Source organism: Brassica napus, chromosome A3, assembly GCF_020379485.1.
Source record: "Brassica napus cultivar Da-Ae chromosome A3, Da-Ae, whole genome shotgun sequence".
NCBI classification, from domain to species: Eukaryota; Viridiplantae; Streptophyta; class Magnoliopsida; order Brassicales; family Brassicaceae; genus Brassica; species Brassica napus.
Genome location: NC_063436.1, coordinates 8,796,429 through 8,860,498, shown reverse-complemented (window position 1 = coordinate 8,860,498; position 64,070 = coordinate 8,796,429). Strand labels below are relative to the sequence as shown.

Here is a 64,070-nt window from a genome sequence, read left to right as displayed (position 1 = left end):
TTATGATAATATATTGCTGTCATTTTAAAAATAACTAAATAGATGATATGTAGTTCTAAATATTAAAATTTATCATATATTAACAATTTTATTTTTTGTAAAATTATTACATAATTTATGAATATTAATCATTTTAAAAGGTGAATGATATTTTAGTCACTTTATACAGTGAATGATATATTATTTATTTATCTTAATGAAAGTATTTTTTCAAAATATATTGGTTTACCAATTCAACATAATTTTAATATGCTTGCAAAAAAACATAATTTTAATATGTAGTTCATTAATTAGTTCTATTTTAATATAATGTATAATATACTTATAAAATTTATAAAATTAGCAAAAAATTTCATTATTTTGTTTATAATAAAAATTTAATTAAAATTAATTTATAATAATATTATAATATTATACTACTAATTGCAAAATTAATCAGTGCATTAATTTAAAGAATATTTAAATTTTTAAAAAGATTTTGTTAGATATTTTCTCAACAGATTTTGTTATTCCTAAAACTAAAATTTAAATTTATATTTAAAATAGATTTGTTATTAATATCTTTATAATTATTTAGAAATATTATACATTAAATAAACTAATGTAAACAATAAAAAATTATTTGAATATATAGACCTAAACTTCTAGTATGACTATTTTATAGTAGATAAAAATGGTATTTATCTTTTAATAGAAAAGATGATACAAGTCATTAGAATTTATTCATCCTCCCATACTTATTGATAAAGACCCCACTGAAGAGAGTTTTGTGCTAATAAACAACACACAATTAAAACAGGTGAAAAGAGTATAACGTTTACACCTTATAAGATTGGTGTCCGAAATGTTTCTCTTTTTTTTACCCTCAATTTTATAAAAATTCTTTAAACCTGATCTAAATCTAATACAAACAAATTTAAAGCTTATTTTGCTACAGCCACTACATTGACAATTCGAGGGATGAAATGCAAAGACAAAAGTTTAAATAAACAAGAGAAATAAAAGATATCTGAATAACTAGATTGTTTTGCAATTGTTGTCACCAATTGTAATGAGTCTCTATCTTGAAATCTAAGGTTACAGAATGCTTTATAGTTCTAATCGCTAGTCCATCAGCCATAATAAGTGATCTTTCGAAAAGTATCAGCTGGATTTGGTATATGAAAGATCCATTCCGATCAAATAATGTCCATTGCTTTCAAGTGGCCTCTCCAGGCCTTATCAGACTTTCAGATCACAACATCTTCCTCACTCGAAGACTAATGTTTTCAATCAGAGTTTTGGAGTTTATACTGGTTGAACTGCCGGTCATCTTTGGCTTCTAATATAACTTTCGATATTGTTTTTTTTTCTCCAAAAAAACTTGCATTAAATGTTTGGTTATTTATTTTTGTCCACAAATTATAACAAATGAACAATGCAAGAGGCCCCATTATGATCCCTCCAGAGGCAGGCTGATATCCAAAATCACCACTTGAATTAATAATATGATTATTTCTACCAAACTTTAGGGGTTAACAATCTAAATGGATGTATGAGTGCAAATGCAATTAGTCAATTAGATTTCTAATCCATTGGTTAGCTGCTGAATTGCACTATCTGATTGGTAAATTTTTTTTCTTAAGAAAAGATCTTTTTAATTGGTACTACAAATAATAACTTTTAGGTATCTGATTAGCGAGTAGTTTTTTCTTAAACATTGGTTTAATATACATATAATCATATTAACAAGTTCCAAAGAAAATCAATATGTCAATCAAGAAGTAACTAAATGGAGACAATGAAGACGAATAGGGTGAGCTAGAGAAACAAAGGTTGGTCCTTTGCAAATGGACAACATGTGCACTTCATGTGTGCTCTAATCCTCCATTGTCATATACTATAATCTTGTTTCCACCTTCTCTTCTATTATCTTTCTGTACTTTTTATCTATCATTATTGTACTTTTTTTTCCTGCTAAAAATCATTATTGTAGTTTCTTACTCTAAATTATTATTTAACCTCAATATGAAAAATGCAATACGGTAGTAGCTACAGTTTCAAAGCTCCATCTCATATTCTCATTCACGTCTCTATGACATCTAGCGAATGACTATAAAGTATATGAAACGACCTTATTGTTTTTGGTGAATACATAAGTATATATATATGTCCCTATCTAAATGTGTTTTCTTTACTGATTGATTGGACGAACTAATCCAAGGGCTTATCATCATCCACCGCGAAGACGATTTTTAATCTTTACATTCAATTAAGGATAAATATTTCACTTACGTGTCTTTTAAAAAGATTTCAGATCTGTCTACAAATAATATACATACGCAATATGATTTCACTTGTAGATTCTAGAAATTGGATTTTATCATATAATATAAGCAAACAAATGTAACTAGTTTAAGGCTCAACTAATTTTCTACGAACCTGAACTTATGAGAAAAGAATGCCTGATGCACTACAAAATACTGTACAGAACATTAATATAATCGACCGTATGTGAGATATCTATCAGCACATGCAAGTGAGCATGACTTTTGTGATTGTGAAATGTGGTAGGACAGGGCATTTTTGTGTTATAAGTCATAAGAAAGTAACAATGAACAAAAATAAAAGGCTGTTTAGGTTTTCAATTAAGTACACAGCCTATAAAAGAAAATATATCAATTTCATCAAATAATCTGTTGATTGATGCCCTCTTGATCATTAGAGTCGCTTTTTTTTTTAAGGTTTCTCTTGTGGGATTTAGTTTTTGGTTTTTTTTTCTGCAATTAGCTTTCTATGTAATTTTTATCAAAAATAAAAATTTGGTATAAAATATTTACAAAGAAAAGAGAATTTCAAAAAAAAAAATGTTCAAAAAAAAGATTTGTCGTCTGGTCGTATGTTAGTTTCTGGTGCGACTCGTAGTGATTGACAACAACAATTGTAAACTCTTCTGTTTGAATTTTCTGATTTTTCTGACTACGTATGAAACACAATTAATGTTTTTTTTTTAACTAAGGGAACGCAATTAAGGTTTTAATGGGTTGTAGAGACCTTCCATGGTATCTTTAAAGGTGTTACAAATATAAGGAAGATAAGTTATGATATGGTACACATGTACATGTTCAAGAGATATTTCTGATAGAATTCTATATGAATGGTAAATTATATATAAAAATACCGGCATGATGCACGAAAGTTCGTCTATCCAAAAAAATATTCTTGAGCAGTTGAGTGAGGATAGAATAGGGAATATTAGGGCTGGGCAAATAAACCGAACCCGAAAACCCGAACCGAATCCGATCCGATAAAAATGAATCCGAACCGATCCGAACCCGACGTAAATACCGAATGGGTCTTGTTTTGTGGTATTTCGGGTTATGGGTATTATCCGAACCGAACCCGAATCTAAATGGATATCCGATAAAACCCGAAACATTCAAAACCTCGAAAAGATCTTGTACCAAACATGATCTCAATTCATAATATGTATCCAAAATACACTAAGAAATATTGAAAATCTAAAATACTTATCTATTACATGAAGGTTGGTGGTTCTATTATATTAATGTTGATGGTTAAAGATGGACGTTGAATCTTGAAGTATTTAGATTTTAATTTTGTTTTCGTTAACCAATGTTTCTCATTTCATGAGAACTTGATTTTCGTTTTATGCTTTTATTTATTTGGTTTTCTTTTTATCAGTAAATATGTTTATTTTTCGTTTGATTTTGAATAATCACGGTTGATGTTCCTTATTTTTGAATCGATTTTACTTAAGTTTTGGTTACAAAATAGGTACAAATCAGATATTTTAAAACTGAAGAACCGATTTTACTCATGTTTTGGTTATAAAATAGGTAAAAATCAGGTATTTTTAAACCGAAAAACCGATTGGGACCCGAATCCGAAAGTATATTGGGTTGTACCGGTTCTTTGAAGATTCACTAACCCCGATCCGAACCCGATAGAACCCGAACCGGTCCCGAACCGAACTTTCATATAATCCGAATGGGCCTGATTTTGATGAACCCGAAAAACCGAAACCCGATTGGATAAAACCGAAACCCGATTGGGACCCCGAATGCCCAGGCCTAGGGAATATTTAGTTATCTTCTACTTTGTAATTTGTCCCCTTGTTAGTAAACATTTTAATAGGATTCTTCAGCTTCCCACTAAGTAAATATGTGAAAAAATGAAAACATGTTTTTAGACTTTAAAACGGAAAATTAATTGATAGTGTGGATTCCACCACTTCCACATTAGTTACATCATCATAACTTTCCCCGACTGTATTTTATTGCAGAATTGAGTCAAGACACTAATTGTAAGGCCTTCGTGACCCGAGAGACTAATTTAGGCCCGTCTTAGCCCAAGCTAAAAAAATTTCTTTCAGATTTTGAAAACTAATATGCTTGATTAAAAATTAAAATTAGGTGTTCAAAAAAATGCTTGATTAAAGAAGTATAAGTGTTAAATTTTTTTTTAAAGAAGCAGCTTTTAAACTAATGTGCTTGACTAAAGTAGTTTTAAAATTTTCAGATTCTGATAACTAACGTACTGCTGTTAAAAATATTTGTGTAAGTATATTCTAAAAGATTTATTGTAATTTTAAGGTCCATTGATGAAAGAGAGAAAAGGCGGTTTACAAGAGAAGCTAACAATGGCAGTGGCGTTTCCATATCTATGGGGCGTTCCTCCGGCTGCAGAAAGTCTTCACCTGGCGGTTCGAACAGGTGGAGGCATCGTTGACAAAGTTTATTGGCAATGACATTTCTTGTGATACAGAAACATTCTTCATTAATGGTCTGCTCTAACTCACAAACAAGTGTCTATATATATCATTCAGTGTACAGAAACCATTACATTTGTAGAAATTCCCCTAGTTATATTCAACTACATATTCGGTTGGGACAATCGGGTTTAGCTGATGGTTTCGTTCCGGTTTTACTGTGAATCTTTATTTCATCAATTGAGTTAACTATAAACTTCGATTTTCGACTCAACCCACTTACTATATGACCCGACCCGGGCAAGGAATATAATCTTAATTTTTCTTTATCAGACACTTTCATATTAAGTTGTTAACCCCAAGTATAGTTGGTATAAAAGTATCCGGATGAATAATTTACATGACTTTGGAGTGACTTACATTTTTATGTTCCTGAATTTTAAGTAATCAAATCTGCATAGACATTAAAAATATGAGAAATTAAAATTTATAATGCAAGATTTTGAAAGAACATCTAGAGTTAAAGTTATTATTTATTCTCAACAACAAAATCAGTCAAATGATCTTAAATCCGAGCAATTAATACGTCTCCAACCAAATGGATATAAGTAACCCCCTACATGAGTTTACTCCAGTGGTGCAATGTCCCCAATAATTCCACATGAGTCCATTTACCAATAAACATGAAATATCCATTTAGAATGTAAGGATATGGTTGGGCTTTGGGATACACAAGGAACAATCAAAAACTGGAAATCAACAATTACATCTTCACTCCCATTTCGGTGCTATGAGCAAATTCTCTATAAATTTATTTACCATTGAAAATTTGTCATCTTTAACTTATATATAGTTTAAGAATAAGTATCTTTCGAGGGTTTGAGATATTTTCTCTAAAATAGAAAACTTATATTTCGGTAATCTAATTTCTTAACTTTTAATTGAATAACTGAACGTTATAGTTCATATAATAATATATCCCTCATTCAAATGCATATCAGATAATTTGCCCCATACCTTTTGACATATTTAACAAGATTCAGCTGTAGAAAATTTGTTTACTTCATTTCTATCAAAAATATTAAATGATCATTCTTCCTAAAGTGACTCAGTTCCAGCTTTCTTGTCGCTTATTGATGTCTCTTAGTTTGTTTAGATATACATTCCACGCTCCAAAGATTTATCTTAGTAGTTTAATTGTAGATCCAATATTCTTTCATTGATATTTATCATTCGATCGTGTTTCAATAATTCATTATTATTAGCACAATAATGATAGGTCTCTTTTACAGAGAGGCAGTGTCACATTTTTTGTCAGTTTCCTCTCCACTCAAAGACATTCTTTCCTCATTCCCTTAATCCGGACTATATAAAATAACACATCTATAATGATGCATGCACAAATATAGAGATAATTAAAAAATCACTAATATAGAGATAATTTTAAATAAAACACAATAGTGAATATACTTTTCTCTCTAAATCGTCGGTCGAATAAGTATACAAATTTGACGGCAAAGTTATTTTATAGTAATATTGTGTACGGAAAATATGCTAGTAATTTTGACGCGCAATCTTGGTCCGACTCTCTCAACCGGTATTAAAAAAAACAACGGCTCGAAAGATTGAATTTAGTAACTCAAAACATCATGAAAGTAACCATTATATGGATCTAAGCTAGATCATCTAGCTTTGAATTAGGGTTATCAATGTGTTTCTATCTATATTAAAACTCTATATAATGCATGTTGTTGAAAAAAATCATGGTTGCATTATACTATACTCGTAGTTACTTGATTCTAATATTTCATATATAGAAGAATATGATGGTGTTACGTTACTTTATAAAGTCTGGATTTCTTATTTAAATTGGTGTGATTGAGACTTATTTTGTCATCCATCTAGATTTGAAATCCTTTATTCCCATATAATATATAGATGATGGAGGTGGATACGATTATAACGTATATAGCCCGTCGTTGATTAACGATTGGTTGATATATGATTCAGCTATAAGCAAAGAGCATGAGATTTTAAAATATTTCATTAAAGAAATGCAAGTGGGAGTAGTTTTCGCATCTAAAAGAATAAAGATAAGAAATTATCTATAAAGTGCACTATTAAGACTGAAGATCAGTCTATCGTATATTCATAATATGGTATTACTAATCATAAATAATCTCATGTTGTCTGCATAACTGCTCACAAATTAACTCTCGTAAATCTCTTGTTATTATATGATAAAGATTTGGCAGACTAGTTATTTTTGATGTGGATAGTTAGTTGGTAAGCAAGCAAATTTGACTTATGTACCCGTACTGTTGATCATCAAACTCGAACCAACCTTGAGATTGGCATCCCTTGAATTAACGACCATGACAATAGTGTTATAGACTTATAGTTGTGACGCCAGTATGAACAACAAACGATCATTTTAAAACGAACCTATTTTTTTCTTACTTCGGTTTTTTGAAAGTACAATTTTGTAAGAAAATTCAACGCACCACTACAGTTTGCTACAGTTCTCCAAATGGTTAACATGCTAGACAGTAATAGACGTTCGGTCCATCCTCTTACCACTAGTCGGAAGATATTACAAATTCGAATCAGACAATGTGATACGTTTTTTAGATAATTCACTCTATAGTAATAAATGCGTGCTTTCCAATGCTGGCTGCATTTGCCGATAGGGCAAATGATGTCATTATAGACATGATCAGATTTTTGGATCACTCTATCTCACTGGTAGATATTAAACATTTCTAACATATTTTTAGCTAAAACATGTAATGGTCTTAGCTTTCAGACCCGAAGCTCGAAGATCAGGTTGCCGACAGCTTGGCAAAATTTTCCCTATCGCTTTCTACTTTTGATGCTACTATTTCATCTGATGTACCCATTTGGTTACAATTGCGTGTAGAGGCTGATAACCGCAAAACCCTACTTAATGCCTCTAGTTATTATGAGGCAAAGAAAAGTTAACAACATGTTGGTTGTAGACATTCAATCGATTTGTTAGGCCTATTTTTCTTGATTACTATAAATTTATAAGAGCTAGCTATAGGTTAAACAAAACCTAGGGTTCTCATACACAATTAAAAAATATCTATGCTCGTGAATAACATGTTCAAACTAGAAAAACAAATTTTTAATAGTTTATTTTTAGTTTTGAGAAAAAGGGAGAGAATATGGAGATTGGATCAAAGTTGGTGAGAGAGATCAATAATACAACATGAACTTATCCTCTCTTTTGCTTTCATCAAACCACAAGCTATTGCTACTACTCGTACAACTACTACTTATTAAATGATTTATCTCATCCATTTCATAACCTTCCATTGATCTCTCAGTTTCTTCATGATGATAATCATGATGCTCCATCTTCACTCTTGTTACTGTACTTGTTGTACTTGACCCACTTCTTACATCACTCAACAACATTATTCCCTTATTTGTACTTTGCTTCTGGTTATCGTCTTGATGGCTCATTGCGAACTTGTTGCTGTTTAGAGAATTTACCAAACTGCCCATGTCTTCTTGGTATAATAGTTGTTGTTGTCGGCCCATCATCGTCATCATCCCCCGATGAGGCGTGATCAGCTGGTTTGTAGATATTGAGGGGTCATAAGGAAGAAGACTATTGATCATGTTGTAGTGTGATGATGGTGATGGTGATGATGATGATGATGAAGCAATGGCTGAGAGATGATGATGTCGTGGAGGAGCCATAGTGGCAATGAGTTTCTTCTTAAGCTTAGTGTTCCAATAGTTCTTGATGTCATTATCAGTTCTACCATGCAGGTGAGCTGCTATTACTGACCACCTGCATTTTCAACATGATTTACTCCTTTATATAACCACAATAATTAAATGAAATATATACTTTTGAGCTTCATTATTCTTCAATAGTTGTCAAAGTGAATTTTCTCCGATTTCTTTTCCTAAATTATGAACAAAAGAATATACCCTCAAAAGGAGGCAATTATACTGCACAAAATGGGGCATGTAAATGCTAAATCAATTATTTTAATTAAGAAAAAAAAAAAGATGAAATCCTCCTTGAAACATGCAAACTCTCTTGCCTTTGATACCCACTTTCTCCATTTTTTCACATGATTTAAACAAGTTATCTTTTCACATCTTTAAGATCAGATAATCAAGACCAAGAATAATAATATTGGAATCATATCAGTTATACTATAGGAAGTTGAAGCTAGATTTTCTTAACCTGCTTCCGATGGAGGCAAAGAGGCTGCAGATAATATTGTCTTCTTCCTCAGTGAAATCTCCATGTCTTATGTTTGGTCTCAAATAATTCAACCATCTCAGTCTGCAACTCTTCCCACATCTCCTTAAACCTTTATATATATCATATTATACAAGATAAATAAAATCAACCAAGACCCACCAAAGGTTTAAAATTCAAAGAAAACCCAAAAAAAATACAAGACATTATTAATCCATTCAAATCATGAGATATTATACCAGCTTTGCGAGGGAGAGTTATCCAATTCCCACCAGTTCCTTGTTTCTCTATGTAATCTTTAAGCTTTGCGTCTTCTTCAGGAGACCATGGACCTCTCTTCACATTTTCCTTGTCACAACATGGAGCTCTCCCCATCTCTCTCCGATCTCTCTCAGTTCTTAGCTAATCTATGTGTTTTGCTTGAGGAAGTTTGGTTTGTTTTTTGAAAGAGAGAAGAAGAGAAAGAAAAAGAGTTCTCTGGTTCTGTAATTATCAAATACAAAGACATATTTATTGCATATGTATAGGAAACGCCCAAGTCAATGAAAAAAATTATTTTTATTTTTCTTTCCATAAGCCTTTTACTCTTCTCCACATGTGGATTAACTTCATTAGTATATTGGAGAGAGAGGGAGAGAGCGCGGTGTATAAAAATAAAAATGAGTGTGTGTTTTTTTGGTCACCAAAGCAAAACAATTACAGCTGGTTTAAGTGGTCAAAGTGGAGATTTTTTGTTAACAATTCTTGAAGACGAAATTAATAACTTTAATTAATCTAGTGATTCAATGCTCTTTTATTTTTATATATTTTTCAAAAAGTTGGACAAAGGGTTTTGCGAAGGAAAAAATTGGACTAATGGGTTAAAGTTTCCTTTGACGTCCCCTTATCGACCGAATTCCACAGGTTTTTGGTCTGCAGTAAATTAAATCAAACCAACATGGTTTACAGTTTTACTTCTGCAGATTTAGGATTATTGTCTATCAATCATAATTTTCTTTTATAATTACCCAAATATCTATTAAAGAAATTACATCTCATATACACATATAACTGCATAATTTACAAATATCTATTAAAAAAATATTTGACGTCGTTTATTGTTGGCGTTAAGTGAAACGACGTCGTTTTACATGATTTGAAATTAAAAATATGTAGACCCCTGGATTCGAACCCAGGTTGGTTTGTCAAATGGCAAGGTATTTTACCACTGGGCTACTAGCACTTTCAATATACTTACTAACATGTTTAGTTTTATTTGGTACATATTAAATAGAAACAATTCTTTAAAAACTTAATAAGATCTTTAAAATTCCAAAAATTTAAAATATAAAGAAGATTTTTATAAAATTAAATTAGAAATTAAAATTAAAAATAAATTTTATTTTTCTTTTTAAAAAATAAAAACTCTTCCAAAATTTTCTAAAAACTTAAAAAGATCTTTAAAATTCCAAAAAATTGAAAAAATAAAGAATTTTTTTATAAAACTAATTTTGAAATTAAAATAGAAAATAAAATTTTATTTTTCTTTTCAAAAAATAAAAAATCTTCCAAAATTTTCAATTTTTTTAATACATTTGCTAAAAGTTGAAATTAATTATACACGCATAAAAAGTTGATAATTGTAACTTTAATTTTTTGCATTTTATTATAATTTTTAAAAAATTTGGATTTTTTTTTTAAAAATGAAAATTTTGGAATTTTTTTGATTTTTTAAAGAAAAAAAAAATATTTTAATTTTAATTCAAAATTAATTTTATGAAAATTTTGGAAGATTTTTTTTATTTTTTTAAGAAAAATAAAAATTTTTTTTTTGAAAAGAAAAAATAAAATTTTATTTTCTATTTTAATTTCAAAATTAATTTTATAAAAAATTTCTTTATTTTTTCAATTTTTGGAATTTTAAAGATCTTTTTAAGTTTTTAGAAAATTTTGGAAGAGTTTTTATTTTTTAAAAATAAAAAAAAAATTATTTTTAATTTTAATTTCTAAATTAATTTTATAAAAATCTTCTTTATTTTTTTAATTTTTTTGGAATTTTAAAGATCTTATTAAGTTTTCAGAGAATTTTTTATATTTAATATGTACCAAATAAAAGTAAACATGTTAGTAAGTACATTGAAAGTGCCAGTAGCCCAGTGGTAAAATACCTTGTCATTTGACCAACCAACCTGAGTTTGAATCCTGGGATCTACATATTTCAAATCATGTAAAACGACGTCGTTTCACTTAATCTGTTAAATTTGTTGACGGTGTGCTAAATTGGCAAGTCAGCGAAAACATTGTTAATTAATTCTAAAGTCAATGAAAGTTTGGTGTTTTTCTGGTCAGCCCAAAAATTCATGTTTTTTTTGGCAATTCGTGCAAAGTTGTGGTTTTTTTTGGCCTAATTCTCTATTTATTAATGACTTTATATCCATATTCTTACTAGAACACAACCTTTATCCTATTGCTTTATGAAACCCCTACACAACCTATACCACGTTTGATCAGACATAGACGTGAAAGAATTACTGCCTTATTCAAATTAATTGATACACTCTTCGTTTCTTCTTCCCAATATTTTCTTCATCGAAAAAATCCGCCTTGTATTTTCTGTAGAAACTCTTGATAGAAGATTCTGAAGTTGAACTTGATTCCCTATACTCCGCTCTGTTTGTAAATCCATAATTCCTTCTTATCCTTTTTTTTCGACATCAACTAGAAAAAAAACAGACTCATAATTCCTTCTTATCCATAAACCTTCTTTTCTATCAACATCGGAAATCCTATGATTTTTACATTGCATTTTCTGTCTTTGAAATTCGAATTTGGGGGGTTTTCCGTGAATTTGTTTACAGCATTAGTCTTATACAATGTGCATTTATCGTATCTATTTCAGGTTTTGATCGGAGATTTTTCTATCGTCACTGTTTTTCAAGTATTAATGGATTCCGTCGAGTTACCCCCTTGTTTTTTTTTTGCTGTTGGTGATGAATCCGTTAGGCTAAGATTCACTCCTTACCAAATACTATTTTAGTCTAGCCATGAATTTTTTGTGACATAGCGAACTGTTTTTAATGATGAAATTTGTGACACAACCGGTTACTAGATTTTACATGACCTTTTTTTTACAATTAGCCGGTTTCAAAAACGAACACATACAATACAATTCAAGTTACAATATTTGTAAAACATAAGTAACTTGTTATGAATTGTTCCAAGCCAACTAACAATAGACATAACCATCATTCGATCCAACAGCCGGTAATTTTAAATCTAAATATCATCTAACATGTAAAGTATCCGGATAATTCAAAATATAACCATGTTAATTTACGGAAGATCTGAAAATTTATAATATAACCATGCTAACTTACATATCAACTATATGAGTTCTACTATATGAGTTAAGCTAACATTACCCAAAATAGAATCAGGGAGGATGAATACAAAAATATATATTTATTAACCGAATAATTATAATCGAGAATACATGCGTAGTCGGATAACCATAGTGTTAACCGGCCATTTATTAAAATACTATCTAAGAATAATGATATCTAGATAATTTTTATATATTACCGACTAATTATAACAAAAAAAAGTTAAGTGAAATCTTAATCGATTATTTCACAAATTACATCGTAAAGAAAAGTGAAAGATATCTCCAAGAATCATGGTAACAACTAATATTCGATATTTCACCCTTAACAGACTCTCCTCTTCTGAGCTGACCCGCCGGAGATGGTATTTGACGATGATAATGCGGCAGAGGCGGCAGTTGATGATGATGGCCATAAAGAAAGCATTTGTTGAAATGCAAAGAGTGAATGAGCTTTTTGTTAAACAAGACTCGTGATTTCCAGATTATGCGAGTTTACGCTCCGTCGTGTAACCACATCCAAAATTTAATGGCTTGAGCGAGAGAGATTTGAAAGTTGAGTGTGTGAATTTGTGGCAATGAATGTAAGGATGATAAAATTTCTTGATAGAAAGGGTCATGATCTCAAAAATTGATGATTTAGTGTTTTATAATTTATGTTTGTGTAAAAAGAGATGTGCTTGTTGTTTGAATGAGGAAAAGATTGTGAAGGAGGTAAAAAATACAAAGAGAGGGATAAAGAAAGAGAGAATAGATAGGTCTATGATTTCTTTAGATATATATATGAATAATTTCCACAAAACTATTGTTTCCAACATAAACAAACCAGGGAGGAAGCCATGTAAGGCATTATGGGGTCCTCTGCACCTGTAATAGTTATCTATATTGTAATTTTCATATGTGAAAATATAAAAACTCTGTTAGAACATGTGAAAAAGTTTGTATTGTGCACCCTTAACAACCCAAGTTCAAAACCATATTTTGGCAGTTTTCTTTTTATCACAAATTGTGCACCCACTAAATAAACATCATCAATTTGCCCCGAAACAAACAATAGGGTTATTAGTGTTTTTTACACCTGTTAATGTTGGGCTCCACCACAATTTTTTATTTTTGCAAATTTTATGATTATTGTATATTTTCTGTGCAAATCGCTCTGTGTTTTATGCTCCATATATGATACATGAAATAAATATGCTTGTCTCTTTCATTTATGAAGTAATAAATTTTCTTGTTAAATAACCATGAAATGTGAGATTTCAATATATCTTCAATCATTTTAGTAAGTTTTCTTATTTTTCCTATAAAATAGAAGAATTATATAAAAAAGTTATTTTTTTATTTCACAAATAATACCTTTTGTTTTTGACAATTGAAAATAAACCCAACTTATTTAAACTTTTACAAGATTTTCATATAATATAATATTATTTCAGATTTGTTGAAAAACTATTATGCAAATAAAGTATGTGATTATATTTATATAAACGTTATTTTCGCTAACAAATATTTTTTTAGTAATAATTACAATGATAAAAAAAATTAAGAATATAAATACAAAATTATGTCTATGTAATGCAGGATGCTATTTTTTCTCTAAATATAAAAGAAGAAAAAACAATTTCCATTTAGAGGAAAAACAAGTAATTTTTTTAATTATTATAGCATTTAAATACAAAAATATTTTATGAGTTGATGATGCTTTTACTAAAGGGCAATTGTCAATAATAGCACCTTTTGAAGTTTATCTCTCAAAAATGACACTAGAAGGAGAAAGTCACAAAAATAACATTCATTAAAGGGTAAAACATCTTTAATACCCTTGGATTAAAATTAAATAAACAAACAAAAATAAATAAAATAAAAATTAAAAAAATGAAATTTTTTTTTATATAGTTTCAGATTATATGTTTTCAGATTCGAAATTTTTATAATATTTTTTTTATTTTTTTTTCGAATTTTTTTTTTTTCAAATTTTCTTTTATAATTTAAAAATACTTTTTGTTTTTAAATTTTTTATCTTTTATTTTAGTATTTATTTTTTATAAAATTTTAAACCCTAATTCCAAAACCCCACCTCTTAACTCTAAACGTTAAGGTTTGGATTAATTAACCCAAGAGGTATAAGTGTATATTTTTACCTCTTTAATGAAATCTATTTTTGTGACTTTGAGCCTTGAGTGCTACTTTGGGAACAAAAACTTGGTTTGGTGCTATCTTAGTTTTTTTCTCTTTATTAAAAGTTTTGTGCTGGTATTATTCATGCTTATGATTGCAATTATATTCGATGATGTACAGTTTTTATCAGATGTTATGCTATTCTTAAGACGTAACACTATTATACGCAAATACAAACATTATTTTGGTCAAATCTCAAAAAAAAAAAAATTCTTTGTATATAAATATCTATTTGATAGAAATGATAACATACTCAAAAGTTATATATATGGTATAAGAATCTGGTAAAAGGGAAAAAGACTATTATAATGAGAAAAATGTGCATGTAGATTTTAGAGTAGAGTAGTGTTCCAAAAAACAATGTGTAGATTTTAGAGTCCGACATTTGTGCATGGTATTTAATTTTCTTGGAACACTGTACCAATTTAAAAAAAAAAAGAATAGTTCATGGACTTGACGCTGCCCAAATGTTAGTGTGACTGGTGAGGAGAAAAAAATCAAATAAATAACACGAGAATTTGACATTCAACCAAAAATAGAGAAAGCATGAAAGTGATGTGTACTTATTTTCCTAAAGAAAACAAGTGAAATCTTTGACTAAGTCATTTTCCACAAGACTTTGTCAAAAAGTGATTGATCACGAGGCCACCACACATACCTATATACTTTTTTTTTTCTGATCAATTTTCTTTTGATCAAACCTATATTCTTATGGGAAGAATATTGTACACACAACCATTTAGCTTAATTTTGGATACATAATTGCTGCAACTCATAATTCTTAGTCCTAGTTTATACACTGTCTTATAAGAAATTAAGAATTTGTTCGTTTGATGAAATCATAGAGTCAACAAATGAATTATTACATTCGGCCATTTTTGTTTTCAATTTTGCTTTTTTCAATCCAATAGGGTGTTGTGATGAATTTGATCCACCATATTCACTGCTTAAGTTGATTGAAAATGAAGACAATCCAAGAGGCTCATTTATCACTTCGGAATGCTTTGATTGAGCACATATGGGAGCATTACAGATATAATGCTTGAATAATTTGGTATTTTATGTAATTTTCTGAAATTTGTGTGTATGTGTGTTGTTTTATTATATATGTAATTTATACTATTTTTAATATATAATTGTGTGTTGTATAATATATTAAAAATATGTTTTATATGTATTAATTGCAAAATATTATCATTATTAGTAATTTTTGTTAATGTAAAGGACTATAATACAAATGAATAAGTTCTTTAACTTTTTTTTTTGAGGATTCATGGTTGGACTAATCAACCCTCAAATTTTCATTTAAAAGTTTTGTTCTCTTTTAAAATAAGGTCTTGGAGATGCTGTTACACTTATGAATTATTGACATGTAAATATATATAATAGTAGCTAGTATTCGATCCGTGTATTATATATATAGAGGATAAACAATTTACTTAAATAACCAACTATGTGGATGGTTCATGGACCTCCATAAATCAATTCAGCGGAATTGGATGAGTTTGGAAGGATAAAATGGGAAATATCCAACTCATTGGGCACATAACATAAGGAGGCGTGAGACGGCACTACACTCGGAATTGCAAATGCTAAGATGAGCAATAGAGAGTATGTTATGGCATTCTGACCGCCAGAGATTTGGGACAGATTGCAATGGTAAATGACCTACAAGCTTGGCCAAATTTCTCAACTGAGCTGGAGGTCTTCCAAATTCTCAAGATGTATTTTCCGGATTTCAAGATCTGCTACTTTCCAAGGACGCATGATGAGATTGCAGATTCGCTAACTAGGAATGTCAATTCTTTTCATAGATCTCTTTGTTATTTTGGTTTTTCTATTCCGGTCTGATTACCCAGATTACCTCAAGTTTGAGTAATATAATAACTGTTTGTTGCAAAAAAAAAATAATAATAACCAACTATGTTTACTAAGTAATAATTAATATAGAGTATTAATTAGTAGTATACAAATAAAATAGGATACTGTTCGTTTACCTCGTATATCAGTAGAAGAAGCAAGAGCTGACGAGGAGACTAGGGGGGAGTTTGATGTTATTATCCTAGCTGACGAGGAGACTAGGGGGAGTTTGATGTTATTATCCTATCATGTCTCTCCCTGGTGGTAAACCCTCACAACTTCTCAGCTCTAATTTATGAGCTTTGATTAATCATTTGGTGATAAATTGCGAAGTTAGTGTCTTCATTATATTTGTAACAAATTGTGGTTTTGTTGACAAATGTTGAAGTGAATCTAAACCTCTAGGGATCCAAAATGATATTCTCAGATAATTCTCTAGTTAACACTTGGATCAAAAAATGTTGTATGAAAGACAAGATTATGCTAATCTCTATATTTCTTGTAGAAACAATGTGTGATTAAGCCATATGAACTTGTTCTTGTTATGTTGATGAGCATCTATCATTTGTCTTATCAATTTTATACATGAAGTTCTTATTGGATGCTCATATGTTTTTATTACAGTTTTTGTTGGTTATGGAACAAACACGATCACCAACCAACATCTAATTACTAAAAATGAAAAAAAAAACATGAAAATCGTGTTACTTACAGGTTTGTTTTGTGTTAGAAAAATCTAAAGGATCCGGGTCGGAGTTATACTATATAATCCAGTTACAGTGTCGATAACGGGTCGGGTCGTGTCATGACGGGTGCCCCTCTCACCAACCACACCCACACCAACGAGGTTGGTGAGAGATTATAGTAGGCTACATCTCACCGTCCATATCTTCTCAACATGATATCAACGGTGTAAAAGCATTACAACATTATACACCCATAACACACGATCACATCTACACCAACCATATAAACCGAAGGGACGTTAGCACGAGAAGAGCGGACAAGACAGAGAGCGAGTCGAACTCCGAGTCACACGGCAAGTTATTCTCCTCCACTCACTCTTTATCTCAGTATATCTCTCATCTTCTCCTCGTTACTCTGCTCTTCTCTCCTCAAGATCTTGAACCCTCTCGTTAACAGGTTTGTTTTCTTGTTCATCAATAGTTGCTCTGTCTCCGTTTAGATCTGTACATAGTTTTGGTACCTTACATGTAATAACACGTTCTTGATTTTTAATCTTTTGTTTGTGTTGTTAGATCTTACATAACTAAGTTCGCTTTTAGATCTTGATCGTGTCGGTGGAAACTGTACTAATCTTTTTGGATATATATTTTTTTGTATTTCAAGAAATGGAAACGTTCCTATTCACATCTGAATCAGTCAACGAGGGACATCCCGACAAGCTCTGCGACCAAGTCTCCGACGCCATCCTCGACGCTTGCTTAGAACAAGACCCTGAAAGCAAAGTCGCTTGCGAGACATGCACCAAGACCAACATGGTCATGGTGTTCGGCGAGATCACGACCTCTGCTAAAGTAGACTACGAGAAGATCGTTAGATCCACTTGCAGGGAGATCGGTTTCATCTCCGCTGATGTTGGCCTCGACGCTGACAAGTGCAACGTCTTGGTCAACATCGAGCAACAGAGTCCCGACATTGCTCAGGGAGTCCACGGTCATTTAACCAAGAAGCCTGAGGATATCGGAGCTGGTGATCAGGGACATATGTTCGGTTACGCTACCGATGAGACGCCTGAGCTAATGCCGTTGACTCATGTCTTGGCCACCAAGCTTGGTGCTAAGCTTACTGAAGTGAGGAAGAACAAGACCTGTCCCTGGTTGAGACCTGATGGTAAGACGCAAGTCACCGTCGAGTACAAGAACGATGGTGGAGCCATGATTCCCATTAGAGTCCACACGGTCTTAATCTCAACTCAGCATGATGAAACCGTCACCAACGATGAGATCGCCGCTGACTTGAAGGAGCATGTGATCAAGCCGGTTATTCCCGCTAAGTACCTTGATGAGAACACCATCTTTCACCTAAACCCATCTGGTCGTTTTGTCATCGGAGGGCCTCACGGTGATGCTGGACTCACGGGGAGGAAGATCATCATCGACACTTATGGTGGTTGGGGTGCTCACGGTGGAGGTGCTTTCTCAGGGAAAGACCCGACCAAGGTTGATAGAAGTGGTGCTTACATCGTTAGGCAGGCTGCAAAGAGTGTGGTTGCTGCTGGACTCGCACGCCGCTGTATAGTCCAAGTGTCGTACGCTATTGGTGTGCCTGAGCCTCTCTCGGTGTTTGTTGATACTTACAAGACCGGGACGATACCAGACAAGGACATACTCGTGTTGATCAAGGAGGCCTTTGACTTCAGGCCGGGCATGATGGCTATTAACCTTGACTTGAAGAGAGGAGGTAACTTCAGGTTCCAGAAAACAGCTGCGTATGGTCATTTCGGACGTGACGACCCTGACTTCACTTGGGAGGTCATCAAGCCACTCAAGCCCAAGGCTTAAAAAAAAAGCTGGCTATTGCAAGAACTCTGAGTTGTTGAGACACTTACCATTATTATTGCAAAAGATTTGAATAATCCCTTACACTCACATATGTTTTTGCTGCCATTTGAACTCGGAACACAAGGCCAATGGTCAGAAGATTTGAATTTGATAATGTTTTGAATTTTCTGCCTCTTTTTCTTTCTTTCTTAATATATCTTGTATTGTAATTTTGATTGTGTAATCAAGAAATCCATTGTTGTAGTGTTAAACATTAATTATAATTATGTGCAAGAATATAAAGATACCGAATTAAGCAGAAGAAGTACGAGAAATATATGCAAGTATCCGCTGATTTTTGAGGGCTTTTTTATTCTCACATTTGATTATTTTTTTTCATCTAAAATTTTCACATTACAAGCATTACAAAGATACCAAGCTGATTGCTGTATAAAACAACACCAGAGTCTAAAGCAGGCTACCGTATACTATCTAATATTCCAGAGTCTAAGCTAGCGATTTGTTAGAAACAAACCCTAGAAACAAATTAAGATAACCAACACGAGGAGGGCAAAGCCAAACATTTATTAACAACAACACAAGCTACCACTAAATATTGATAGTCGATTGAAAGTTCCGCAGTCCAGGGATAAGATGGAGGAGCGCAGGAGATGCGGAACAACCAAGTACGAGACGAATTGTTCCGCATCTACAATGGACGAATTTCTACTATGGGATCTTGGTTGTAGAAATGCGTTGGTCGATGTTAAATGGATCTAGATGCGGAACAACCAAGATCTATTTAACGACCAATGCAACACCTGTTATATTTTAACTTATAATAGTGACCCCAACTAGTTCAAATTCTATAGTAGTGCCCCCAACTATAAACTATCCTAGATCCGCCACTGAGAGGATGTACGACCAAAGGCGGAAGAGACCCAAAGCAAGGGGAACCGGCAAAGAACTAGCCCAAAACCAACGATTATCAAGAACATAAGAACCAAGAACGAGAATCTAAATTCTGTCCACCTAATTTTCACTTGAAAGAGTCAAAGCCAAGAACTAAGCATCCCCACAAGATATACAAGCGGTTATCCTCACATTTGATTTAATCATAGTATATTTTCTCAAAAATAATAAATACTTGAGAAAGCTAGTTTTTGCAAATTATTTGGAAGATATCAAAATCATGAAAGAAAATTTCTACGGTTTACAGATCATTCATGTATCAAAAACACAGAATTCAAAGGTAGATAGTATAGCACGCAATGCCAAGAAACAACCGTTTTATTTCGTTCACATGGATGCGAAACTGCTGATTTGGTTTACAGAGTTAGTATGAGTCTGTTTAAGTTGATGACAAAAATAAATTTGATCTTTTTTTTGAAATTTATGTAGGTTATTCCAACAAACATGCAATATATGTTAAATTAGTATAAGACTGATTACATAGCAATATCAATTTTTAGATTGTGAAATTACTAAAGAAAACATACACCAATGCAACACATGTTAAATGGACGAATTTCTCTTTGACATTTTTAATCATGGATATTCGAATATTCGAACTTATAGAAGACTCCAAATTAATATGTAAATAGTGGTGCGATCCATGGATCGACTCTATTTTAATGGATATTCAAATAAGATCTAATATATGATCTTTTATTGGTGTGACCACAAGAGTTTATTATCGTGGGGATCTTTGACACTTATAAGTCATAGATGTGCAAGTGTTGACAGTTTTTATTTTTTAGAATGGTTTCTGGTGTTTGTTTTTTAAAAACCATTTTGTTAGTCAATCAAAAATTTAAAAAAATTGATTCCCTAAAATAAAAGTAGGAAAACAAAAAAAAAACTCTTTTTATAGCTAATTAAGAATTTGGCAAAAGAATTTTCCTATAAACTAGAGAACCAAGTTTTTACATGCTATATCAACTTTTAAGTGAAAAACCACAATCGATGTTTTTTTTTAGTTTTTAAGCACGTAGCTTCTTATATGTATATCTTGTTATATATCTTTTTGTTAATATTAATATCATCAACATTGATTAAATGTGTATGTCTAAAGTAAATATATTCCTATTTTATAAATATTTTGTATTATTCATAAATAAATTTATAATTTATCCTTTTAGTAAAGTATGTTTTTGTCAAAAATATGAAAACTTTGAAACATTTTAGTTGTAAAATATAAAAATTTACATATTTGAATAATTATTAGTATTTTGTTATATTATTTAAAAATCTGATTTAGGTTTTTGCAAAACTAGTAAAACATAGAAAAACTAAAAACCAAAATTAAAAAAAAATACAAAATTTGAAAGTAGAAAACAAAATCTAAAAATTAAACTAAAAAATAAAAATCTAAAAGCCAAAATCTAAAAACCAATAATAAAAATTAAAACCAAAAACTATCGAAACAATCATGGCCGTAATCATCTAGTTTTCAAAGAACCGAAGAAGTATATTGACGAGTGTTAAAACCCCAAGGTTATAACCTTGTTATTTTTAATTAAATACACATTGTCTATATATTAGTGTTAATACACTCCATGATTTATTTTATTATAATTTCGTGGTTGCTAATGATCATTGTATATGACCCCTTTAGAATATTTTGGATTCGATTTTAATTGGACTTTTTTCCATCCCACAAGCCCAAAGTGCCCATGATTACAACACAAAGCATAACGCATGAGATCGTATCTTGTTCTCATTTTTTTCGCTGGAATGACGATCACCATTTTATAAGTAGCAGTAAACTATCTTACAAAGCTTTTTAGTTTAGAGAGTGGTAAACAACCATTACCTCCTCTATAATTGCACTCCATTTTCTAAGTGTGAAGTCCACGCAGACTTTCGGAGTTGAGTAGAACAAGTTGCCTGACTACTACACACGTGGTTCTTATGTATTTTTCTTTTTTTTTTTGCGACAATTGGAGGCAATTCCATCACGCGAAAATTATAAACTAGATCTGTTACAAAAGAAAAAAATTATAAACAAGATCAATGATCTTTTGAAAATGAAAAAAAAATGGAATACTGATTATACCAAAAAAATTAAACTGATTTAGTGTTAGATAAAACTTATTTAATAGACTAGTATATAATCTTCTTATTTTCTTCATTCAATGCAATATGATATATATCTTTAGACCGTTACACATGTATTTATTTTGGATCTTGGTGACAGCCCGAAGAAAAGCAGCTTTTTGTTACTATAGCTATTTTTGTTTACATTAGTTATTGGGCCCCCGACAGAATGTAATATTCATTCCCATTTTCGAATCCAATGAACACTTGTTACATCATCACATGCATAAAAACTTAATGGTTCATCTGATATAAAAAAAATTAACAACGAGCTGAATTTGTTAAAAAGCTGGTAAAAAAAATTGTTTTGAAAAAAGTATTTACATAATCAAATTGTTTGAAACCGAGAATTGAGATGAATAGTCATTTCAATTGGTGATGATGAGTCCAAGTATAAAAATGAAAACTTTAATATAATTAAAACTATTGATAATTAATTAATTTAAAATAATCAAAAATCTAAACGTTCTTATATTTAGATATTTCATAAAGCATATTATCCGTGAATAGCTTAGCTGAGAAATATGGTTGCTAATCTTTGTTCATTACAAGAAGTAGAACACACTTATGACTTAACCCAGGAAGCAAAGAGGAGATTATGAATTGGTTAACTTTATGAATCTATATCAAAAACAAACTCAATTTTCCTGCCAGACTATATATTAGTTTAAATACTCGCTGGTTGAACAGGATTAGATCAGGAAGCATATGTTTAATGGAATGCATGCACCAAAACAATATACCTATTGTTAATCTCAAATTATCAGGAGCAAATAATTGAGGAATTGTTTTTAAAATCAAAGAGGCAAATCAATAATGAAATTGTTCTGTTGAAAAATGAATTAATGATTTTTTTTTTTTTGGACAGGCGGTCCCGCAACCGTCGATCATCAAGACTCTTGCCACCGTTACCGACAAATATAGTGAAAGCTTATATTTCATTTATTTACAAATATAAACATTTACTATTTATTTTTACATTAAAATCCGAATACTATTCAACATTGTCCTTTTGGGGACATATGATCAATTTAATTTGGTTAGGAAATATAAAACTTAATTTTCAACTCAGTGGAGTAGGACCGTGGGACAAAAGAGGTTCGGAAGTATTCCATAATTCGAAAAATTGATTAAAATACCCAAATTGTCTATTATTTTTTCAAAATACATTCACTTAAAAATATTCTAGCATTTGAGTTTAAAATTTAGTTATTATTGTTTATGGTTTAATATTTAAAGGGTGTGGTTGAGTTTATAAACTTTTATAAAAAAATATAAACTATTCTTAAATATTTATAAATAATTTATGAGAATTAGTTTAATTTTTATCACAAATTTAAAGTATTTTTGAAAATATTATTTTAAAAAAATTAAATTTAAAAATGGTATAATATTTATGGTAAAACTGAAATTTCCTCTTTCAAATATTATAAGAAATTTAACAAGCCTGCTAAATTCAAAATAATATATTTGCTGTGTTCCATCATAAAAATTAATTTACCACTGTCTCTGTATTTTCCAGAATATATATATAATCTCATAAAATAGAATAAAATAAAATAAAAGAATTGCAACTCGAAAAACTTTGAGAAAAATTTGGACATTCATTTTCGACTCGATTTTAGTTGGTTCATATTGAATCTGAGTTCACTGTGTTTTAAATATGTGTAAAATTATAGCGTAAATATCATCTCTATTTTTCTATCCAAGATCCATAAATTTATTCAAAACTAAAAATAATAATAAATAAACTAAAAAAATTAATTAAATATTTTAAAATTTAGATTTAAAATTTATTCAACTTAAAAACATTAAAATATGAAATGTATAAATAATAATTCGTTACAGCTAAATAATAAATGAAACATTGAAAAGTGAACACATATAACCTTAGTTATGGAGCTTTAAGATTGGAATTAGGATTATTCAAGTCGGTTCTTTATCTTTTTCTTTTATTTTGAACACCCAAACATTATATTAAATTAAATACTAAACGGGTTTAAGAGGATCGCCAATAGTTATCCTCATTTTATCTCTCATAATGAAGTAAATTCAAAATGAGTATATATTTTGCTCGAATAGTTCTCTTGATTTTCCTCTCAGAAAATAGTTTCAAATATATTATACTATTACTACATACTATTCCCTCCGTTCCAAAAAAATACATGTTCTAGAAAAAATGGTTTCAAAAAGTTACATTTTAAAAAAATTCCAACTGATTGTAAACTTCAAGAAAACTAATTGCATTTTCTGGATTTTTATTGGTTTAAGACTATAGGAAATAAAATAATAAAAAAATAATTATGAAACAGAGAGAGTATTAATTTTATAATAATTGTTATTTTTTTAATTAAACTTACAATTTTACCCAAATATGATTTTATTTTAATTAAATATTCTTTATAGTTTAGTTTAAAAAAAATATACACGGGTTTATATAAACTTATAATTATATTATGAAAGTATTAATAATTTCTTTAAAGTATAAAAAAAATATTGAATTTTCTAGATATAATAAATTATATAAAAATTTAAATACTAATTTATAAATAAAAAAGTTTATCACAAAATGAAAACTAAATTGAGGGAATACTATTTACAAACTCATTTTCCCTTCAAAATGATGCACAATTGAAAAAGTTTTTCTTTATTTTCTTATCTTTTTCTTCAAAATCCCCTATATATTATTTGAGAAGCATTACAACATTTTTTTGTAGCCACATGTCATCACTAGAATGATTCTTAGAATCCTTAGAAAAATAGGTCGGTCCATCTAAATATATAATAAACTTTTTATTAAACTAACCATTAATACATTATTAATGTATTTCATTATTTCCATAAATAAAATTACAGAATTACCTAATATGGCTAAAGTATATATGACAATTAATAATTTTGAATAAGAAAGATTTGATAAAAATAAGTGTGTCTTATATTATATTTGTTTAATTTTAAACTATTAAAATAAATTAAACAACCATAGTAACCATTTAATAAAAATTAAAAGTTTTCTTTATATGTTATATTTTGAATTTTTAAAAACGAGTATAAATTACTAAAACTTTTAAAAGTTTTACATTCAAATTTTATGATCTATGGTTTAAAATTTTTGTTATGACATGATACAAATAATTAAAAAATCGTATAAGTTGAAAGTCTCATTTAATAAGTATTAAAAATAAATATATATATATATATCATTTTAAATTAAATTATATGTCATATAAGAAAATACATAAATATCTTAATTTTGAAAGTACTTTAAAGAATTTGTTTTTGATAAAAAATTTGAAAAAATATTGACAATTTAATTTTTATAAATATTTTAAATTACTTAAACTATTAAATTATATAAAATAATTTATATATATAACATTCATTCCGCGCAAGGCGCGGGTCTTAACCTAGTAAGTTACTATTGGAGATGGTCTAAACTGTTACATTTGAAACGCTTCTTATCAAGTTCTGATTTTATGCGTAGAATTTTTTTGACATTTTGATCGCTTTTGTTTCGTTTTTTTTGTCTGTTCCCATTAACGTTTTAGAATCTGGGTAAAATGTCCATGAAAAAGTAGATCAGATAAGCTTACCTCTTATACGAGAATATAATAAATGTATGTGAATTACATATTTCATTGTATGTATTTAGTTACACTGTTTTTTGTTTTGAGCTTACCAATTTATTTACCATCTAGCATTTCCTTGGCCCTATCATAATAATGTTCTTATTTCCATCAAGTACGATGTAACTTAAAGGAACAAACAAAAGAAAATTGGTAGCTCAATATTCGATTAATCATTACAATTTTACATATTCTGGTTAACACATTTTGTCATTTCTCTAAGCCCTAACACAGTCTCGGCTAGCAGTTTCTTTCGATCAACATTTTTTTCTCATTTGCCATTAGTTTAATAGCTTTAACAACTTCACTTCATCTTGTAATATATTACCATCATAGCGAAAGAAAGAAGAAAAATAGAGAGAAAATATAAGGCTGGTGGTAGATTTTGAAGATTATGAGACGCAGCGGTATCTGCTTATGGTTGTAGTATGGCAACCAGTTTTGAAACCACTTGTCCTTGTATCAGTCAATTTTGTGTGAATGAGATCTTAACCTAAGATTTTCCATAAATTGATAGCATGTAAGTATATCACACGGGAGCAACGTAATAATGCTACTGAGGTTCTATATTTTTAGACTGTTTAAGTCTTTAAGAGTTTAGGTGAGTGGACCACCCTCTTCATTATGAATTTTTGTGACTGGGTCCAAATAGTGAATCTCATTTCCATCATAAACGCTTATAATATATGCCAAACTCATGTCCATCTCTCTCTCTCTCTCTCTCTGCATTTATATACTCCATTCTTCTTCTCTCCATTTCACAAAAAAAGAGGAAAACCACAAAAATGGGTAGCTCTCTGATCTCTCTTCTCCCAATCTTCCACTTGTTGGTGTTATTAGGATCCTCAGTAAATGCTTATTGGCCACCATCACCTGGTTACTGGCCAAGCTCCAAGGTTGTTTCCTTGAGCTTCTACAAAGGTTTTAGGAATCTCTGGGGTCCTCAGCATCAGAGAATGGACCAAAATGCTCTTACCATCTGGCTTGATAGAGTCTCAGGTACTAACAATTCAACTCTGCTTTTCATTTTCTCAAATGTGTATTTCAAATTTGATTTGAAGCTTATATGGCTTTCTATTGATAATGTACTTGGTGTGTGTGTATATATATAGGAAGTGGATTCAAGTCAGTGAAGCCATTCAGATCAGGTTACTTTGGAGCATCCATCAAACTCCAACCTGGATACACTGCTGGAGTCATCACATCTCTCTATGTGAGAGCTAGACTCTCTTAATTAGGACTTATAACTACATTTAATTTGATCTTAACTAAAATTAATCAAATCAAATTTGTGCAGCTATCAAATAATGAGGCACATCCAGGCTTCCATGATGAAGTGGACATAGAATTTTTGGGGACAACATTTGGAAAACCATACACACTTCAGACAAATGTTTACATTAGGGGAAGTGGTGATGGCAGAATCATTGGTCGTGAAATTAAGTATCGCTTGTGGTTTGATCCCACTTCAGGTTTTCACCATTATGCTATTCTTTGGAACCCTAGAGAAATCATGTAAGCCATCTTCCACTTAATTATCTCATAAAAATACTTTTTAGGTTCTTAAGAGAGAAAGCTATGAACTTTATTTTCCTGGCCTCGCACCTAGGTGGATGAATCTAGTCGAGCCATATAGTAAACTAAAAAGTTAACTTTTATTATAAATTCAAAATAGTTTCCGTAGGGTTTCATTATTCGGGCAAGGACAGTTGCAGGTAGAGACAAACAAGACAGAGACAATGACCGTACGACGTTGGACAATCATACTTGATTTCTTGTTGTTGTTTAGAAATAATTATTGATATTCTCATGTCATTCGTGTTTGGGTCTAACCATAGTGCCAGCTTTACTAATTCTTCTAATTAAGTGTGAGTCCTGGTGCGACCACATCGATGGGACAGACACCATATATATTAGAGAATTTTGATTTATTTTGTATTAAATCTCACAGTTTTATTATTTTATATGAATGTTACTATACAACATACATATTTTCCTATCTGAGCATATTCCTGATTTAGTAAACTATATCAATTTTCAGACTAATATTATTTTCTCCATCTACAATTTCAGATTTTTAGTCGATGATATTCCCATAAGAATATACCCAAAGAAGAGTGCGGCCACATTTCCTTTAAGACCAATGTGGCTTTATGGTTCCATATGGGACGCCTCTTCTTGGGCAACCGAAGATGGTAAATACAAAGCCGACTATAAATATCAGCCTTTTAGTGCCAAATACACCAACTTTAAAGCCATCGGTTGCACTGCTTATTCGTCAGCACGGTGCCATCCAGTGTCGGCTTCACCATACCGTTCTGGTGGGTTAACCCGACAGCAATACCAAGCCATGAGATGGGTTCAAACACATAGCATGGTATACAACTATTGCAAAGATTATAAGCGAGACCATTCTCTAACGCCGGAATGTTGGCGTTAGGAAAAGATTGAGGGAAGTTTCGAAGTTCCAGACTTTTAATTAAATCAAAGGAAGTACAACAAAAGCTTCGCAATTTTTGGGACTTTTTCTGTTACTATATTACTGTGGTTTTGTTTCACAAAATAAAAGTTTTTTATTTTACTTATTATCTTTGTGTAATGTGTAAATGTTTCAAATACTATGTTGTTGGTCAACTTTGCATCATAAACAAAATTGTTTGAAATGTTTTACGTTTTTCCATACCACTGATCACACTGACCTCGTCAATATGGTATACCAATAATATTAAGAAAAATGGAGAGGTCATTGACCAAAAAAAATGGAGAGGTCAAAGACCACTAGCTAGATCGATGGAAAAAAGTAAAGATGCCGAATATATATTTATTAACTAGTAAATTTATCTAGCCGCCATGAAATTATTATCGACAAATCTCAAACGACTACTTTATACTATTAGCCAACTTCAGCTTCTAGTTCTATGTTTTGGCTAAAACCCTCCATAAGTCTCCGGTATAATAATTGGTATTTTGGTTCAATCAATAATGCATGGTGATTCAAAAAGAACTAATTGCAAATGAAATTCACATTAAATAAAGTTTACAAAAAAAAAAAATTCACATTAAATAACAAGGGAAAACAATCGACAGAGTTTAAAATGCATTTCAAAGAAATAAATGTCAGGACCAAAGTGGCTAGTACGATAGCAAGTGATCGAGATAGAAAGAAAAAAATTCATATTAACTCGATTTGTTTCTTTATACAGGCCATTTCAATTAATACAATTTTTTTTGAAAAGGAATTAATACAATTTTTACCAAAAGTGTTAATGCAAAATAAATGGTCTTATATACTTACATGCTTTTAAAGAAGGTTTGCTACATTATTGTGGCTTATCGGCTATTCATCTTCAAGCTAGTTTGATTGGAGATATGCAATGCTGGGCATGACCCACACTGCTCAAGTATCATTGTTGACTTTATGAACTTGGTGAGTATGGTTTCTAAAAAAGATTAACCGGTCCAATTTTAACCAAATCAAACAAAATCTATTAAGAAAACAATTTGACTTGATATTGAATAAATACTATATTGATTTAAAAATTAAATGAAATCAAATTGAACCGAGATATAAATAACCAAAATAAAATTTGATTTCTTTTTGTCAGAAAAACATATATTTGAAGTTAATATATATATATATAATAGATTATTCATTCTTTACCAATTTATAAACATTTGCATATATGTGACAATTATAAAGACACCTTTGTAATCAGTATATAATATTTTTATATTTGGATTTCTTATAACTAATAGATAAGCACCAATCAAAACTTTAAATATATATTTCAAGTATAGGTAGATACTGGACTTCGTTACAAATATCAAGTAGATGGATCTTGGTCTGAGAAAGACAAATGGATGGGAATGGGCTTCACCCTGGTCGAAGCTGGTGTAGTAATCTTGCAGGGACAGAAATGCACCCACAGTGCACAATCACCATTGAAGACGGAGGCGGAGGCACTCATATGGGCTCTGAGCGAAATGAAGAACCGAGGTTGGGATGGAGTTACTGTTGAGTCAGATTGCCAACAATTGATAAACATCATCCGAGCTGGACGAGATTACTCTGCTTAGTACACATTTTCAAGATCTTGAATTCTCTGTTATTCTTCGTACTTTAATTTTCTGTGCGGACTTCTTGGTTAAAGGAGGACAATCATGAGGACTTTTTGGTTTCTAATAGGCTCGCTCAAGTAGCTGAAATTAACAGACCACAATAGTTTCTTTAATAAAGGTTGGACGATGACAAAAATAATCAAAACTTTAAATAGATGAATAAATGAAGACTTATTCTTAGGTCCACCCTCTAGGGTGAACTTCTAGGTTCACCAACCAATAGGATTGTTTTATTTTATATTCAATATCTTTTAAAAACAGAAACAAAATATTGTCAAATTATATTATGTTTTTAAAATTAAAAAGTAAAAAAAAAGTAATAATTACAAAAAAAAAATATTTTACGTCGTCAACATAACATTAAACCCTAAATTCTAATCCCTAAACCCTTAATCCTAAACACTAAACCCTTGGATAAACCCTAAACTCTAGGATAAATCCAAAACTCTAAATCAAAATCACTATACACTAAAACATTCAAGCGTTTAGGGTTTAGGGTTTTAGTGTTTTTTATTTAGAGTATAGGATTTATCCAAGGGTTTAGGGTTTACCCAAGGGTTTAGGATTTACCCAAGAGTTTAGGATTTACCCAAGGGTTTAGGGTTTAGGGTTTAGGATTTAGGGTTTATGGATTAGGATTTAGGGTTTAGTGTTTTGTTGAGAACATTAAAAATATTTTTTTTTAATTCTTTTTTTTGTAACTATTATCTTTTTTTATTTTAAAAACATAATATAATTTGAGAATATTTTGTTTCCTTTTTTAAAAGATATCGAATTTGAAATAATGAAATCCTATTGGTTGGTGAACCTAGAGGTTCACCCTAGGGAGTGAACCCAAGAATGACTCATAAATGAATAAATGAGAAACTTATAATTTTGTTTCAAGAAATTATACCAGTGTATTAATAAAGTGCTTCGAAACAATTTTGACTTTTCTTTACTCCTAATCACCTATATCTTTCTGAATATATTATAGTATTCTAAAACAATATTTTCTCTAATTATTTTGGTGTTGTTTATAGATAAATGAAGAAAATGAAATGGATGAATACGACTAAACAATGAGAAGGAGAATTCCATCCGTGTTCCAAAAAAAAAAAAAAAAAAAAAGAATTCCATCCGACTTTGGAAGATGCGTACAAGACGACTGAAAACACCAAACATTCGTTTACAAAAAGTAGCCCTCAAAGTATTACTGACCCATGCTTCGCTTTCCTCCTTTGATATTTTATGAGAACATTGTCATTCAATTAATTATAACATCAGATGTGGTTGTAGATCCTCGAATATAACTTCCAGCTTCTTTTTCCTTTTGGAATTTCTTTTATAATCTTTAAGAGCGTTACGAAATTATCTTAACCAAAATGAAAGCTTAGATGAAATCCATCTATCTATATATTCTCAAGAATAGGAAACGTTTATTAAAAGTTAATTTAAACCTCTGTTTTGTAAATTTCCAAAAATGCCGTTTATAGAAAAAAAAACCTTTTTTTTGTGCGACAAAGGCTTAGTCGAAATACAAAAAAAAAAGGAAAGGTTGTGTGCACTAAGTTATAGTCATAAGGCATTCAATATCATAGACATTTATGTGAGGGGCAGAGTAAGCCATGGACTCAAATGTAATGGATCTATGTGAATTTAAATCTGTGACCTCTTTGAGTATTAATTCATTCAAAATATTCAACATTTTCGAGCCGGAAAGTTTGAACAAAATACCGCAAACAATTAATGCGAAACAAGTTAAAAACAATGAAAATGTTTTGGAAAATTTGGATTCAAATCTTTCAAAGCTAATAAAACCGCAATCCCTCGTGACTCGTGAGAGTCTAAATGCTTCCTAAATGTCACATAAGAAATCCAATGTCCTGAATGCATTGTCAGAGCCAATTCTGGATATATAGTGATAAACGTTTGTATAATACTCCCATAAGAAATCTAGTGTTTTTTTGACAGCGTATAATAGTGTTTAATATATATATATATATATATATATATATCATTTGTTCCCAAATCATTACAAAATATATGGTTAATAGTTGTTTCTAATCCATAAATCTCAAGGTCGTCCTGAGCATTGTGACACTCGATAACTATTTTGTAGCAAGTACATTGTTATAGAACAACACTTTAACTATCCTGTAAATTTTAGTTAAAAAAAAAAAAACTATCCTGTAAATTCATCTAAAACACTACAGCCTCTAGTGCCCATCGTAATGAAATTGTGAAACATCAAATATATCATCATGGTAACTCTTATGAACACTAATATTATCGACAATTTTTTTAAAGGGCTTTCTTAAATGAGGAGCATACATAGAGGTTTACAACACAAAAGAAGAACAAGATTGGAAATGATAAGTTTAATCATACTGTTAAATTTAGATTTATCATAGATTTTCAACTTAGACTTTCGATTTAAAATCAATTAACTATAAATGGAGTGGACCCAATCTTTTATATATTGTTCACGTGAATTCCCAATGTGGAAACTTATATTCACACACTCTTTATAGATCAAGGTGTATGTCCCATTAATATTTAAATAGTATCAATACACTTGTTCGAGATAATGACTTTACTAACCATTAATTTTGCAGTCAATCATTATCGGGTCTGAGAGCACAAATTACTTTTTGGGCCAAATTATAAGAATGTGAGGACTGAACCTTTTAGTAGTTAGGTTTATGAACTCTAATACCATGCTAAATTTTATGAATTTTTAATTTAAAACTAATTGCCAATAAATGGATTGGCTTTAACCATTTATATACTAATGTTGGTTAAATACCATATGCTCAAACACACACTCGAGCAACTGAATCAAAATCGATCCGGCTCATCGAAAGACGCCTGATCGATCCTAAAGCGACTTAACTTTAATGGTGTGGCGGTCTGATCAAACCTAATCAAAGATTGGTTTATTATCGAGATTGATGGTTATACAACCCATTATCGTATAGTGGGGACAGAGGGGCATGTGAGAATAAAAACTCTCACATCGGGAATTTTCATGGACATGAGTGATATATTAAGGTTATAGTCATTCCATTTATCACCAGTTAATTTTAAATTAGAAGCCTATGAAAAACTTGAATTTAACATAATATCAGAGTTTCGTTTGTTGAACCAGGTAGGGTGATCCAAAAAAAATTTACCGGTTCAATCCAAACGTGGGATTCAAATCAAAATGGGTGGGTAAAAGATCAACACCTGATATATAAAAGGTTAGGAACAATCCATCTAGTATTATGAAAGGTTAATTGAGTTTAAATTGGAAAATCATGAAAACCAGGACATGCCCGAACTTAACACGACATACACTTAATCAAATAGAAACATAGATAAGCTCTTACAACCACCACATCCACCACCCTAATAGGGAGGTGACCCTATAATACTAAAAACATTATTATAAGAAAACAAACAAGCAAACGTAAAGCTTTCGAACTCCCACGTCAAAGCGATTTCATTGGACACTGATGAGATCTGCAGATATTATAGTGGGCTACCATTGTCTTTGAGTTTCGACATACATTGTCTCCTTTTAAGTAATGTCCTTTTCCCTCTCTCTTTCCATGTTTTTTAAAACATTAATTTCATTGATTATTTAAAAAATTCTACAGTATTCTTTTTATGTTTCAATGATTTATCTTATATTTTTAGAGAATAAGATTTGAGTATTTCCAAAATAGTATCTGTTCAGATAGGCCTTTTGGTAATTTAATAATTAAGTGACAGTTGTACTGTAAATACATGATTTAAAGGATTAACTCTGGTCATTAAATTATGAATGCAATGTTTAACCAAAAAAAGGTGAATATAAATGTCAATATAGATTCATAGATCATATAACCTTACACGTACCGACCTTAGCTCAGTTGGTAGAGCGGAAGACTGTAGTAGATGCAGATAATCTTTAGGTCGCTGGTTCGATTCCGGCAGGTCGGAATTTGTTTTTGCAGTTTCTCCTTTTTCTCTTGGGCCTTACTATTTTTTACTTTTTGGAAATACCTTGGGCCTTTTAATCTTGTAACGATAGGCCGATAATTCAACATATAGCCCTGGTTTAGATATAAAAATTTCAACGGTCAAATTTAGAAAGAATCGTGTGCATCAACGCACGCGGTTTCCCATATGGATCAATAATCTGGTAATGTGTTGTTCACAAAATGTAGATGTTTTAAACTGGTTGTGGGTGCATTTTAATTAGGCGACGCATGAACTCGTAAGGTGTAACAGAGTTTAATTTCAGAAATGTCTTTTATTTGTATCTGGACACTAACATAGGATGGTATTTTCTCCAGCTTTGCTGTTAATTTCATGGTATTTGTTTTTTTCTTTTTTTTCTCGAAAAAAACAATGCTAATTTTCCGCCTAGTGTTTAGTTTCTCTTGTTACTTTATTTCTCCGTAAATGTACTCTCTTCTAGTTCATCGATGGTTGTACATTCTGCAGAGCCGTGTCACCCTTTGGTAAAAAAACAAGCGCCTCAGATTCTCTAGTTTTAGTCAAAATTAAAGGTCCCATTTATATACAATGCATTATTTAGTGATATAAATGCTTAGCATATGGTGTAACAGAGTTTAATTTCAGAAATGTCTTTTATTTGTATCTGGACACTAACATAGGATGGTATTTTCTCCAGCTTTGCTGTTAATTTCATGGTATTTGTTTTTTTCTTTTTTTTTCTCGAAAAAAACAATGCTAATTTTCCGCCTAGTGTTTAGTTTCTCTTGTTACTTTATTTCTCCGTAAATGTACTCTCTTCTAGTTCATCGATGGTTGTACATTCTGCAGAGCCGTGTCACCCTTTGGTAAAAAAACAAGCGCCTCAGATTCTCTAGTTTTAGTCAAAATTAAAGGTCCCATTTATATACAATGCATTATTTAGTGATATAAATGCTTAGCATATGGTTTATATTTGAAGAGATTAATAGATCGTATCTCTTTTTCTCTACATTTTCGTTTGGATTCTTTTTTTTTTTACATTTACTCTATTAATTTAGAGTATTATTTGGACGGAAAATTCATTAATATTAAATATAGTCACATGTTATCTGATAGTGTTATATAAACCTTTTTAATCCATTACAAAATACTATTGATATATCATACGAACCTAAACACATGGCATAACCGATTTTCCATTGGTCTACAAACAAAAATTCAACTAATATCTTCATCCTTCACAAACGTTCTAAACCATAATTGAATAACTTCATCCTTTCCCAACATATTTCTAAACCATAACCTAAATTTCATTGCTCTACTTACAGCACTTCAATTAATATATATATATATGTTTGTGAAGGATGAAGATATTAGTTGAATATACTGAGCTTTACCAAAAATGATCTAAAACTTGATTTTAAATTCAAAGTATACTTTAACTTCAGTCAAATGCAAAAGTAACACAAAAGTCTAGTGAAATTACATCAAACCTCTTATGACCAAACAAAAAACTAGTATGCATTCTTTGAAGGCTTTTCATATAATAGATTTTAAAAATAATTTATAAATTTTATAAAAAAATACTTTTATTGGGAGAAAATTTGAAATAATGTAATTATAAATACTTTTAAATGATATGAATTAAAATCTAGTAAAATTGAATTGTTTAGAACATAGACGAATTTAGATTGAGTGACCACTTTCCTCTAAGCATTTATAATCCCTCAAGCCAAACTACTATCCACGACCATGTTTGTTGTAAAGTGTTTTATGTTTTCATCTTGTAAGGAAAGTGCCACTAGTTTGGTCATCTCCATTATGATTACCTAACTCAGGAAGAACATTCACACGAACGTGTTCTAGGCTCTAGACCTCTGTTACTCTTTTGTTCATTGTGATTTTTTGAGGTAGATATAGCTGTCTTGAAACAGTCGTCCAAATTTTGATTTAACTTCTTGAGCTAAGTCGATCTTTATGTGCATTTGTCTTCTTCAAGTAAAGTGTTTGAAGATGCAAGATGGGCCACAAACGGACAAACTAAGTATTGGCCAAGAATGTCTTGTAGTAATGACAATCTGTGGACTAGATAGGAAGTGTTTGGCAAGTAAATCTATTAACGTCATCTCTTACGTCTTGAGTTCAGTTTTTTTTGTTTGCTCTCCGCGCCAGTTTATTCTATATAAGCCCTTACAGATATAATCCAAAAATCAAACCAAAACTTGAGAGTTTCTTTTTACAGTTCAATAATCAGCATGGGTTCTGAAATAGCCAACAAAACTTATCCACTTCACTTTGTTCTCTTCCCTTTCATGGCTCAAGGCCATATGATTCCCATGGTTGATATTGCAAGGCTCTTGGCTCAGAGCGGTGTGACCATAACAATTGTCACCACGCCTCACAATGCAGAGAGATTCAAGAATGTTCTAAACCGTGCCATTGAGTCTGGTTTGCCCATCAAACTAGTTCAGGTGAAGTTTCCATCTCAAGAAGCTGGTCTGCCAGAAGGAAAAGAGAATATGGATTTGCTTGACTCCATGGAGCTGATGTTACCTTTCTTCAAAGCTATTAACATGCTCGAAGAACCGGTCCAGAAACTCATAGAAGAGATGAACCCTCGCCCAAGCTGTCTAATTTCTGATTTTTGTGTTCCTTATACAAGCAAAATCTCAAAGAAGTTCAATATACCAAAGATTGTCTTCCATGGCATGTCTAGCTTTTGTCTTCTATGTATGCATATTTTGCGCAAGAACCTTGAGATCTTGGAGAATTTAAAGTCAGACGAAGAGTACTTCACCGTTCCTTATTTTCCTGATAAAGTTGAGTTCAGAAGACCTCAGGTTCCTGTAGAAACATATGTTCCTACAGGAGAGTTGAAGAAGTTGGCAGAGGATATAATAGAAGCTGATAATACATCATATGGTGTCATAGTCAACACATTTCAAGAGCTTGAGCCTGCTTATGTCAAAGACTACAAGGAGGCAAGGTCCGGTAAAGCATGGGCCATTGGACCAGTTTCCTTGTGCAATAAGGTGGGAGAAGACAAAGCTGAGAGGGGGAATAAATCAGACATTGATAAAGATGAGTGTCTTAAATGGCTTGATTCTAAGGAACATGGCTCTGTGCTCTACGTTTGCCTTGGGAGTATATGTAATCTCCCTCTGGCTCAACTCAAGGAGCTTGGCCTAGGCCTAGAGGAGTCCAAAAGACCTTTTATTTGGGTCATAAGAGGTTGGGAGAAGTATAAAGAGTTAGTTGAGTGGTTCTTGGAGAGCGGATTTGAAGAAAGAATCAAAGACAGAGGACTTCTCATCAAAGGTTGGTCTCCACAAATGATTATCCTCTCACATGCTTCTGTTGGAGGGTTCTTAACGCACTGCGGATGGAACTCAACTCTTGAAGGGATAACCTCTGGTCTACCTCTGCTTACATGGCCACTGTTTGCAGATCAATTTTGCAATGAGAAACTGGTTGTGCAAGTACTAAAAACCAGTGTGAAAGTTGGGGTTGAGCAGCCTATGAAATGGGGGGAAGAGGAGAAGATAGGAGTGTTGGTGGATAAAGAAGGAGTGAAGAAGGCAGTGGAGGAATTAATGGGTGAGAGTGATGATGCAAAAGAAAGAAGAAGAAGAGCCAAAGAGCTTGGAGAATTAGCTCACAAGTCAGTGGAAGAAGGAGGCTCTTCTCATTTTAACATCACTTTACTCTTAGAAGACATTATGCAACTAGCACAATCCAATAATTGATTACGTCATTGTTAAAGGAACGTAAACACTTATCTTTATTTTTCCTTTATTTGAGAACCGGGACTTAATAGTCAACACGTCCAGCATCAGACAAGTCGTGATGACTTCCACTTTCTGAAGATTGTATAATTTGTTTATTATGTTTTAAAGGCAACTTTAACGGTTTGGTCCTCAAAAAGAGGTTCTGAATAATAAAATATTGTTAGTTTAATTGATGTTGATTAACAAATTGTAAATGAAAAGTAAATTACATGTTTGGGCTATTATAGTCTTATACCTTGATAAGTGGAAGGAAAAGCTCAGGTAAGTTTCTCAAGTCCTAATATGAGAATTTTTTCTTGTTCTCTTTCCAATTTTAATATTCTTTAATTACTAAAAAATTTAGTAAGATTTAGGCCTTGGATATGCTAAGATAGTGGAAATTTGAGTTTTAGCCTTTTGATATAGTTAACTTAACAACGTATGTGGCAGTCCAGTTGGTTTAAGCGTAGACGTTGGTAGTGTTGTGCTCCTAAATTCGATCTGGGAAGGATGTTTTACGCCAAAATGGTATCATCGACGGCCGGATCCCGGACCTAAAGACTAAGGTTATTGGTCTAGAACCTCCAGATAATAAAAAAAAATAGTTAATTTTTTTTTGTTTTTGTTCACTGTTTCTATATTGCTCACTTTCCAATAACGTTTCTAATATTTATTTGACCATATGTGTTCTTTGTAAAAGTTATCTTCTCATCATCTATAGACATTTTTCATGTATATACTTATATTTTAAATGTTTAAAACGAACATAAATTATTCGAACTTATCATAAAATATCTTAAGAGATACGTTAATAATATGTATATCATCTTTTTCAAAAATTATAATAATAATAATAATAATAATAAGTATATCATACAAATTACATTTAGGAAGTGTAATGCAAGTTTTCTAAGATTCTTATTCAATTTTCCAATATAGAGTTATATTCAATATATTTTTAAGAAAAGTATTCTTGTTCTTGTTTGTTGTATTGAAGTTGTATAATACTATAATAAAATCATAGAATAACATGTTACTAGGTGATTTTTTCGTGCATGTTATGTTACAAATATTTATAAAATAATTATATTATAATGATTGATTGATATTTTATTTTAAAATTTCAATCATTTTAAATTATATGTATAATTTATATTGATAATATTACATTATTTTAATTAGATATAATATTTTGGATATGTATTATCTATTCGGTATGATTTCACTTGGGTATATTGGACTGCATCAATTTTTTTGAATCAGTTATAATATTTTTAGTTCTAAACAAATGATAATTTTGATTAATTTTATTATTTGCATTAAGTTTGATTGTCTTAGATGTAAATATATATATATATATATATATATATATATTTAGAAAAATTAACTAAACTGTTAGATTCAAAAGTAGATTTTTTTAGTATCAAAATTATTTTTGTGAACTTTCTTTTTTTTATGAAACCATAGTATATATAAATATATTTTCGTTTTTCAATTCATTTCAAAATTTATAAATATTTATTTTTTATTATATATGTTATTTAAAAATAAAATTAAAATTTATAAATGTTTCTTTTTATTATATATGTTATTTGAAAAATAAAAAGTAAACTAAATTAGGTATAATATTCTAATTTATTAAGGGTATCTTTGTAAACCATGTGAGAAATAATGTGAGCCCGACATGTAAGAAACTGACTTCTTAATTAATATTATAGATTTCGATATAAAATCGACAAATGGCAATCCATGTAACTCTTTAGAAAATTAGACCAAGTTAAATTAGGGCCGTTAAATTAACTATCTTTTTTCAGAATAAATTCATATGTGTTAATTTTGTAGGTTTTTACTAGGTAGTCCAAGAATTTAAGCTATTTAATTAATTCTTCGTTGCTATAACATATTATTTTTTTTTTTAACTATAAAATGAAAATATGCACAAATCCTGCTTTACAGAGGAGGAAAGAAGAACAAGATTGCCTGGTTAGTCCATAGCGAGTGGAGGTCTCATATCCTCGACTGGGCTCTTCTGATTTTTGCTGCTTCTGATGGATATAGCCGTCATGAAAGAGTCTAGTTTGATTTGGCGGCTTTGAATTGAACTTTAAAATTTCAAACACAACTTGATTTTGGTAATGTCTGAGAGAGTCCAGTTTGATTTTGTCTTTGAACCGTAAGGTATTGAATAGACTTCGTGTTGCGGATCAAGTATCTTATATTAGTTCTCAATAAACAATCTCTTATAGTAAGCTTTTCGGCAAATAAAGGACACTAGAAGCCGAAGAATGGTCAGAAAAGGACAACAGAAAGTAGTGGTGACAAAATGTCCTCTTGTAAATAATATGTCTTTCATGCACAACAGTGTTTACGTCATCTACTACATCATTTTGTTGAAGCCTTTTTTTTATCCCCATTCTTCTTAATTCTTATATAACCTCAAGATCACACACCCACAATATCCAAGTAGAACAAAACTTGAACATTCCTTAATTATTGAGTTGGAACCATATATGGCTTCCCACCAATATCATCCTCCTTTTCACTTTGTTCTCTTCCCTTTCATGGCTCAAGGCCACATGATTCCCATCGTTGATATTGCAAAGCTCTTGGCTCAGCGTGGTGTGACCATAACAATTGTCACTACGCCTCACAACGCAGGGAGGTTTAAGAATGTCTTAAACCGTGCCATCGAGTCTGGTTTGCCCATCAACCTAGTGCATGTAGACTTGTCATATCAAAAATTTGGGTTGCCAGAAGGACAAGATAATATCGACTCGCTTGACTCCATGGAGCTGATGTTGCCTTTCTTTAAAGCGGTTAACATGCTTGAAGAGCCTGTCATGAAGCTGGTAGAAGAGATGAAACCTAGACCAAACTGTTTGATTTCTGATTTATTGTTGCCTTATACAAGCAAAATCGCAAGGAAGTTCAATATACCAAAAATCGTTTTCAATGGAATGTCTTGCTTTTGTATTTTGTGTATGCATATTCTACGCAGAAACCTCGAGATCTTGAAGAATTTAAAGTCGGACAAAGAGTACTTCTTTGTTCCAAGTTTTCCAGACAGAGTTGAATTTACAAAGCCTCAAGTTCCCGTAGATGCAGATACAAGTGGAGATTGGAAAGAGTTTATGGACGAATTGGTCGAAGCAGAAAACACATCATACGGTATAATTCTCAACACGTTTCAAGAGTTGGAGGCTGCTTATGTCAAAGGCTACAAAGAAGCTAGAGCCGGGAAAGTATGGTCCATTGGACCCGTTTCCTTGTGCAACAAGATAGGGGCGGACAAAGCTGAGAGGGGGAACAAGGCGGTCATTGATCAAGAAGAATGTTTTAAATGGCTTGATTCTAAAGAAGAAGGGTCGGTGCTTTATGTTTGCCTTGGAAGTATCTGCAATCTTCCTCTGTCTCAGCTCAAGGAGATAGGGTTAGGTCTAGAGAAATCCAAAAGACCTTTTATATGGGTTATAAGAAGTTGGAAAAAGTATAATGAGCTTGCTGAGTGGTTCTTGGAAAGCGGTTTTGAAGAAAGGATCAAAGAGAGAGGGCTTCTTATAAAAGGATGGGCACCTCAAGTGCTTATCCTTTCACACCCTTCTGTTGGAGGATTCTTGACTCATTGTGGATGGAACTCGACTCTAGAAGGAATCGCCTCGGGTGTTCCATTGCTCACTTGGCCGTTGTTTGGAGACCAATTCTGCAACCAAAAATTGGTTATTAAGGTTCTCAAAGTCGGTGTAAGCTCTGGGGTTGAAGAGGTTATGAAATGGGGAGAGGAGGAGAAAATAGGTGTGTTGGTGGATAGTGAAGGAGTGAAGAAGGCGGTGGAAGAACTAATGGGTGAAAGTGATGAAGCAAAAGAGAGAAGAAGAAGAGCCAAAGAGCTTGGAGAATTAGCTCACAGGGCTGTAGATGAAGGAGGTTCTTCTCATTCTAACATGACATTCCTCTTGGAAGATATATCGCAACTAATAGCACAATCCAAAAATTGATTACGTCATTGCTATAGATATTTGGTTTACAGTTTTTTCTTACAAATATATGTTTATAATTTACTAGTATTGTTTTAAGTTAACATACGTTGATCATATTTGTGTGTTTATCAAGTATCTTACAAGAATTTAGCAAAAAAAAAAAAGTATCTAAAAAAAAGTATTATTCTTTTTGAAAATTTACAGTCGTACGACGGGCGAGTTATCGCGCTTGCACTTCTACGTATTTGAATGGCCTCAAATAATGGCGTGAAGTCAACCGTTCAAACTCGGCTAAATTACCTTTTTATTGCTATTAGACATGTCAAGTTTAATTTGGCAGCTGTGGATTCGGTACAGAAAAATGCTGTAGATTTTACGCCTCTTTTGATGATTATAGAAGAGATAATAATGTTATAATTTTTAAATTTTATTAGTTTATATAGATAAATTAATCGATAACAAATGTTTTTATTCCATAAAGTTAATATTTTATTTTAAAATGTAAATTAGTTACAAGTAAATATAGCATTGAAAATTTTCTAACTATGATGATAATTTCATCTATTAATATAGAATAAATGATAATATCATATCTATTAATTTGTCAAAAAAAAAGAAGATAATATCATATCTAGTTTTGTATATGAAAATGGTGTATTTTTGAAAAAAATGTATATGAAAATGATGTATTTTTATAAGTGTATTTTCAAAATAACAGCTATTTTTCTCAAATTGGAATATGAAATTGAAGATAATACTACGATATATTTGAAAAATGGTATATATTTTTTAAAGATATTTTTGAATTTATATTAAAGACAAAGAATTCTGAGTTTTTTTTATTAATTTGTATATATGCATTAAAAAATTTTTTGAAAAAATATATAATATGCATGAATTTATACAACTATAAATTTATGATATTACTGAGACTAAATTTTAGGAATTTTTGAAAAAATATTATTTTACTAAATGTTGTCGTTTTTACATTGACCCAGCTTAAATAAATTTAATTTTTGTAATGTTTATTAGTTTATCATGTATGTATTTATTGTGGTTTTACTATGATATATTTTGAAATTGTAGTAATAATAGCTATTGTGTATTTTCTTCTTATGTTTTTTTTTGTTCTCGGTGATCATCTTTCTTTTCGAGTTCAATATATTCCTATAGATTTCCGGAAAAAGAAGGATATATTGTAAATTTGTGAAAAAAGGGAAGAGTCTAATTCCAAAATACGTAATGAAAGTATTCAGTGAATGTCCAGTACTTATTAAGTTATATCATTGGCAACCATATTTAAAATGATTTCTTACCAGTTATCAGTTATGTCACTTTGGTCAAGGTCTTTTCCTTCCTCTAATATATTTGTTACTATACACGATTTTTTTGCACATAATAATATAGATATATATATATATATATGCTTACGCACCACACTCATTGCTCAAGACCAAACCAAAAACTAGCAGTCATGGCTTCTGAAGTTAGCCACCACTCATATTCTTCGCTTCACTTTGTTCTCTTTCCCTTCATGGCTCAAGGCCACATGATTCCAATGGTCGATATTGCAAAGCTTTTGGCTCAGCGTGGTGTGACCATAACAATCATCACAACTCCTAACAACGCAGCGAGGTTCAAAAACGTCTTACACCGTGCCATCGAGTCTGGCTTGTCCATCAACCTGGTGCATGTCAAGTTTCCACATCAAGAAGCTGGTTTACCAGAAGGACAAGAGAACGTAGATTTTCTTGAGTCGATGGGGTCGATGGCAACTTTTCTTAAAGCGGTTAACATGCTCGAAGAACCGGTCCAGAAGCTTATTGATGAGATGACACCTCAACCAAGCTGTATCATTTCTGATATGTGTTTGTTTTATACAAACAAAATTGCTAAGAGGTTGAATATACCAAAGATCGTTTTCCATGGCTTTTCTAGCTTTTCTCTTCTGTGTATGCATGTTTTACGCAATAACCATGAGATGCTGGAGAATTTAAAGTCAGACAAAGAGTATTTCCTCCTTCCCTCTTTTCCTGACAGAGTTGAATTTACAAAACTTCAAGCTCCTGTGGATACACATCCTCAGGGAGATTGGAAAGATGTGCTTAGCAATTTGGACGAGGCGGACACCACATCCTTTGGTGTTATCGTCAACACCTTTGAAGAGCTCGAACCAGCTTATGTCAAAGAACTCAAGGAGGCCAGAGATGGTAAAGTATGGACCCTTGGACCTGTTGCCTTGTGCAACAAGGTGGGAGCAGATCAAGCTGAGAGGGGAAAGAAGGCAGACATAAACCAAGAAGATTGTCTTCAATGGCTTGATTCTAAAGAAGAAGGGTCAGTGCTATATGTTTGCCTTGGTAGCATTTGCAATCTTACCTTGGATCAGCTCAAGGAGCTCGGGCTAGGCCTTGAGGAATCCAAAATACCTTTCATTTGGGTCATAAGAAGCTGGGATAAGTATAATGAGCTAGCAGAGTGGATCTTGGATAGTGGTTTCGAAGAAAGAATCAAAGAGAGAGGCCTTCTCATCAAAGGATGGTCTCCCCAAATGATTATTCTGCAACATTTGTCCGTAGGAGGATTCTTAACCCATTGTGGATGGAACTCAACTCTTGAGGGGATAACATCTGGTCTTCCACTGCTTACGTGGCCGCTATTTGCTGACCAATTCTCCAACGAGAAGTTGGTCGTGCAGGTGTTAAAATCCGGTGTTAGAGTTGGGGTCGAAGAGCCTATGATATGGGGTGAAGAGGAGAAAATAGGAGTATTGGTGGATAAAGAGGGAGTTAAGAAAGCAGTGGAAGAGTTAATGGGTGATTCTGATGACGCTAAGGAGAGAAGAAGAAGAGCCAAAGAGCTTGGAGAATTAGCACATAAGGCTGTGGAAGAAGGAGGCTCTTCTCATGCTAACATTAGTCTCCTCTTAGAAGACATTATGGAACAAGTTAAATCTAGAAACTGATTACATTGTTTTTTTTTCCGCCAAGGATATTTTTTATTAAAAAGAAGGGTACTAAGCCCAAACACATATTACAAAGCATAAGCCCACAACAGCAGGGCAAAGATCGACCAAACCTAATCGGGCCTACAGCCCAACCAAACCAAGCAACACCTAGACGGGCCGGACGTCTCTCTTTTGGCCCACGCGTGAAGGAGCGGGGACACGTGTTAGAATTTTACATCAGCGCTACACGCGTCTCCTTTGCTCGACTTGACCCGTCACCGCTTCGAGAAGCCGCCGGAACCAGCCACCGAAACCCTCGTTACGCCGGAGCTCAAACCCGCAGAGCCTCCACCGAAACCACTTTCCTTCAACTTTCTGACCTCTCTGCGGAGAGCTTCATCGACCTCATCAAGATCTCATCCGCCTTAAGAGAGTCGCAAGCCACAAACCTCATAAACCCGATCCAACAACAAGACCACCTTTTAGAACCGCTAGAGCCGGCGACGCAAGACTGTGTGAGCCCTCACCCCCCGGAGACAAGACCGGCGCGGCGATGCTGAATAAGCCAACCACCACCCGGGAACAAGAACCGGCAACGACAGAGCTTTAATAGCCTCTACCTCCCGGCTAAGAACTATTACCATGCAAGACGACTACGCCATACTATCCCCTCCACACGACCGCGCTTTAACTCCAGTAACCCAGCCACCGTTGAAGGCGATTCACTCCTCGAGTAAACGCCTCCGGAAGTGGATTACACCAGAGGTCAAGCAAAGCAGATCGGGGAGAAGACAAGGGAGAGACACAAAAACAGATAACTTTAACGGAGAAACAAGAAACAAAGGTCTCCGGCGACGGCACGCGCGCAGACGCGCCGGCCGTTCACCGGAGACCAAAACGAGATCTACTTTCTCTCTCTTCTCTCTCTTCTCTCTAAAAGTGTTGTTGTGTCATCCCTTGACATTGTTGTTTTAATACATTATGTGAGTTTTATTCAAATTATCTTTTTATATCAAATGTGTGTTTTAAGTTCCAACCAGTGTGGTTCGTATAGAACATATGTGTCAGATGTGAATTTTCGTAAAACTGGTAGAATTGTTGATAATTATTACATAGATGTTACAAGAATAATATTATCATGAATAGAAGAATTTTGGAGAAATGCTTAAAACATTGAAATTTTTGTGAAGCAAGAGACAGTTTCATTTACACGCTAGAACACGATCTTCTTGAATGAAACATCCCTTCTTCATCAGGCTCCACCGTCCCAGAGTGCCCTCCAACACATCTCTTAAGATTCTTCATTAACTTCTTCCACCATTCATGATGCTCATCAGCTACTACTGTCAATGCAAGAGCGCCATCATATTTAGTTCCTTTTCTCATCAACTCCTTCCTCATACAAGCATTGATCCATCTCAGGTAACTCACTTCCGTATTCAAATCCTCACTCTCTTCTAAGACCCTTCTGTGATCTTCTACACTCACCATCTTCACAAAAGCCAAAAAAAACAAGCAAGTCAACGTCAAATGAAATCTAATAACTGAATCTGGATCCCAAGAATCAAAAGTTACCTCTGAATTTCCTGAAGATTTCATGTATACTTCTTTTTCCTCTTGCAACAAATCAAGGTTGGCTTTCAAACCTTTTACTTGACCTTCAAGTTCCTTCACAAAGTTATTCTTTTTCCCCAGTTCATGAATACACTTCAATAACTTCTTAACACTCTTCCTGCTCTTCTGGTTTACAACACGGTGTAATTGCTTCACTCTTATCCTGAGCTTCTTTGCTTCTCCCTCAAGAAGCCTAGTCTTTGATCTCAACTCTTGGATTTCTCCAACCAGTTTTCTATACACGATCACCAAATCTTGGCCCCTCTTGAGTTCTTCTTCCATGGCCGAAACTTCTCTATGGAAGAAATCTAAGTGAGATCTCTCAAGAACCAACATGCTTTTACGCTCCACAAGCCTGACTTCTTTGTCTTTAAGAAAACAATAACGTGCGAAACGCAACTCCATCTCGTCTTCCTTCTTCTGAAGCTCCTCGAGTCTCAAATTCAAGCTGAGAATCTCTCGCTTTTGATGATCAACTAGACTCTCTTTTTCTTCTTCTTCTTCTTGTCCACCGTTTCTTCTGCTAGGTGATGGAGAAGACTCTGGATTGCTTGCAGAAGAAGTTACCTCATTATCTTCTTTCCAAGAGACGAGCCTCGCAAAGATCAAACCAGTTGCCGAGGGTACAAGTGCGACACCAACTCTCAGAATCACCGGCTTCATAGCTCCTCCTTCTCTTGGACATGAACTATCCATTACTATCTTCTGTAACTTTTGTAGGAAGTTGGTTGTGAAGACTCGAAGAAATCAGAACCGGTTTTGGTTCGATTAATGATTGTTAATTGTATTCCGGTTTAGGAGTCGGTTTAATATCATTGTAATACGCCGTCGTATCACGTCATCGTCTTGCTTCGTCGAAAGTTTGTTACAGAGTGGGATCCACGGCTAGAGGCCGTTGACTGCGGTTGTTATCTAGCTTGTGTGACGAGTTGTAAAAAAAAAAGGTAGATCATTCTGGGAAACACGGGGAGAGAGAAAAGCGATAGAGAGGAGTTAGATTCTACGGGGGTGAGTGATTTCTCTTGGGGCTTTTCGGGTAAGAGTTACGGCGTTGATACGGCGGTGTTGAATACACTGAGCTTAGTGGATTCCGAGGTGATCCTCGGCCAGACGTAGAGTCGCGGTTTGCGCTCGAACTGGATAACATCTCGCTGTGTCTTTATCGTGCTTTCTAGTTCTTGATTCTCTCGTATCGATTAGATTGATCTCACGAAATCGTTTCATAGTTGTGATTGCTTAGCATTGATCTTGATCTCTGGTTGATTCGATTCCACAACAAGTGGTATCAGAGCCTAGGTTTTGCTATCTAGGGAAGGAATCGAAGGCGGCTGATCGGCATCGACGAAAGTATATCGTCAAGATGGCGAAAGCGAAGGTTGAGATGGAAAAGTTCAATGGCTAGATCGATTACAACATGTGGAAGGAAAGGTTACTGGCGAACCTGGATCTTCTTGGACTTAGGGATGCTCTTATAAGTCAAGAAGAAGATCTGAAGAAGTCTGAGGATAAGCTGGAAGATACGAAGCTTAAGGGAGTTGCAGATGAATCTGATTCGAAGCAACAAGTCGATGTATCTTTGGCTGAGAAGCAGAGAAAAGTACGAAGCACCATCATCATGTATGTGACGGATCAGATCTTGAGGAAGATCATAAAGGAGAAGACCGCAGTTGGTATGTTAAAGATACTGGATGCTCAGTACATGTCTACGTCGCTCCCGAACAGGATGCATTTGAAGCAATGCTTATATGGTTATCGTATGAATGAGTCGCTGACTATTGAGAATAACATTGATGAATTCCTGAGAATCATAACAGATCTGAGTAATGTCATGGTGGAGATCTCTGATGAAGATCAAGCTATCTTACTCTTGATGTCACTCCCAAAACAGTTTGATCAGCTGAGGGATACATTGAGATATAGTAAGACTACTGTGACACTTGATGAAGTTATTAGCTCCATCCATTCAAAACAACTAGAGTTGGGAGTGAATGGGAATGGCAAGGGGAGCAAATCACAAGGTGAAGTGTTATACTCAAGCTCTAATAACCGAGGAAGGTCAGGTACAAGAGACTCAAATCAGAGCAAGTTCAAAGGGAAGGGTAGATCGAAGTCTCGAGGAAAAGGGAATCAACCTACCTGTTGGACCTGTGGTGCTGAGGGCCATTTCAAAAGAAACTGTCCTAAACGAAGCCATGACAGAGGAAAGGAAGCGACAAAGGAGACTGGTGAGTCGTCTGCAGTAACTGGCATCAAGTACATTGAATCTCTCACTGTGTCAGAAGTAAACGTTGCTGAATCATACGACTACAGAGAGATTTGGATAATGGATACTGGTTGTTCTTTTCATATGACTCCAAGAAGAGACTGGTTCATAGATTTTGAAGAACGGGATGTAGGATCAGTAAGAATGGCTAATGAGTCTACATCTTCTGTCAAGGGAATTGGCACGGTTCGTATTAAGACATCTGATGGTAGCTTCGTACTCATCAAAAATGTGAGGTGCATTCCACAGTTTTCAAGAAATCTGTTGTCACTTGGAGTGTTTGAAAGTGAAGGCTGTTCATTTTCATCTGAACAAGGTTACTTGAAGTTGACAAAAGGATGCAGAACAGTTCTAAAGGCCAAGAGAGAGAGTAACTTGTATTTTCTTCAGGGACGTAGTCACGTTGATGAAGTGAACCTGGTGTCTGTGGAAGATGAGACAAGCTTATGGCATAGTAGACTGGGACATGTAAGTCAAAAAGGGATAGACGTTCTAGTCAGGAAGGGGCTGATTGATAAGAAGAAGATATCAACTTTACAGTTCTGTGAGAGCTGTATAGTTGGGAAGGCTCACCGTGTAAGCTTTGGCTCCGGTCAACACACAAGCAAGGCGTGTCTTGAGTATGTTCACGCTGATCTCTGGGGCTCACCCACAGTTCCTCAGTCACTCGGAAACTGTCACTATTTTTTGAGTATAATTGATGATCACTCACGGAAGGTTTGGATCTATTTCTTAAAGACAAAAGACCAAGCGTTTGACAGGTTTGCAGATTGGAAAACTCTTGTTGAAAAACAGTCTGGTCTCAAGGTCAAGACGCTGAGAACTGATAATGGACTTGAGTTTTGCAATAAAAGGTTTGATGATCTCTGTTCAGATCAAGGTATAGCAAGGCATAAGACTATCCCTTATACACCACAACAGAATGGTGTTGTGGAAAGAATGAACAGAACAGTTCTGGAAAGAGTTAGGAGTATGTTGGATGAGTCTGGTTTACCTAAAGTTTTCTGGGCAGAGGCTGCTAACACTGCTGTGTATCTGATAAACCGAACCCCATCTGCTGCTCTTCAGAATGAGATACCTGAAGAAATTTGGTCAAAAACAGTTCCGCAGTTTGGCCATTTGAAGAAGTTCGGCTGTGTGTGCTATCATCATTCTGATGAAGGAAAACTACAACCTAGAGCTAAGAAGGGTATATTCATTGGTTATCCTACTGGGGTAAAGGGTTACAAGGTCTGGTCTTTGGAAGATAAACGAAGTATCATAAGCACGAATGTTACTTTCAAAGAAGATGAGTGTTACAAAGACTTAAAGGGAAAGTCATCTGAACACAAAGAGAGTAACACAAATTTTCTTGATATAGAACTCAGTATATCCAAAGAGAAGGATATGAGTTCAGGTGGAGAGAGTCAGGAGGCAAATCAAGATAGTGTGGTTAACACTGATGTGATCGCAGTTGAAAGTAGTGATTCTGAAGAAGATCTTTCAGATCAAGAAGGCTCTGGAGGGGAGGCTGTAACGGGGAGCTATCAGTTAGCCCGAGACAAAAGTAGAAGAGAACCGAAACCTCCTAAGAAGCTTGATGATTACGTTTATCTAGCATGTATGGTTGCTGAAGATGGAGATATGGTTGAACCAAGTGATTACAAGTCTGCAATGAGAGATCCTCACAGAAAGAAATGGATTCTTGCATCTGATGACGAGATGGATTCGTTGCAGAGAAATCACACTTGGGATCTCGTAAAGAAACCAAAAGGGAGAGCTATAATAGGATGCAAGTGGATTTACAAAAGAAAACCTGGAATCTTAGGAGTAGAGGATCCAAGGTACAAGGGCAGGCTTGTAGCAAAGGGCTATGCTCAGAAGGAAGGGGTAGATTACAACGAGATTTTCTCTCCTGTGGTTAAACACGTATCTATAAGATACTTGATGTCGATTGTGGTTCAAGAAGACATGGAGCTGGAGCAGCTAGATGTGAAAACCGCATTTCTTCATGGTGATCTTGAAGAAGAAATATACATGACTCAACCTGAAGGATATGAAGAAAAAGGTAAAGAGGATTGGGTATGTAGACTGAGAAAGTCCCTGTATGGTCTCAAGCAGAGTCCGAGACAGTGGAATAAGAAATTTGATGAGTTCATGAAGGAGATTGATTTCAAAAGGAGTTGTCATGATCAGTGTGTCTATATCAAGCGGGTAGGTGGAGTGTTTGTGTACTTGCTACTATATGTTGACGACATGTTACTCGCAAGCAAAGACATGACAATCATAAACAACATTAAAGATCAGCTAAGTTCAAGGTTCGAGATGAAGGACTTAGGAGCTGCAAGGAAGATTCTTGGAATTGAAATTATAAGAGACAGAGCTAAGGGGACTTTGATCTTATCACAAGAAAGTTACATGGAGAAAGTGTTAAAAACGTATTCAATGGAGAATGCTAAGAGTGTTAACACTCCTATTGGAGCTCATTTCAAACTGATGTCAGCAGATCCGAAGCGAGTAAGAGTGGATGAAGAATACATGAGATCAGTACCATACTGCAATGCTGTTGGAAGTCTCATGTATGGTATGATAGGTACTAGACCTGATCTAGCTTACCCTGTCGGACTAGTGAGTAGGTTCATGAGTGATCCGGTCAGAGAACACTGGGATGCAGTCAAGTGGATATTGAGATATGTCAATGGGACTCGTCGCATGAGTTTGAAGTTTGAAAGGGCAGAGGAGTTCAAGATTGTGGGATTCTGTGACTCTGATTTTGGAGGTGACCTTGATAGGAAAAGGTCCATATCAGGCTATACTTTCTTGTCTGGTGGGTGTGCTATAAGTTGGAGATCAAGCTTACAGAAGGTTGTAGCTCTATCAACAACTGAATCTGAGTACATCTCGCTAACTGAAGCATCAAAGGAAGCTATTTGGCTAATGGGTCTTAGTGAAGAGTTTGGGTATAAACAAGCAAACATTGAGATCTTCTGTGATTCTCAAAGCGCTAGGGCTCTTGCGAAGAATAATGTTCATCATGAAAGGACGAAACATATGGCGAGGAAGTTAAGTTTTGTCAGGGAATTGGTGGAGAAAGGTGAAGTGCAGGTGTCAAAGGTGCATACTGATAAGAACCTTGCAGATACCTTCACGAAAGTATTGCCGGTAAGTAAGTTCAAACATCTTTTGAGCTTACTGGGCGCTTCTGTACTTTGAGAACAGAAGGGAACTCGAGGATGGAGTTCATCTAAGCTCAGCGTGAAGTCTTGCAACCAAGGTGGAGTTTGTAGGAAGTTGGTTGTGAAGACTCGAAGAAATCAGAACCGGTTTTGGTTCGATTAATGATTGTTAATTGTATTCCGGTTTAGGAGTCGGTTTAATATCATTGTAATACGCCGTCGTATCACGTCATCGTCTTGCTTCGTCGAAAGTTTGTTACAGAGTGGGGTCCACGGCTAGAGGCCGTTGACTGCGGTTGTTATCTAGCTTGTGTGACGAGTTGTAAAAAAAAAAGGTAGATCATTCTGGGAAACACGGGGAGAGAGAAAAGCGATAGAGAGGAGTTAGATTCTACGGGGGTGAGTGATTTCTCTTGGGGCTTTTCGGGTAAGAGTTACGGCGTTGATACGGCGGTGTTGAATACACTGAGCTTAGTGGATTCCGAGGTGATCCTCGGCCAGACGTAGAGTCGCGGTTTGCGCTCGAACTGGATAACATCTCGCTGTGTCTTTATCGTGCTTTCTAGTTCTTGATTCTCTCGTATCGATTAGATTGATCTCACGAAATCGTTTCATAGTTGTGATTGCTTAGCATTGATCTTGATCTCTGGTTGATTCGATTCCACAACAACTTTCAATTATAATTCTTTATTTTTAAGAGTTAATTACAAATCTTCTCGCTTTTAATAAGAAAAATAATTACAAATCTTTCTTCTGTCAGTAAATTTTTTTCCACGTCTGATTATATGATGAAGCTCAGAATAGATGAACTGATCGATCTTGTGCGGCTTTGATCATATTTAAATAGTGTATACGAAACACGGTCTTTTATTATAATTTTATTACAGCTTCTATTGTGGAGGAGACGTGTCTTGTAAGATTATTATTTACCCTTAGTGTGTGCCTTTTTGTTTCCTCTTAATTAGGTTTTTAATTTTTGACCATTGCTTGTTTACATGCTTGGGCATCGAACCCTATGTTTCATTACCCCATACAGCTCCTGAGAGAATGCATTCTCCACGTACATTGTGTGTACTCACTCGCACGTACGTAATGTGCATATTATGCATGCTATGCTGCTACGAGTGCCATACTGTTACGGCTAATCAAATTGAAACCCAGAAATATGCAATTTGATTCTAAACACGTATTATACACTACCATTTATTTTATACGCGTAATCAACCGTTATTTAAATTTAATTTCATGAAGAAAAAAAACTAGAAGTATATCATTAAAGAAAACCTCATGATATTCAAAAAGCGTGACAGATTAGGATGATTTGGGATCAATTACGCGTCAAATGTCGTCGGAGAAATTATTTAAAAGAATGACGTACCTAATTAAATATATCACCACGTACTCTAGGTGAGAACACGACTAACTTCATTAGTTTGCTGGCAAAAAAAAAATCAACATGATTGATTTACATCTTCAATAGTATAGTATTTTCAATAGTATAAATATGCTAGTGGTATTAAAAATTAAATGCTATTATATAAACATGAGAAATATTGAACAACATAATTATAAATATATTCTGGAAAATCAAAATAATCTATACTATTTTTATATTGTGTTGTACTTAACTATTTTGTGTTATTTTATGTTTTAATATGATTTAAATATTTCATTTTGAAAAAGTCTTTATTTAAATTTAAATTATTTACTATAATAATATATTATTTAACTATATTATACATTAATACCCACTATTATTTTATTAATTAAATAATTATTCAATACCGCAAATATATATTGTCACCAATCAAACTTGATTCCGCACTGCTTTTTACTTAAAACCGCAGTTGCACCGCACCGCACTTTAATTCTGCACGAACCGCACCTGAACCGTACCACAGTTTAATTCCGCACCGCTTTTAATACTAAATCCGCCGTCACCATTCGGACCCATAGTCTCTGTCAATACATTACAATATGAATATTATAAATTATACTAATGGGTTTTCATGTCTTCTTCAATCACATTCCACACATTTAGCAACTGGAATTTCAAATAAATAATTTTCTTGATTGATCTTAAATACATGATGTAATGTCTTCAGTCATATTTTATATATTTAAGGATTGAGGTCAATTTATTCAAATACATGTTTTCCTTGATTTTATGTTTTATACAGTTGTTTGTATTTACGATAATAGATCATATCCCACATATCTAGGGATTTGAATCAACATTCAGATATTATTTTCGTTGGTTTATCTTAAATACAAGATTTAATGGCTTCAGTCATATCTTTGATTTATGTTTTATACAGTTGTTTATATTTAAGATATGTTATGATGTAATCATCTTTCTTGAAATACACTGAGAGCCAGAGAGAAGAAAGGAGAAGTTCGAATCAAAGCCACAATGACACATACAAACAACTGAATAAAACATAAATCAAATAGATAATTTATTTTGAAAATTCCAATCCCTAAATTTCGGGGTATGATTGAAATGACATTAAATCCCATTTCTCTCAAAGGACCAGGGAGCGTACTGATACGGCAGCTGAAAAAGCTGACGGTTAGGTAGAGGATTCTGCAACTGTTAGATAAAATAACGAAGTAACATAACATGCATTGCTAGTGGTATGATCAGTTTGTGGCTTTTCTATGGCTTTAATGTTCTTCAGTATGTATGAATCCATTTTCATGGATACCATCAACTTAAACCAATAATACCAAGTACGAGAGCAGGACATTGACATTCATGTTTCTTCTGGATAAAAAGTAACATTTCTGGACCAGTTTGATCTAGTTGAGTATGAATTGAACAGTTTTGGCTTTGTGGATTATAGGTTTCAGTCCTTAACTTTATGATAATCCAAAAAAAAAAACATGGTGAAATCTATAAGTTTTTCAGATATTTAACGAATAAGCTTTTATGTCCTTTTACCAGCGTGCAAAACCGGTGAAGACAAAACCTGAGTTTCCTTTTGCCAGTTGTTATTTTTCTTGTGGCAACTAAAGTCAGAATTGTCATTGTCTCCCGAACTCAATCATGAAAACAAAACTAGCATTCAATAAGAAATGGACTTTCAAGTAACAAGAATACACGTTTCAACAATTAACAACACTACTGGTCCCTTTCATCTAAAAGAGTGGTCCTCATTGAACAAAACCATCTTTGATTTCTATGTCACAATCACAAGCTTCACACAGCTCTGTACACTTGGATCTCCTTAATCTTGTCCTTTCAATATCATGCTATGCAGGACAAATTTGATTTTCACATGGAGTATGAAGTAAAAACAAAAACTCAGATAAAATTCACAATGTGCTATACCTAATTCAAGAACCAGCTCAAGATTCAAGACGACACAGTTTACACCTTCAAAAGTATGTAGTATGTACAAAAAGTGTTGGATGTACATTTCCTTTCTTTCTAACTATATTACTTCACACCAGCTTTCCTTTTGTTGCGTTCCTTCACATCTGTTGGGATTATAAAGACCGAGTCCACACAGATCCCGCCTTTCGAATGTGTACAATCTATCTGTTTCATCGACCATTGGACCTCCGTTGTTATCTCTGAGCAACCCACAACAAACTCTCCAACCTTATAGTCTCTCCAGGACTCTCTACCTGTCTGCTCTCCTTCTTTATCGGCCAAGAAATACTCACACGACGCCTCCTGCCCGTCTGAAGTTGAGAGCGATAACCTCACAGGCTTTATCTCCCAACCGTGCGTGTGTTCGAAATGGCAAACTCGTCTCCCCAACCTTTTCGAGAATCTTCCGAGGTGTATTCTGAATGATAGACAGTATATACCAGGAGGAAGATTGAACCTCACCATCCCATCTACTTCAAACCACCAAATCTGCTGTAAGTAGGCTACAACATGGAACCTGTCCAAAGCAAGAAAGCATCAGCACACATAATCTAAATTAATCAGTAGTTGAATGAAAAGTCTGTACCTTGATTCTTCAGTATCAATCCAATTCCAATACCTGCGGTCTTCAATTCCAGTTATAGCCATCCCTTTTGCCGAAACCGCCATACAAACCCGTCCTGTCACTCTATCAATCCACACTTCCTGCAACAATATCATCAAAAAGGAGACATTTTTACCATAGAAACAAACCCTTATCCTCAATTTCAACCCATACCCACATCAAAAGGAGACACTTTTATCGTAGCAACAACCCCTAATCCTCGATATCAACCCATACCCACATCAAAAAGTTGACATTTTGACCATAGAAACAACCCCTAACCCCTAAAGTTTCAAACTTTCAACGGACCTTGTTACCATCGTCGAAAGGGATGGGGCGAGAGAGCAAGGCGAAGACACCCTTCATGGATAAACTCCGATACCTCTCCACCGGCAACAGATCGAGAAGATCCTTGTAGTTACTCGGCAGCTTCCTCTCCCAAACGGAGTCCGAAGAAGCCGCGCCGCGGAACGCTCGATTCAGGCGAGCTAGGTTGCAAATCTCCGGCGGAGTGAGGTGGAGGATCACGCACGCGACGCAGCTCTCCGGTATGTCGCCGAGGCTGGGTCCGATCGACGAGCCGGTGTGCTCGCCGTTGAGGTTCGAGAAGGACAACCCCATGACTCTGTAAAGAGACGCCTAGTAGACGCGAAGAAGAGAGAAGAAGTGGTGACGCTCGAGAGCCATAGCGATGGAGAAAGGTTTGGTTTTTATCTCATCGCGAACGATCTCTGGAGGTGATGATGATTAACAACAGGGGAACGCTAGACGGGGAAGTGAGGGAAGACAACATTTGGGGAAGGTGTGAGAGAGAGAATCAACGTCTTTAGAGCTTGCCACGTGGAGATCGGGGAAGTCGTTGGATTGTTCGAATGAATGTGATTAAATTACAAATCGCTATTATAGTTTCGAGATTACGACCAACAACAAAAAAAACTTTAATGATTCGAATGGGAAGTTTACTAACTTAGGGAGATGTGGAAAGATATTAAAAAGTAAACACGCCCGGTGGGACTCGAACCCACAATCGTTTGATTAGAAGTCAAACGCCTTATCCATTAGGCCACGGGCGCTTTGGTTCTTTTGTATGTGTATACGTTTATATAATAGAATCAATGATGGAAGACCAAAAAAGAGCAAACCCAAATGCCCTGTTTAATTTGTATATGCAGAAGAATTTTAGAGTGACAAAAATTTACCATCACTCCCTCTATTTTACATTAAGAAATATAAAACTCATTAAAGAAAGTTTTTTTTGTTGTTGTTATAATTGATAACTACTTGGAGAATCCTTATGTTTAAGATCTTATAAGGTCAACAAGAGCACTTGAACCGTTTTACCTTCTAAAATTCACTCAAGTTCCAACAACTGAAACAACTGTAGAGAGGTGAAAAGACTATAATATGAGGAATGGTCAACTTTACTAATTTCAGATTTTGAAGAGTGTTTGCTATTTTGCTCCATAATTTCTAGGATTTGCTGGAATAAAGTTCCGAAATATAAATGCACTCTTTAGAAAAGGGAAACTCAATTAATTCGCTAGTTCATACAATAAGGATATAAACATTAATCATGGATCGTAAACACAATACTTATACGGTTTATAAATCTTCTTATTCTCTGGTGCAGTCAAGCAAGACAGAGAGAGACACAAAAGAAAATCTCAAAAAGAAGAAACCAAAGAGTGAGAACGGTAACTATGACTCTTTCCTTGGCAACCCCAATCTTTTGCTCATCTTTCTCTTCCACATATCGCTTTGGTGCTCCTAATTCTTGCACCCCAAGCTACCGTGCGGCCGAACTCAGTCCCATCTCCGCCGTCAAAGCTCCCAAGAAAATCAAGAAGCTTGGATCCGAGATCTCGTCTCTGACACTCAAAGAGTCCCGCATCCTCGCCGACTACGTCCAAGACAAGTTCGGTGTTTCGATACTCTTTTCGGCAGACTGCTGCAGCGGCGGCTGTCTTCTCTCCTCCTCTCGAGGACGGGGATGATGTGAGGGCTACTGTGGAGGAGCCGACCAAGTTCGATATGGTTATCAATGACGTAGCCATCGGTCATCGTATGGAAGTGGCTAAAGCGATGAGGGCTCTGAGCGTGCCGTTGAGTCAAGTGACAGAGCTCACTAAAGATTTTCCGAAGATTTTCATGGAAGGCGTGACGAAAGATGAAGCAGAAGAAGCCAAAAGACAGCTCGAAGAAGCTGGCGCCACGGTATCCATTGTTTAAGTTTTGGCAATCTGATTTTCTTACAAGTGTTTTTCTGGAGTTTCATGGGGTCTTTTTGTGTTGTTGGCATGACTAGCAAGTTTTGGATAATTGTTGATCAAAGCTTTTTTGAAATTGTTGCAGTTTAAATCCATTTGGTTTCTCAGAAATAACTTGAAAAGGAATGATTGTTATTGTATGGTTCCAACTATCAGCAACCTATAATATAAGATCTTATAAAATGAATCCATGCTAGTTTATAATTATTTGCCACATGTGCTAGACCTATTACATTATTTTTGCATGGCTTAAACTTAGGTTTTAAAATACGCAGTTTTACTTGCCATGGCACAACTCGAAACATCTTAATTCCGTCGAAAATTCTTATGTTTTCTTGTAGTTTCTAGTGCGAGACTAGATCTGCAAATCCTTTGTCTTGGTGCGCATTTGCCTTAAGTGGAAGGCGTGAAAAGTGATTGAAAGAGTAATTAACGAGCACTTTCCTCACACTAACCCAGAATGGGTTTTATTAACACAATACTTTAATAAACAACACGTTACGAAATGACATGTTACATGGCTAAAAACTCCGACAAAGTTGCAGACTAGAGATCTAAGCAAGAAACTCGAAGTGGCACACAATCCAGCAATAGATATATTTAACAAGCGTCAGACACAATTCAAAGATGGCCTAAGTCTTCGGTGGTGGCCAACGACGGAGACATCGAGTTCCTTGACTCATCGAAATCCTCTCCCACCGGCGATTGCTCAACTCTAATCTCCTCAACCATCTTCACAACCTCAGCCATTGTAGGCCGTTTCTCCGGCTGCGGAACAACGCATGCCAGACCAATATGCAGCATCGCCACCATCTCCTCCTCTATGTTCTTGTACCTCAGAAGCTCCGGATCAAAAACCTCCGCCGTCCATTCCTCCTTCACCACCGACCTCACCCATTTCGGCAAGTCAACAACCGCTTCCTCCTCTTCCTCCACCGCCACCGAAGCCGCTGATCTAGGCCTAGAAGGAGACGGGTACACCGAGGGAGCTTTTCCAGTCAATACCTCGAGTAGAAGGACACCGAAGCTGTACACGTCAGCTTTCTGAGAAAGGCGTTTGATCTCAGACTGCTCCGGCGCACGGTAGCCTCCTAGGCGAGCTATAGCGTGCACCGGGTTTAGAAGGAGGGATAATCCGAAATCAGCAATCAATGCGACACCGTTTCGGTCTAGGAGAACGTTGGAGGACTTGATGTTCCCGTGAGGAATCTTGGAGATGCTATACTCGTCATGAATCTTGGCCAAGCCTCTCGCTGCTCCTAACATTAGACTAATCCTCGTCGTCCAATCCAATGGTATCCTCCCAGGACCTCGATTCCCTATAAAGAAATATTTTTTTAAAAAAAACTAATTTTAGTTCACTAATACGACAGAACAGAACATTTAATCTAAGTTTGGAAAGAAACATAACCATGTAGAAGTGAGTGTAAGCTTCCATTGGGTAGATACTCATAAACAAGAAGCTTCTCTTCTTTAGCGTAATAATAAGCTCTGAGTTTCACCACGTTCTGATGCTTAAGCCTCCCGATAATCTCCATGTACTGCTCGAACTCCTTCCTCGGACACGGGTTCGCGTCTTTGAGACGCTTCACCGCCACCGTCGTCGTTCCGTCGTCGAGCACCGCCTTGTAAACCGTCCCTAAGCTTCCTTTCCCGAGCATCTCCGCCGACGCTTTCAACAGATCCTCGAGCTCGAACTGCTTCCTCCTCTCGAAAAACACCAGCCGGCTCCTGTCGGTGGCCGACGTCGCGTCGCTCTCTTCGCCTCCTCCTCCGTAGCTGCTCCGCCTCTTGCCTTCTCCTCCTCCGCCGGCGAAGCCACTCTCCAAGCTCGCGGATTTCGACCCGCCGCCACGGTCTGACCTCCCGCAGCAGAAGGCAAACCCGAAGGAGGCTAAGACGATAACCGCTACACCGCCGCCGATGACGGCGGCGATGGCTCCGGAGCTTAGCCCTCGGTGGTGATGGATCTTCGGATCTCCGGCGATGACCGGAGAATGCGGAAGCGACGTTGGATTCGACGGAACGATCTTGTCGGTGTCGGAAGATTCCGGGTCGTTCGTGTAAGTACAATCCGGTAAAGGATCCGACCCGCATAAACCTTCGTTACCGGAGAAGCTCAAGTCTCCGAACTTCTTCACTACACCGTCGGTGACTTTCCCGTGCAGCTCGTTGTAAGAGACGTTAAGTTCAAGAAGCGAACCCACCTGAGAAAAATCCGGGATCCGACCCGTTAACTCGTTGTCCTGGAGCCTGATCGTTAGTATCCAGGTCAACCCGAGAATCTCTCTGGGGATGACTCCTCGTATGTTGTTGTCCGAGAGATCAAGACGGATCATTCTCTTGAGGGAAGAGATCTCTTTCGGGATCTCACCGGAGATATCGTTACCTGCGAGGTACACGAGTCTGAGGTTGGTACAGTTCGTGAGGGGCGAAACGGTGCCGTTTAGTCTGTTGTCGTGGAGGTCGAGGAGGCGGAGCTGGTCTAAGGAGGAGAGAGAGGTTAGTGGTCCTCTTAAGGAGAGGGAAGGGAGAGAGAGTCCAGTGACGCGGCGAGAGTAGGGTGAGCAGTAAACGCCGCGCCAGGAGGAGGAACAAGCGTCGGAGCCGGTCCAGTTTGCGGCGAGGTTTCCGTGTGTGTCGGTCTCGATGCGGAAGAGTGTGAGGGAGTTTGTGTCGTTTAGAGCGGAGGAGACGGAGAGGTGAAGAAGAAGGAGGAGGAGGAGAGGTATAGCCATGGCGTATTGGCGGGAAGAGAAGAGTGAGTGTGACGAGAGAAAGGATATTTTGAAACAGATAAATAAATGAAATTGATATAAACGACAAAAGTATGGAATCTTGCATTTTGCTTTTTCTTTTCGTTTTATTTTATTTATTGTATAAAACAAAAACTGAAGAAAGAAAAACAAAAGTTATGCACATAACATTGATTAGGAAATTAGGAAGATAAATAAAATAATATAGGATAATGTATGTTTACTTTTATGTTAAAATTGCATATACGTAAATTAAATAACATATGTTACCATAAATTTTTATCATATACTGTAATTTTCTTTAAATTGGTTTTGGATCTACTTTGATATATGTAAATAAATAATAATATGATGGTAAATCATTAGTGAGAAGAAATGCAAAAAGGTAAAAGTAGGAACGGTGGTTGTGTGAATGATTGCTGTTCTCCACTCCTAGGTGTGACTTTGTATGGGTGAACATAACCCTACAACGCCCCCAAAAGTTTACCTAAAGTATGAAAAAGTTATCTACAGTAAATAATGCATTTCTTTGTGTCTCTTTGTCAGAAAAAACGAAGTTATTGGTGCAATTCGTTTCGATATTTACATGCCAGGTCACTCTCTTTTTTTGTCGACTCTTTCATGTTTAAATAGTCCACATTCGGTTTCAGATGATAAATATTTTCAGTGTTATCCGTATATAATACAATACAAATAGTCTAAGCTAATCAACTCTTTCATGTAATAAAATATAATGTCTAAAGAGAAATGCATGATTATCATGGACACAAATTTTATGAATAATCAATTTGTTGTGAACAAAGACTGATAAGTTCGAAAAAAGCAATTTCTCAAAAAAAAAAAGCAAGAAAATTTAGAATTTTTTTTTATTGAGGCATATACTTCTAAGGTATACATTGATTGTTAAAATAAATGTTTACAATATCTTACATCCGTATTTATATAGTCTTAAAATATATCACTTTTTAAAAAGAAAATTACATTATCTATTAAGAACGATTTTTCCTAATTTTAAAAATCATGTACCTATTTTAAAATTGATTGAGGTATATATTGATTGTTCAAATAAAATAATTTATAATATTTTACATCCGTTTTTATATAGTCTTCAAATATATCACTTTTACTTTTTAAGAAAACTACTTTATCTATTAAGAAGAATTTTCCTAATTTTGAAAATACTCCCATCTTAAAATCATTACACAATGCATGACTCCATGTAGTGTTAAGACTTTTGTTCTTGTTTGGCTGTTTGCAACTTGCAAGTTAGCATTAGGTTGACTGTAAAAGTTTATTGTAATACCCAAACTTGTCTCATAAATGGATTAGTAATGAAATTTAGTTTTCTAGGCAAATTAAATTGCAAAGCTTTTTCGTAATCTAATACTCCCTCCGTTTCAATATACTTGATCTTTTAGAGAAGTTTTGTTGTTTCATAATAGATGAAGTTTGCACAAATCTATGTAACTTTAACTTTATTAAAAACTTTGTAACCAATTAGATTTTTTTTAGTTTTTATTTATAATTAAATAAACTAATTTTATATTATAATTTAGTGATAATTTTGATAAAAAGTAGTTTTTCTTAATATTTGTGCATTTGAGTAAAACATAAGTAATAAGAAACAGAGGGATTATTTACTTAGGTAATCTGGAAGGTTGATAGCTCTTAGTCAAATTTTAATCATTGTCATTTTAGCATCAGTAATCAAAACATTGCTAGAGCTTCAGTTTAATACACCATTTTTACTCAAATAATATATATCAACATATATTATATCTTTTTAACATCCTAAAACTCGACTTTATAATACATTAATTAGAACAAAGATAGTCGTTGTTCTTTTTGAGAAATATTTGTTGAAGAAACTATACTGAACTAATATCGTTTAATGTCAGCTTTGTTTTTGAGGATATACTTCCTCCTGCTACATATCATCTTTTATGTTTTAATAAAAAATTCCATAAACCCAACATTCTCAAGTATGAACTGTATATTTTTAAAAACTATAACTATTTTCTCTCATTATAATCTGTTGATTCAGTTTAACTAGTGTACCGACAAAAATTAACAAACAACATGGCGAAGGTATGATTGGTACGACGCGACAGTTGATGATGTTCGTAAAACAAAAGGGACAGAGTCAGCCTTGCACCTTAACTTTTTCCCCAATTACATAACCTTTCCCTTTTATTTTTAACAACCCGACACTTCTTGAGATGTTAACTAATTTATAAATGGAGAAAAGGTAGGCGTGATTGGCGTTGTGATTTTCACCTGTTTTAAGAAAAAGGTGTCATCAAAGTTCACAGAAACTTACTAAAGTTTTGCATCTACTTTCTTACTAATCAGAGTTAAAAAAAACTATAGATTTGCTCTATAAGAATGGAGATTTGCATTTGATGGATGGAATACCTAAGATGCAAGATCTCAATTTGATGGATGGTAGTAGTAGTAGATGTAAATCTTATTGAAAATCAACAATGTTGTCGTGTTTCTATTAATTTATTGCTGCAATGCTGCTAATACTAAGATATATAAATTGTAGCGACTGACGATACAAGTATTGTATGTCGATAAACCATTTTTAATGCAAATTATGTAGATAGAAGACATCAAACTACCATATCTAGAATAAAAGTCTAGTGGTTGCTTGTAGAAGATGCGCTTAGTTGTAGAAGATAGCTAAATTAACCAAAAAAACATATATGAATTATGAATAACGTAAGATTCTAGTCAGAAAATAATGATCAATTCTTATTCTGGTCGAAAATCAGCTCAATTCATCTATGGATAAACTTTCCTATATAAATCAATCTTTGGGTTCATAGACTAACCTGGTGAATTTCTATATTTCCCACAAAATGTTCAAGCTACTTTATTGGGCCTTGCCCATTTGTCTTAAAGTGAGCGACATTAATTTGAAAGAGAATTGAGTTTGGTTTTGTGTAGAGAAGAGATTCGTCTATTTTTAAACTGTACCGTTTATTTTGTTGACATTTAAAGTTGTTCAATCTGAAGTTTTTAACAATCTGGGGTTCAAATCCCAGACTATGCAATTTCTTGCAGATTGCACAGAAAATCCAGGTTTCAATTTTCGGAGCAAGCGATTTATTCAACAATTATGCGATTACAGAAGAAATGCTTACAAGGATTTCTCAACATGGTGCAAGTAAATCCAGTCAGGCGTGATCTTCATAGGACGGTTCAAATGATGCAGTTAGGCATAGATCCTGATAAAGCAGGTAGTATTGCCGGTTATCGAATCGTCTTTGTAATCTTTCTCTAATTGTAATATCTAAATAAATCCCGACCAAAAAAAATTTGAAGTTTTTAACATCTTTTTTTTTTTAACTTAAGTTTTTAACATCTTACAAAAATGTTTGTGGATATTGCTTTTTCGCTACTATGAAAATGTTATTTCACAAACCTTTTTAACAAACCAGTGGCCAAAAAAGCCCATGAGCTTCTTTCATGCCCCAACACTTTCAGGTAACTGATTGATTTGTTTATCGTAAACATTCACATCATATCCCAGCTATAATAACTAAAGATCAGAGAGATACAGACACAAATGAAGATGAAAACTTTAACTTTCTTTGTTATTCAACTTGTCTTTTGCGTTACACATCACTCTGTTATTTATACACAACCTTAAACCTTATCTTCTAGCTAGGTCACCCAGTGAC

General features: G+C 33.9%; 9 protein-coding genes, 2 non-coding genes and 1 pseudogene across 11 annotated transcripts; 7 read left to right on the top strand and 5 right to left on the bottom strand.

The window, feature by feature from the left end:
* Positions 1–7,828: 7,828 nt before the first annotated feature.
* Positions 7,829–9,840, bottom strand: LOC106443519 (transcription factor RAX2). The gene is made up of 3 exons (XM_013885079.3): positions 9,197–9,840; positions 8,940–9,069; positions 7,829–8,534 (listed from the first exon to the last, which is right to left on the bottom strand). The coding sequence occupies exons 1-3, from the start codon at positions 9,330–9,332 to the stop codon at positions 7,931–7,933; spliced, it is 870 nt and encodes a 289-aa protein (XP_013740533.1). The 5' UTR covers positions 9,333–9,840; the 3' UTR covers positions 7,829–7,930.
* A 7,423-nt stretch (positions 9,841–17,263) lies between these two features.
* LOC106437889 (S-adenosylmethionine synthase 3) lies at positions 17,264–19,138 on the top strand. Its single transcript, XM_048775684.1, has 2 exons — positions 17,264–17,499; positions 17,707–19,138. Exon 2 carries the CDS (start codon positions 17,709–17,711, stop codon positions 18,879–18,881), a length of 1,173 nt encoding a protein of 390 aa, XP_048631641.1. The 5' UTR covers positions 17,264–17,499; positions 17,707–17,708; the 3' UTR covers positions 18,882–19,138.
* A 7,151-nt stretch (positions 19,139–26,289) lies between these two features.
* Positions 26,290–28,219, top strand: LOC125606829 (probable xyloglucan endotransglucosylase/hydrolase protein 32). Its single transcript, XM_048775683.1, has 4 exons — positions 26,290–26,584; positions 26,698–26,798; positions 26,883–27,100; positions 27,659–28,219. Exons 1-4 carry the CDS (start codon positions 26,371–26,373, stop codon positions 28,023–28,025), a joined length of 900 nt encoding a protein of 299 aa, XP_048631640.1. The 5' UTR covers positions 26,290–26,370; the 3' UTR covers positions 28,026–28,219.
* Positions 28,220–33,567: 5,348 nt separating this feature from the next.
* On the top strand, positions 33,568–33,652 carry TRNAY-GUA. The gene is given in 2 exon segments: positions 33,568–33,604; positions 33,617–33,652. It is a non-coding gene; the product is annotated as a tRNA-Tyr (tRNA).
* Positions 33,653–35,804: 2,152 nt separating this feature from the next.
* LOC106437891 (UDP-glycosyltransferase 73C5) lies at positions 35,805–37,609 on the top strand. Its single transcript, XM_013878899.3, has one exon. The coding sequence runs from the start codon at positions 35,908–35,910 to the stop codon at positions 37,396–37,398; it is 1,491 nt and encodes a 496-aa protein (XP_013734353.2). The 5' UTR covers positions 35,805–35,907; the 3' UTR covers positions 37,399–37,609.
* A 1,399-nt stretch (positions 37,610–39,008) lies between these two features.
* On the top strand, positions 39,009–41,873 carry LOC106437892 (UDP-glycosyltransferase 73C4-like). Its single transcript, XM_013878900.3, has one exon. It carries the CDS (start codon positions 39,930–39,932, stop codon positions 41,412–41,414), a length of 1,485 nt encoding a protein of 494 aa, XP_013734354.2. The 5' UTR covers positions 39,009–39,929; the 3' UTR covers positions 41,415–41,873.
* Positions 41,874–42,748: 875 nt separating this feature from the next.
* LOC106364204 (UDP-glycosyltransferase 73C3-like) lies at positions 42,749–44,361 on the top strand. Its single transcript, XM_013803826.2, has one exon. The coding sequence runs from the start codon at positions 42,820–42,822 to the stop codon at positions 44,359–44,361; it is 1,542 nt and encodes a 513-aa protein (XP_013659280.2). The 5' UTR covers positions 42,749–42,819.
* Positions 44,362–45,313: 952 nt separating this feature from the next.
* LOC106441827 (protein CHUP1, chloroplastic-like) lies at positions 45,314–46,825 on the bottom strand. The gene is made up of 2 exons (XM_048775670.1): positions 45,919–46,825; positions 45,314–45,834 (listed from the first exon to the last, which is right to left on the bottom strand). The coding sequence occupies exons 1-2, from the start codon at positions 46,651–46,653 to the stop codon at positions 45,550–45,552; spliced, it is 1,020 nt and encodes a 339-aa protein (XP_048631627.1). The 5' UTR covers positions 46,654–46,825; the 3' UTR covers positions 45,314–45,549.
* A 7,839-nt stretch (positions 46,826–54,664) lies between these two features.
* On the bottom strand, positions 54,665–56,227 carry LOC106437893 (F-box protein PP2-A15). The gene is made up of 3 exons (XM_013878901.3): positions 55,668–56,227; positions 55,341–55,459; positions 54,665–55,271 (listed from the first exon to the last, which is right to left on the bottom strand). The coding sequence occupies exons 1-3, from the start codon at positions 55,977–55,979 to the stop codon at positions 54,818–54,820; spliced, it is 885 nt and encodes a 294-aa protein (XP_013734355.2). The 5' UTR covers positions 55,980–56,227; the 3' UTR covers positions 54,665–54,817.
* A 120-nt stretch (positions 56,228–56,347) lies between these two features.
* On the top strand, positions 56,348–57,754 carry LOC106441828 (annotated as a pseudogene).
* Positions 56,359–56,431, bottom strand: TRNAR-UCU. The gene has a single exon. It is a non-coding gene; the product is annotated as a tRNA-Arg (tRNA).
* A 316-nt stretch (positions 57,755–58,070) lies between the features above and the next one.
* LOC106437894 (leucine-rich repeat receptor-like protein kinase PXC1) lies at positions 58,071–60,416 on the bottom strand. Its single transcript, XM_013878902.3, has 2 exons — positions 59,037–60,416; positions 58,071–58,944 (listed from the first exon to the last, which is right to left on the bottom strand). The coding sequence occupies exons 1-2, from the start codon at positions 60,361–60,363 to the stop codon at positions 58,247–58,249; spliced, it is 2,025 nt and encodes a 674-aa protein (XP_013734356.2). The 5' UTR covers positions 60,364–60,416; the 3' UTR covers positions 58,071–58,246.
* Between the last annotated feature and the right edge of the window lie 3,654 nt (positions 60,417–64,070).

Bases quoted from the DNA above. Each gene is read 5' to 3' on its own strand.
- LOC106443519 (XM_013885079.3), bottom strand. From the start codon at position 9,332: ATGGGGAGAGCTCCATGTTGTGACAAGGAAAATGTGAAGAGAGGTCCA. The intron at 9,070-9,196 runs GTATAATATCTC...ATATATATAAAG, and splicing joins AACTCTCCCTCGCAAAGCTG to GTTTAAGGAGATGTGGGAAG. The intron at 8,535-8,939 runs GTTAAGAAAATC...TTGAAAATGCAG, and splicing joins TTTGCCTCCATCGGAAGCAG to GTGGTCAGTAATAGCAGCTC.
- LOC106437889 (XM_048775684.1), top strand. From the start codon at position 17,709: ATGGAAACGTTCCTATTCACATCTGAATCAGTCAACGAGGGACATCCC.
- LOC125606829 (XM_048775683.1), top strand. From the start codon at position 26,371: ATGGGTAGCTCTCTGATCTCTCTTCTCCCAATCTTCCACTTGTTGGTG. The intron at 26,585-26,697 runs GTACTAACAATT...GTATATATATAG, and splicing joins CTGGCTTGATAGAGTCTCAG to GAAGTGGATTCAAGTCAGTG. The intron at 27,101-27,658 runs GTAAGCCATCTT...CTACAATTTCAG, and splicing joins TGGAACCCTAGAGAAATCAT to ATTTTTAGTCGATGATATTC.
- LOC106437891 (XM_013878899.3), top strand. From the start codon at position 35,908: ATGGGTTCTGAAATAGCCAACAAAACTTATCCACTTCACTTTGTTCTC.
- LOC106437892 (XM_013878900.3), top strand. From the start codon at position 39,930: ATGGCTTCCCACCAATATCATCCTCCTTTTCACTTTGTTCTCTTCCCT.
- LOC106364204 (XM_013803826.2), top strand. From the start codon at position 42,820: ATGCTTACGCACCACACTCATTGCTCAAGACCAAACCAAAAACTAGCA.
- LOC106441827 (XM_048775670.1), bottom strand. From the start codon at position 46,653: ATGGATAGTTCATGTCCAAGAGAAGGAGGAGCTATGAAGCCGGTGATT. The intron at 45,835-45,918 runs GTAACTTTTGAT...GCTTTTGTGAAG, and splicing joins AATCTTCAGGAAATTCAGAG to ATGGTGAGTGTAGAAGATCA.
- LOC106437893 (XM_013878901.3), bottom strand. From the start codon at position 55,979: ATGGGGTTGTCCTTCTCGAACCTCAACGGCGAGCACACCGGCTCGTCG. The intron at 55,460-55,667 runs GTCCGTTGAAAG...ATATTGTTGCAG, and splicing joins CTTTCGACGATGGTAACAAG to GAAGTGTGGATTGATAGAGT. The intron at 55,272-55,340 runs GTACAGACTTTT...TGCTTTGGACAG, and splicing joins ATTGATACTGAAGAATCAAG to GTTCCATGTTGTAGCCTACT.
- LOC106437894 (XM_013878902.3), bottom strand. From the start codon at position 60,363: ATGGCTATACCTCTCCTCCTCCTCCTTCTTCTTCACCTCTCCGTCTCC. The intron at 58,945-59,036 runs GTTATGTTTCTT...ATTTCTTTATAG, and splicing joins CTTACACTCACTTCTACATG to GGAATCGAGGTCCTGGGAGG.